At 44.0% G+C, this 52,209-nt stretch overlaps 2 protein-coding genes across 2 annotated transcripts; both read right to left on the bottom strand.

Annotated features, from left to right (window-relative positions):
* Positions 1-372: 372 nt before the first annotated feature.
* Positions 373-3,763, bottom strand: LOC143516309 (uncharacterized). Its single transcript, XM_077007867.1, has 6 exons — positions 2,891-3,763; positions 2,697-2,805; positions 2,430-2,604; positions 2,053-2,346; positions 1,495-1,963; positions 373-1,406 (listed from the first exon to the last, which is right to left on the bottom strand). The coding sequence occupies exons 1-4, from the start codon at positions 3,092-3,094 to the stop codon at positions 2,229-2,231; spliced, it is 606 nt and encodes a 201-aa protein (XP_076863982.1). The 5' UTR covers positions 3,095-3,763; the 3' UTR covers positions 373-1,406; positions 1,495-1,963; positions 2,053-2,228.
* A 4,721-nt stretch (positions 3,764-8,484) lies between these two features.
* On the bottom strand, positions 8,485-11,245 carry LOC143516308 (uncharacterized). Its single transcript, XM_077007866.1, has 6 exons — positions 11,003-11,245; positions 10,809-10,917; positions 10,542-10,716; positions 10,165-10,458; positions 9,607-10,075; positions 8,485-9,518 (listed from the first exon to the last, which is right to left on the bottom strand). The coding sequence occupies exons 1-4, from the start codon at positions 11,204-11,206 to the stop codon at positions 10,341-10,343; spliced, it is 606 nt and encodes a 201-aa protein (XP_076863981.1). The 5' UTR covers positions 11,207-11,245; the 3' UTR covers positions 8,485-9,518; positions 9,607-10,075; positions 10,165-10,340.
* Positions 11,246-52,209: the final 40,964 nt, after the last annotated feature.

The raw sequence follows: 52,209 nt of genomic DNA, 5'->3' as shown, positions 1-52,209 counted from the left end.
ACGTGAATAACTATCTTAGAATATTTACGTTTAGCCAGCACCTTTAAATTAGCCCTGATGTCAGGCGCTCTAGCCCCCGGGATACACTTGACTATGGCCGCTGGTGTCTCTAAACTGGTCGCTCTATTCATGTGTCGAAGCTGTGAATCTCCTATCACCAGAGCTCTTTTAACAGGTTGCTCAGTCGGTGTATTACTGAGTGAGGCAAACCTGTTTGACATGGGAACCTGAGAGGAACGGTGCTCAGCCCTACGGTTATGCCGCCGAGACGTCACCCATTCGCCCCGCTGCGAGGGCTCTAATGCCGGAGCAGGGGGCTCGATACCTATGGCTGTGCTACCCAGGCCTGCTACGCTATCTATGCTAGCTGCTATGCTAGCTGCGCTAGCTGCTACAAACTCTCTAGGACTTTCTAAAGCCCAGATGCGCTCCTCTAAAAACTAAATCTTCTCCGTCATACTAATAATTAATCTACACTTCACATAAATAAAATTATCACTACTGACGGAAGAAGAGTAGCTATACATGCCACACTCATCATAAGCAACAAGCGACTCAGACATGATGAAATACGAAGATACTTGGCTTCGGTTAAGATGTCGAAGATGTTTCCAGTCGAAAAAGTCTTTCGATGGCTTGTGGAGGTTGTTGTAGTCGGAGTTAAAAATATATCCACAAAGTATTTGTAGATATATCAAATGTAAGCAAATTGATAGGGAAAAAGAAGGCAAAAACACTCCAGTAAGCAGCGTCGGCAGTAAGCAGCGTCACCTTTAGTCTGAGGTCTGATATAATGTCCCGTACCTCAGAGACGGTTTTAGTATAGATAGGTTCAGAAAAGCGTTTATAATACTTTATATTATTTAACTGCCTTTCTGCTTCCTTTATATAGGTAGATCTATCCATAATAAGTCACACTGCCCTTGTCAGCTGGTTTAATGACAAAGTTTTTGTTTCGACACAGCTGCATTAGTGCACGCTGCTCCTGTCTGTTCAAATTATGGGCCTTTGGTTGTTTCCAGGGGAACTTCCTCATGGCATAGTTGTCCGCTCTGATGATTTTTCTCACTGCATTAGGGACCTGGGATAACTTAGGGGTCCAGGTTGCTTTGTGTGTGAAGGGGAGAGCCACTGAGTCGGGCTGCGTCCTGAAATAGGTGGCCAACAACAATCTCCTGTGATACTGTTGCAGATCTAAGGTGAGTTGTTTTTTTCATATCCATTAAGCTGGGGCTTCTGGTGCATCGGAGGTTTGTGCAGGCTGCACGAGGCTTTCAAATATCCGATGCTTGCTGGCTTCTGTTGTTGTCAAATTCATTGCGTAGAATTTGTTGGCGGTGGCCGTATTATGGCACATGTTATGGCGCCACCATTTCCTTTTCCTTGGGGTCTAGGTCGTTTCTTGCCTGTGAAGGGAAATAAAATCAGACCACTGGGGGGGGGGGGGGGGGACATAAATGTTAGTGACAAGTCAACTGTTCAAAAAATACTTACGTGGGTGGCAATAGAGCTCCTTAAATCAGTGAATTTCGGCTTTCCTGGGAGCTCCATTTGCTGCCACGCCTGTTGCAAGTATTCGTTGAGGTTTTTGCAGGTGTTTGGTGTCGAATTCGAAAATAAGAATTTTGAAATTTTGCCGCCAGGCAGCCCTTTTCTTAGTTTTATGTAAGACGTAAGCCATCCGTACTCCTCCCCAGTGAGGAGGAGCTGGGCCACTCCAAATGTCTCATTCGTTTTATGAGACTCAACCTGTTTAGAAAGACAAAAGGACAAAACACACAAGAGATTACACATTTTGCCATGTTGTATGTACTCTCTGCATTGTGCTTAGCTTTTAGCACCTCCTCCACCTGGAGGTTTTGATAAACTCCTGTTCGGTGGCCGTAAATGGACGATAAGTAAGCTGTAATGTATCCATAAAAGGAGCGTTGGAGCTTTATGGAGCTTTTGGTCTCCAGGGTCTCTGAGGTAACAAATAAAAACACAAGAATGAGACACATTGATGTAAAGTGCAGCAGAAAAAATTAAAGTGAGGTATGATGCAGGACTCACTCAATATTAAAGGTATCTGCTGCCTCGCTTTTTCTTGACACTTTAGCAGTGTCTCTTTGCTGATGGCACGCCCATCTTTACACTCCTTCACTCGGATCTCGTGGATCACTACCGACCGCTGCTGTTTTTTAATTATGCCCTTTATTTCCCTAGTTATGTTAACCAGGGAAACACGCTTAAGGCGGCAGGTGGGGGGTGGTGTATCCTTTATGTAGCCCATAAATTGGGCTACATTTTTGACGTAGTGTTCGTGTGCTAGGCACAACTTTTTCTTTCATCAAGCTTCTGACCCATCTGCAAAACATGAAAACATACATATGAATCACAGAACATCTAAACATTAAAACTAAATTTTAGAGTAAAGAATAGTCCCATACTCCCTAATCCTTGGAGCATTGTCCAGGAAGGTGAACTCGTGTAAGTGGCTTTGGCCCACAGCTATGTAAGCAATGAACCGCTTTATGCGGTATATTTTACTTTTCACGTTATTCTGGAGCCTATAGGAAGGGTCAGGCCCCTCCTGGTGATACTGGTAGCTCTCCAGAATTTCATCTGAAAGCATAAGATATGGAGAATTACTTATTTTCAATCAAAGGAAATATACTTAAAAAAAGCACAGCCAAAGCAAACCTGACTGCACTTACTGAGCTGAGGCACATGGTCGGGAAAGTTTTCTGTGTCAGCAGGCTGCACCTGCTCTGCCTGCATCTCCACCTCTGCGTCTGCATCTGCCTCCTGCTCTGCTGGTTTCTCCTAAGATTCAAATTGTAAGAAAAATACATTATACCTGTTGGACCAGAGCAGTCACATTCATTTTAACTGCTCTATGACAACTTACACATGGTTTGTTTTGGGCTGTCACCCTAACCCTTGTTTTTGTTTGTTTGACTGGCACTGCTTTCTTTTCTATGCTTCTGCGCATAACTTTCAGCTGGTGCCGTAGCAGCTGGAGCTCCTTCGTTGTAGCTGACAGCTCTTCAGTCAGTTTCTTTGTGTCCTTTTCTTGACACACAATGGACGCATTCTGCAACCTCTTCCTCATCCTCCATGGGGCATGGGGCGTCTTCCGCTGCAGCTCCGAGTGTCCTTTCCTCCTCCTCCTCCTCCTCCTCTTCCCTTGTATCTAAATCTGACCTAAGGGAAACTGAAGGGTTAGATGCCCTAAGTTCTGCCAGGCTTTGTAAAACCGACTTTCTCTTGAGCTCCTGCAGGTAAAGAGCCTTGAGGGTGCTTGACAGCTCAGTATGTGAGCTCAAGTGCCTGTCGAGTCGTGATGTGGTCTGCCCACATCCTGGAACGCAGCATTTGCCTTTCCTAATGTCGACTCTGCCTGAGACCAGTCTGAGCAGTAGGGAGCGCTCCGTGAGATTTATCACGTGATGAGTCACTCTCAGGTGCTGGCTCAGATTGCTGAAAACTTTAAAGCAAAGCGGACAGGCATTCATGGTGAAATATCTGAAAAAGAGAGGAAACATGAGTCAATAGACATACTCAAACAGAATAGACATAGACATACATACAATAGACATACAGAAACCACAAGCATGCCATCTGTTAACACCGCTAAGTTTCCAAGCAGCTTGTGGGCCCCCAAATGGGGAGGGCATACTCCAGCATGCTACTGGAGCTAGGTCATAGAAACCCCGAATAGGGCCTCCAGAGCCTGTGCCCCAACCACCCGTTGCCAGGTGATTGACACCAAGGGCCAAGGATGTCATGTGCATTACGCAACTCCCCGGTGGCCTTGGGTTGAGGACCAAGGCAGCGGATAGCTTCCATACGATTCTAAACGAATTTTCAGGAAGTTACCAAGCTTCTACTGCTTTGGCACTCCTGGGGTTGCGCACCAATGGCGGACTGCCACCTCACCTTTCACAAGATGATGTAGACAGCCAGGCTTCTACCACTGACACTCCCCCCGCCTGACTTAATTGTACTCTGAGGCTGCCAGGTCATTCAGAATAACGCATTTTCCATTAACGGTTTTTTAATTTACTTTTTAAGGCAATTGGATAGAGGAGATCAAGCAGATTACAATGCAAAAAACTACTCGTTTCTACGTGCTTCCGTTCCCGAGATGTAGGCGTTTAAAGGCCATTTTCCAAATATTCAATCCCATGAATCATCTGCGCATTAATCAATTCAATGATCCTGATTGGGTGTGGGACACAAGGTCAAACAGATTGCAAGTGGGATGCTTTGTACTTACCATTCCAATTGCAATCTATTTGGCTTAATTTGACACATTGGTTGCAAAAACTGCCATATGCCAACCTGTTGTGCTATTGACTTTCTAGTGTGACAGCACCACCTGATGGCCAGAAATAAAGGTAGTGTCTATTTCCATGTGTCAAATAAATTGGAATTGGGATGCCATTCAAATAGAAGTGGGATTTTTTGTACTTACCAATCCCACTTCCAATTTATTTGAATAGGATCCCACTTCCAATTTATTTTCATGTGTCAAATAAATTGGAATTGGGATGCCATTCACATAGATTGACTTCTAAGTATTTTATTTAAAATAAGTGACTGAAACACTTCAAAAACCATTTATTCATGTTCCCCATGTCTGGTTTATGCAAGCTAACTCCTAGAAGATTTATCAAAAGTAGAAACGTCTGAACTTGGCAACAAATAGCAGCGACAACTCTCAAGGTTTCTTCCTCATGCAAAAAACTAGGGAGTTTTTCCTTGCCACTGTCGCCTTTGGCTTGCTCACTGGGGGCTAGAACTCGGCACTTGTAAAGCTGCTTTGTGACAACAACTGTTGTAAAAAGCGCTATATAAATAAAATTTGATTTGATTTGACATGATAATGCTAACTTCCGCTAGCATCTATATGGGATTTCCCATATAACGTTAGCATCAAGCTAACTCATAGGCGATGCACATATTACAATAAAGCTTTGAATCTTTGAATCCTTTGCAAATTGTGTTGTATAACTTCTTAGCTAACAGCACAGTCAATAACAACATATAATGAGTAGTTTTAGCCTGTTGTTTAGATAAAAAAAATATATCAGTGTTTTGAAATGTCAGAACTTGGCAGCGAATAGCTACGCCATGGTAATGCTAACTTCCGCTAGCATCTATATGGGATTTCCCATATAACGTTAGCATCAAGCTAACTCATAGTTAGTTTCTCATGTAACATTACGCAGTTATCTAATTCCAAAGGGATCTCCCATATAACATTAGCATCAAGCTAATTGTTACAGAAGTGGTGAAGTGCAGAACCAGCAGATTAAATAACTCTTTTTCCCACTGCCATCAGACTCTCAAACTCTTTTTTTGCACTGTCATTTGCACTACACTATGGGCTACAGCAATATATTTATATTTATTACTAATGTATCCCATGTTGATGGAGGGAACAGTGGGGATGAGGAGGTGTTGGGTAGAAAGGAATAAGGAAGGACAAGTGGTCCCCAAATGTATGAACATTTGTGTTTAAACTTTAGGCCTACGACTACAGCGCAATAGCTTATTGGCTGCCAAACGCCAACGCTTCGAGCTATGGAGGAGGAGCGACTCAGACTTGTTGTTATATTTATATTTGTTGTTATATTTATTTTGATCGTTTGTGCTCCCTTTTTGATCACAACACGTTGAGTGGTTTTTCTCTGTGTGCTTATGTTTTCATTCTAGTCCATTTCTCTGGCTTGTATTTTCTTTGTTCATTTGCGCTCCCTTTTTGACAGTTTTTGTCTCCTCCGTTTTTGTTGTTTTCACTTACCTGGTCTTACGTCGAGGTCGTTCCGTATTCTTTTCTGTTTTCGTTTTCTGAGATATACTCAGCTTTCCTTTTCCGCGTTTCCCGCTTAGTAGCGGAGGCCTCAGTTTGTCATTCTTTCTTTTGGGTTTTGCCCCTGGGTTCATCTCGTACAAAAACCCCACGAGTCCCCTGTTCCCTGGGGGTTCGCGTGACATGCACCAACTCTGGTGATGCTTTGAGCATGTATGATATCTGTGGACAAATGGGTGAAAATGAACTTACCAAGCATACATAAGCAATCAATCAATCAAATTTTATTTATATAGCGCTTTTTACAACAGTTGTTGTCACAAAGCAGCTTTACAAGTGCCGAGTCCTAGCCCCCAGTGAGCAAGCCAAGGGCGACAGTGGCAAGGAAAAACTCACTAGTTTTTTGCATGAGGAAGAAACCTTGAGAGGAACCAAGATTCAAGGGGGGAACGCATCCTACTCTGCCCGACACTGGTCACCATTATACAATGTTCATATGGCTTATAATTTTAGCAGATGTTTTATATTATGTAGTAATAATAATAATCTTTATTTGTATAGCACCTTTCATACATACATGCAACTCAAAGTGCTTTACAAAATAAATAAAAAGAAACATTAAAAGGAAGCAGATAAGACAAAAAGAAAATTTTAAAAGAAATTAAAGATAAAAAGGAAACAAACAAAATAATGACAAATTATAAAAATGTAAATAGTTACATTTTATTTTAAACATAAAATGTAACTAAATGAAATGGCATGAAGCAAAGTGATATGAAAGATTATGAAAAGAACAGCAAAAAAGCCCTACCCTCTGACGTGTTATCAGTTTTTTCTCGAGATCTTTCCTAAAGTCTTTTCAAGAGACTGTCAAACTCAAGCGTGTAGGTTAGCCTTCTGCGTCTTCCCTGTTTAGATTATTGCATGTAACAAAAAGGAAAATATTTTGAAAATATGACATGACTAAGTCATGTTCTTATTTATTTATGCACGGACCTTTTGTAAATGATCAATATACTAAAGAAATAATTTCACTGACTGGTGAAAAGTTTGTTGTAGGGGTTCGGGAGCGGACTTGGGGGGCCGTGGGGGGACCCCTGACTCGATAGCGCCCCCTGGTGACCCCAACACAAAGTTGGTCCTAGGGCTTCGGAACTTGGCTTGGGGGCCTATGGGGGTTCCCCAAGACACCCCATAGAAGGACAGCGCCCCCGACCCAAGTGTCCACTAGAGATGCTGAAATTGGACTAACGAGATGTATATTTAATATTTCGAAAGATTAGGACTTAGAATGCTAAGCTTAACATGACAAATCGTATTCTTGGAATTAAAGACCCTGGGACATACGTAGAGCTACTCCTTGTTCCCGCCTACTTTGGTGGGTGGGGCTGGAGTATGTAATTCCAGGGCCCTCAAGCAAGCCCCTTATGAAATGTCGTGACCCTAGCACATGGGAAAAGCTACTGTCTGTTCCTGCCCACTTTGGGGAGCAGAGCTGGAATGTGTCATTCCAGGGCCCTCCGACAACTCTCCTAGAACATAGCATGACCCTAGCACATAGAGAAAGCTACATGCTGTTTCATGTGTAATTGGATGTCTGGAGATGATTATCAAGTTTGAAGACAGTTGGAACATGGAAACATCAATTGAATGTCACTGGCCTTCCTGGCTATTTCTTTGGATGTGGATTTAAAAATCGGTCTCATTAGAGATTTGGATTTTTCTTTGGATGTGGATTTAAAAATTGGTCTCATTAGAGATTTGGATTTAATATTTGGAAAGATTAAGACTGGATGCTAACCAAGGAATAGACTTGGATACAACACTTTTAGTGATTTATATTTAATTTTTGGCAAACACTAAAATTCCGCTCTGCAAGTATTAACCTCTTCTGTCATGAATGTAACCACTGTGTAAAACATGGTACATGCTAATGAATAAAGAAACATCACACATTAAGCCTAGCAGAAATGCTACGGGAAATGAGAGCAGCACCCTCCCAAGAGGGGTGAATGCCGTCTCGCTTCAAAAGGCCAGGCCTGCCCTCAAAACTATATCTATATAATCTTATCTATATATCTATATAATCTATATATCTAATATTATCTATATAACCCACTTTGTTATCTGAGCACCATTTAGACATCCAGCGGTGTAGTGCCCATAACCTGCTGTAGGTTTCAGCGCCACGCCGAACTGGAATGGGACCAGAGCATATTATGGCGTCTGACATCGTCCCCGCTAACTCACACACCTCTTTAACATTATCCTTGGTGATCTCAGACTGTCTCAATCCCACATCATTGGTGCTGACGTGAATAACTATCTTAGAATATTTACGTTTAGCCAGCACCTTTAAATTAGCCCTGATGTCAGGCGCTCTAGCCCCCGGGATACACTTGACTATGGCCGCTGGTGTCTCTAAACTGGTCGCTCTATTCATGTGTCGAAGCTGTGAATCTCCTATCACCAGAGCTCTTTTAACAGGTTGCTCAGTCGGTGTATTACTGAGTGAGGCAAACCTGTTTGACATGGGAACCTGAGAGGAACGGTGCTCAGCCCTACGGTTATGCCGCCGAGACGTCACCCATTCGCCCCGCTGCGAGGGCTCTAATGCCGGAGCAGGGGGCTCGATACCTATGGCTGTGCTACCCAGGCCTGCTACGCTATCTATGCTAGCTGCTATGCTAGCTGCGCTAGCTGCTACAAACTCTCTAGGACTTTCTAAAGCCCAGATGCGCTCCTCTAAAAACTAAATCTTCTCCGTCATACTAATAATTAATCTACACTTCACATAAATAAAATTATCACTACTGACGGAAGAAGAGTAGCTATACATGCCACACTCATCATAAGCAACAAGCGACTCAGACATGATGAAATACGAAGATACTTGGCTTCGGTTAAGATGTCGAAGATGTTTCCAGTCGAAAAAGTCTTTCGATGGCTTGTGGAGGTTGTTGTAGTCGGAGTTAAAAATATATCCACAAAGTATTTGTAGATATATCAAATGTAAGCAAATTGATAGGGAAAAAGAAGGCAAAAACACTCCAGTAAGCAGCGTCGGCAGTAAGCAGCGTCACCTTTAGTCTGAGGTCTGATATAATGTCCCGTACCTCAGAGACGGTTTTAGTATAGATAGGTTCAGAAAAGCGTTTATAATACTTTATATTATTTAACTGCCTTTCTGCTTCCTTTATATAGGTAGATCTATCCATAATAAGTCACACTGCCCTTGTCAGCTGGTTTAATGACAAAGTTTTTGTTTCGACACAGCTGCATTAGTGCACGCTGCTCCTGTCTGTTCAAATTATGGGCCTTTGGTTGTTTCCAGGGGAACTTCCTCATGGCATAGTTGTCCGCTCTGATGATTTTTCTCACTGCATTAGGGACCTGGGATAACTTAGGGGTCCAGGTTGCTTTGTGTGTGAAGGGGAGAGCCACTGAGTCGGGCTGCGTCCTGAAATAGGTGGCCAACAACAATCTCCTGTGATACTGTTGCAGATCTAAGGTGAGTTGTTTTTTTCATATCCATTAAGCTGGGGCTTCTGGTGCATCGGAGGTTTGTGCAGGCTGCACGAGGCTTTCAAATATCCGATGCTTGCTGGCTTCTGTTGTTGTCAAATTCATTGCGTAGAATTTGTTGGCGGTGGCCGTATTATGGCACATGTTATGGCGCCACCATTTCCTTTTCCTTGGGGTCTAGGTCGTTTCTTGCCTGTGAAGGGAAATAAAATCAGACCACTGGGGGGGGGGGGGGGGGACATAAATGTTAGTGACAAGTCAACTGTTCAAAAAATACTTACGTGGGTGGCAATAGAGCTCCTTAAATCAGTGAATTTCGGCTTTCCTGGGAGCTCCATTTGCTGCCACGCCTGTTGCAAGTATTCGTTGAGGTTTTTGCAGGTGTTTGGTGTCGAATTCGAAAATAAGAATTTTGAAATTTTGCCGCCAGGCAGCCCTTTTCTTAGTTTTATGTAAGACGTAAGCCATCCGTACTCCTCCCCAGTGAGGAGGAGCTGGGCCACTCCAAATGTCTCATTCGTTTTATGAGACTCAACCTGTTTAGAAAGACAAAAGGACAAAACACACAAGAGATTACACATTTTGCCATGTTGTATGTACTCTCTGCATTGTGCTTAGCTTTTAGCACCTCCTCCACCTGGAGGTTTTGATAAACTCCTGTTCGGTGGCCGTAAATGGACGATAAGTAAGCTGTAATGTATCCATAAAAGGAGCGTTGGAGCTTTATGGAGCTTTTGGTCTCCAGGGTCTCTGAGGTAACAAATAAAAACACAAGAATGAGACACATTGATGTAAAGTGCAGCAGAAAAAATTAAAGTGAGGTATGATGCAGGACTCACTCAATATTAAAGGTATCTGCTGCCTCGCTTTTTCTTGACACTTTAGCAGTGTCTCTTTGCTGATGGCACGCCCATCTTTACACTCCTTCACTCGGATCTCGTGGATCACTACCGACCGCTGCTGTTTTTTAATTATGCCCTTTATTTCCCTAGTTATGTTAACCAGGGAAACACGCTTAAGGCGGCAGGTGGGGGGTGGTGTATCCTTTATGTAGCCCATAAATTGGGCTACATTTTTGACGTAGTGTTCGTGTGCTAGGCACAACTTTTTCTTTCATCAAGCTTCTGACCCATCTGCAAAACATGAAAACATACATATGAATCACAGAACATCTAAACATTAAAACTAAATTTTAGAGTAAAGAATAGTCCCATACTCCCTAATCCTTGGAGCATTGTCCAGGAAGGTGAACTCGTGTAAGTGGCTTTGGCCCACAGCTATGTAAGCAATGAACCGCTTTATGCGGTATATTTTACTTTTCACGTTATTCTGGAGCCTATAGGAAGGGTCAGGCCCCTCCTGGTGATACTGGTAGCTCTCCAGAATTTCATCTGAAAGCATAAGATATGGAGAATTACTTATTTTCAATCAAAGGAAATATACTTAAAAAAAGCACAGCCAAAGCAAACCTGACTGCACTTACTGAGCTGAGGCACATGGTCGGGAAAGTTTTCTGTGTCAGCAGGCTGCACCTGCTCTGCCTGCATCTCCACCTCTGCGTCTGCATCTGCCTCCTGCTCTGCTGGTTTCTCCTAAGATTCAAATTGTAAGAAAAATACATTATACCTGTTGGACCAGAGCAGTCACATTCATTTTAACTGCTCTATGACAACTTACACATGGTTTGTTTTGGGCTGTCACCCTAACCCTTGTTTTTGTTTGTTTGACTGGCACTGCTTTCTTTTCTATGCTTCTGCGCATAACTTTCAGCTGGTGCCGTAGCAGCTGGAGCTCCTTCGTTGTAGCTGACAGCTCTTCAGTCAGTTTCTTTGTGTCCTTTTCTTGACACACAATGGACGCATTCTGCAACCTCTTCCTCATCCTCCATGGGGCATGGGGCGTCTTCCGCTGCAGCTCCGAGTGTCCTTTCCTCCTCCTCCTCCTCCTCCTCCTCCTCTTCCCTTGTATCTAAATCTGACCTAAGGGAAACTGAAGGGTTAGATGCCCTAAGTTCTGCCAGGCTTTGTAAAACCGACTTTCTCTTGAGCTCCTGCAGGTAAAGAGCCTTGAGGGTGCTTGACAGCTCAGTATGTGAGCTCAAGTGCCTGTCGAGTCGTGATGTGGTCTGCCCACATCCTGGAACGCAGCATTTGCCTTTCCTAATGTCGACTCTGCCTGAGACCAGTCTGAGCAGTAGGGAGCGCTCCGTGAGATTTATCACGTGATGAGTCACTCTCAGGTGCTGGCTCAGATTGCTGAAAACTTTAAAGCAAAGCGGACAGGCATTCATGGTGAAATATCTGAAAAAGAGAGGAAACATGAGTCAATAGACATACTCAAACAGAATAGACATAGACATACATACAATAGACATACAGAAACCACAAGCATGCCATCTGTTAACACCGCTAAGTTTCCAAGCAGCTTGTGGGCCCCCAAATGGGGAGGGCATACTCCAGCATGCTACTGGAGCTAGGTCATAGAAACCCCGAATAGGGCCTCCAGAGCCTGTGCCCCAACCACCCGTTGCCAGGTGATTGACACCAAGGGCCAAGGATGTCATGTGCATTACGCAACTCCCCGGTGGCCTTGGGTTGAGGACCAAGGCAGCGGATAGCTTCCATACGATTCTAAACGAATTTTCAGGAAGTTACCAAGCTTCTACTGCTTTGGCACTCCTGGGGTTGCGCACCAATGGCGGACTGCCACCTCACCTTTCACAAGATGATGTAGACAGCCAGGCTTCTACCACTGACACTCCCCCCGCCTGACTTAATAGTACTCTGAGGCTGCCAGGTCATTCAGAATAACGCATTTTCCATTAACGGTTTTTTAATTTACTTTTTAAGGCAATTGGATAGAGGAGATCAAGCAGATTACAATGCAAAAAACTACTCGTTTCTACGTGCTTCCGTTCCCGAGATGTAGGCGTTTAAAGGCCATTTTCCAAATATTCAATCCCATGAATCATCTGCGCATTAATCAATTCAATGATCCTGATTGGGTGTGGGACACAAGGTCAAACAGATTGCAAGTGGGATGCTTTGTACTTACCATTCCAATTGCAATCTATTTGGCTTAATTTGACACATTGGTTGCAAAAACTGCCATATGCCAACCTGTTGTGCTATTGACTTTCTAGTGTGACAGCACCACCTGATGGCCAGAAATAAAGGTAGTGTCTATTTCCATGTGTCAAATAAATTGGAATTGGGATGCCATTCAAATAGAAGTGGGATTTTTTGTACTTACCAATCCCACTTCCAATTTATTTGAATAGGATCCCACTTCCAATTTATTTTCATGTGTCAAATAAATTGGAATTGGGATGCCATTCACATAGATTGACTTCTAAGTATTTTATTTAAAATAAGTGACTGAAACACTTCAAAAACCATTTATTCATGTTCCCCATGTCTGGTTTATGCAAGCTAACTCCTAGAAGATTTATCAAAAGTAGAAACGTCTGAACTTGGCAACAAATAGCAGCGACAACTCTCAAGGTTTCTTCCTCATGCAAAAAACTAGGGAGTTTTTCCTTGCCACTGTCGCCTTTGGCTTGCTCACTGGGGGCTAGAACTCGGCACTTGTAAAGCTGCTTTGTGACAACAACTGTTGTAAAAAGCGCTATATAAATAAAATTTGATTTGATTTGACATGATAATGCTAACTTCCGCTAGCATCTATATGGGATTTCCCATATAACGTTAGCATCAAGCTAACTCATAGGCGATGCACATATTACAATAAAGCTTTGAATCTTTGAATCCTTTGCAAATTGTGTTGTATAACTTCTTAGCTAACAGCACAGTCAATAACAACATATAATGAGTAGTTTTAGCCTGCTGTTTAGATGAAAAAAATATATCAGTGTTTTGAAATGTCAGAACTTGGCAGCGAATAGCTACGCCATGGTAATGCTAACTTCCGCTAGCATCTATATGGGATTTCCCATATAACGTTAGCATCAAGCTAACTCATAGTTAGTTTCTCATGTAACATTACGCAGTTATCTAATTCCAAAGGGATCTCCCATATAACATTAGCATCAAGCTAATTGTTACAGAAGTGGTGAAGTGCAGAACCAGCAGATTAAATAACTCTTTTTCCCACTGCCATCAGACTCTCAAACTCTTTTTTTGCACTGTCATTTGCACTACACTATGGGCTACAGCAATATATTTATATTTATTACTAATGTATCCCATGTTGATGGAGGGAACAGTGGGGATGAGGAGGTGTTGGGTAGAAAGGAATAAGGAAGGACAAGTGGTCCCCAAATGTATGAACATTTGTGTTTAAACTTTAGGCCTACGACTACAGCGCAATAGCTTATTGGCTGCCAAACGCCAACGCTTCGAGTTATGGACCTGTAACTCGGGATCCTGCATCGGGCCATCACAGAAACGACCTCGACCAATTTTGGGACCTCTAAGTCAAATATTGGCCCCTCAGCGTCCCCAAATGTATGAACATTTGTGTTTGAACTTTAGGCCTACGACTACAGCGCAATAGCTTATTGGCTGCCAAACGCCAACGCTTCGAGCTACAGACTTGCAACTCAGAATCCTGTATCGGGCCATCACAGAAACGACCTCGACCAATTTTGGGACCTCTACGTCATTCAGGTGGTGTTCAGGCCAGGCAAATGTGTTTGACCTTTAGGCCTATGACTACAGCGCAATAGCTTAATGGCTGCCATACGCCAACGCTTCGAGCTACGGACTTGCAGCTCGGGATCCTCCATCGGGCCATCATAGACAACCTCGACCGATTTTGGGACCTCTGTCATTCGGGTGGTGTTCAGGCCAGGCAAATGTGTGTTTGACCTGTAGGCCAACAACTACAGCACAATAGCTTAATGGCTGCCATACGCCAACGCTTTGAGCTACGGACTTGCAACTCGGGATCCTCCATCGGGCCATCACAGAGATGACCTCGACCGATTTTGGGACCTCTACGTCAAATTTTGGCCCCTCAGCATCCCCAAATGTATGCTTTTGACCGCTCTGTGTTAGAAAAAAGAACACCTTCAAAACTTAGCCACGCCCAAACTGTATGACCTTGGGGTCCGTGCTTACAGTATGTTCATTGGTTCATTGGGGAGTGGGGTGGATGCACAGGCCATAAGCGCGTGCAGCTAAGTGCAGTTTGAGGCCCCCAAGGACCCCTTTAGTGTTTTTTACATTAAAGTCAATGGAGAAGGCCAAAACGCTTGCCACGCCCAAACCGTGTGACCTAGGGGTCTGTGCTTCGGTTTGGTTCATCAGTGGGGTGTCCACATAAAGCTTGTTTAACGGCGTGCGGCTACGTCCAGCCGTTTGGCCGCACTGGCACCACATGTCTGAAATTTACAAAATGGCGGAGTGCATATGTGCCATGTGTTTTTTTTTAGGTTTATGGTTGCAGTGAGGCTTCTGAAGCACGTAGGGTCATGACATTTTTTATGTGGGTTGTCTGAGGGCCCATGAATGACATATTGGAGCCCCACCCCCCTAAGTGGGCGGGAACAGAAAATTGCCTTTTTACCTGTCTGCGAAAAATGAATGGAAATAGATTGGGAGTGGGATGTGGCCAATCAGGGCTTAGGGAGGTGCTTAGAAGTCGGGGCTTCGAATGCTGGTTCGTCCCGGGGCCCTCGACCCCATATCCGAAAACCGCGTGTCTAGGCCCTTCCAGATCCTTGTAAAAAAATCAGAAAAAAATATTCCTGAAAAATATTTTCAATGGACTGAGAAAAGGGATCTGTGTCCACGAACCATCTATCAGATAAATTGGAAGTGGGATGCGATAGGGTTAGGGTTAGTGGTGTGAAAATTCCGCTTGGCTTTTGGACTCGTGCTTACAGTATGTTGTTCCAGAGCCCTCCCAGACATCCCCTATGAAATTTCATGACCCTAAGACCTCGGGAAAGTTACTTCCTGTTCCACTTCCTGGTTTGTTTTTCGACTTCCCGACCACTTACAGATACGAGCTTTTAGTATGTTGTTTCTGGTCCCTAATAGAACTCCCCTGCAAAGTTTCGAGCCGATTGGCCCATGGGAACACCTACTTCCAGCCATGCCCACTTTTGGGGGGCGGGGCTTAACCCTGGAGAACCCAAGAACCCTTTTCTTTTTTGGAAAATTATGAACTATGCATTAAATGACTGCTATAAGTTCCCTGAACACAAAAATATCCACTTTTTCAGTTTTAACCCTTCATTCCCTAATTTAGAATCTGGGCCAAATTTGACCCATTGGGATTTAGGCCTATCAATTCAATGAATTGCAATAACACTGTCGATACAAACTAGGGCTGAACGATTAATTGCATTTGCGATAATTTCGCGATTTTTTAAAACGCGATTGTCTAATCGCACAGGCTGCGATTTAAACTGGTCACATGACTTGGGAGCGAGCCGAGGACGAACGGAGCAAACTCGAGCAGGAGGCAGGGAGGTGGAGAAGTGAAGTTAACACAGCGCACTTTAAATTGTTGCACAATGACTTCAGGCTCGACAGAAGCTGACACAACTGAAAGTCTAATACCAAAGAGGGGCAGCACATCAGTTTTGTGAAATTACTTTGGCTTTAAAAAAGATGCTGCTCAACGTCAGGTACCCTGCAAAACGTGCCTTGCTACTGTCGCTGCGATGCGAGGTAACACTACAAACCTTCAGCATTAAAAAAACACCACAAAGCCTCGTATGATATTTGTAAGGCTAAAATGCCAACGACAAGTGCTGCGTCTTCAAATACGCAAAAGTGTTTCTCTGCGCTTATACAGCCTTCACGCATCACTATCACGCATATAGGCGCAATAAGATTTAAAGCACGGATGAATCGCAAAAGCACAGATAGCTTGACCGGTCCAGCAGACAGGGTTCACTGACTGAACCGTTTGAAAGTGTAACTCCTTATGGATATAATTGGAAGCGGCACGCTGAAATAACTCGGGCAGTAACGGAGTTCATAGTGAAAGACATGATGCCTGTTAATGTAGTGAACAAGCCCGGCTTCATGGCTTTGTTAAACACACTGGATATGCGCTACCAAATGCCCTCACGCACATATTTTAGCCAAGTTGCTATACCTGCAGGGTTGGCAACTCTCACGCATTGAGCGTCTTAGACTAAAAAGTTACGAGTTCGCTCTGGCGTCAACCACAGGCGATCGATCGATCACGATATAATAATAATACTTTGTATTAGGGCTGAACGATTTTGGAAAATAATCTAATTGCAATTTTTTATCTATAAATTGCGATTGCGATTCAAAATAGCGATTGTTTTTCCACTGTTTTCAGGAAACTCTTTTCCAACATTTTTTATACAGCTCAGATACAGGGTTGCAGGGAGGGGTGTAAAATGGACTAAATTTAACTATTTTAAATTTAGGAAAATAATCAGTCTACCTCACAAATACATTTAATAATTTTTTTTGCATTATTTGTTGCACATTAGAAGTGAATTTCAAATATACAAATACACTTTGGCCAATGGAAACGGGAACACAAGGCCCTGGAAAAAAACGATTTGGGTATTTGCTTATCCAAAAATATGCTCTGCTGGCAGAGGAACACATACTATACATTGTGGTAGTCTTTGAAACAATTTCTCTTTTTGTTGACGCAGAGAGGAACTGCACATTTTTCACAGTTCAGTTTTGAGGTCCTTGCACACAGCACATCGACGGCGATTTTCCTCCTTGACAGGCCAATGGGCAATTTGGTCAAAACGAACATCTGCATTCCGATAATCTCAAACAAATCTTGGTGGTGGCGGGGAACATGGGCCAGGAGTTGATGGCCTACCCTGTCCTCTTGCTGTTCCAACTTCAACCAAGCACTGAGCTACCAAACCCTGAAACTTGTGAAGTTTGAGAGTGTTTGATCCACTGATTCCCTGTGCCAGCAGAGGTGTCAACTCCAGGTTCAGAAAGTAAAAGTCCTCACCAGGATTTTGCTCAAGCTTACTAGATTTTCTAATTAGCAATCCAGGTAAAATTAGTGGAATCAACACAATCCAGGAAGCCTGAGCAAAATCCTGGTGAGGACGTTTACTTTCTGAACCTGGAATTGACACCTCTGTGTGTCTTACAGTCATGCTGGTAAAGAAGCCATGCATTGATTACCGCAACAGACAAGAAATGCCAGAAGAGCATCATGTACCATCGACGGGTCCTGATGGGAAATTTACAGCGTGCAAGATGTGCATCCAGCACTGGACGAGTCATAGGACAAGTCACTGTCTTGGGAAGAAGATACACCACCATCTCTTTCATGTTTATCTCTCTATGTTTCTCCCTAATCTGTACGGTGGCACCCTGAAGTGTGGCCACTCCAGGTTCTCGGTGCTTTACACCGGGGTCCTGGGGAAACTGAATTTCCCATTCGTGGGATCAATAAAGGTTATCTTATCTTATGCGGTTGAAACAACTCATCAGAATTGCTATCACTGTCAAATTCAGGGCAAAGTCACTAACATCAGCTTCAAGATGCTCTAATACTTGTAAGTTTTGTAAGTTGCTCTAATGTCACTAAGTTTTACAGTGAACTTTTGCTTTCTGTCTTGAAAAGGGAGCGGCCATACTCCCTAAAAATAAAGGGGTATTTACTTTCTTAGTCTCTGCCCCTGTACTACCATGGTAACTTACTAAAACATATAAAAAATACATTTATTTCAAGGCTTTAGCCAAATACAAGACTGTCACAATGTTGTATCTACAAAGGACCAGTACACCCAGAGGGTCATTTTTGACCCGTTTTTTGAGCTAGCTAATATTCACCAATTTATCCTAAAACAATACAAAACTTACTTCTAAGCATTCTACAAGCTATTACTAAACAGATTAACAAAAATATTTTTTTTACCAACCTCTGATTTGCTGAGAAGCCAAATTAGTTACCTAGGTTTGCAGCTCAACAAAACAGCATGTGGCTAGCCATCTTGTCACTGACACTGTAACTACCTGCAGTTCAATATTCACTCCATAGGTGTCACTATACAGGTGTCAGAAGTGGCACTCTGGGCTTTTGAGGTTATATATATATTTTTTCAATGTTTGCTCATTTTGGATGGTAGCAATTACCCACAAACCAAATTTGACCCCGTGGGTTCTCCAGGGTTAAATATAGTTGTTTTAGGGGCCCCACACTACTTCCCTATCAAGTCTTAAGCCGATCGGCCAATGGGAACACCTACTTCCGGCCACGCCCATTTTTGGGGGGAGGGTGGCTTCAATATGTTGTTCCAGGGGCCCCCCACTACCGCCCTATTAAGTTTCGGGCCCCTACGACATTCGGTTCTCTTCCTGTGCTCCTACCCCTAATTCCTGAACTTGTACACGCCCACCTGGGGTGGGTAGTGCCCAACCATCCCACTTGCAATCTATTTCAATACCAAGCAAACACATGGAATAAACTGGAAATTGCATGTGGATTGGGGTGTGGGTGGGGTGTGTCCAAACCTCCCACTTGCAATCTATTTGAATAGCATGCCAACACATAGAATAAATTGGAAATAGGATGCCATGCCCGTTTGCCCATTATGCCACGTGTTAGGTCTTAAAACGGATTCTGGATCAGTGTGAGGTATCGGGCGTGGTCCACGGATAGCTCGAGAGCGCCCCCAGAGGTGTCTACGAAGGCACTATGGACTTACCAGTGTGGTCAGTAAGGAAATCACAAAGGTGTCCATTTGGCAATTTAGTTAAACGGCTATTGGGATCCCAAATCGGGTTACAATCCCATCGGCCCACTATGGCGTGCAATCGCCTCGCCTCGCTGGATGGGTTTTGGGTCTGAGACATGTAATTCACATTTCACACACAACCTCTATCATCAAAGTCTATTTAGATACACATTCCTAGTGGCCTCCCTACTATGGGCACAACAGTGAGAACATGTCAGAGTAGAGATGAGAACATAATGAACAGGCGAACATAAGAATATTTGCGTTATTTTATTGTATAGTAAGCCATCACTCTTTGGTTTGTTTGAGATTCACATGTGACAGATTTTGTCAGCTAAATGAAAAGGGTTAAAGAGTGGTGTTTACATGTGGGGCATTAACCAGACCTCTCCTGCTGCTATGTTCACAACTTCTGACAAATTCAGCCAAAGGTATATTTATTTGACTAGGCCCCTGGGTCAGTGTGTCGGTGCTTTTAACCTAATCTCAGCATTCGATTTAGTTGTATGGTCTGAATCATTTTGCCAATATCTTTCACACTGTATGGCCTAGAAACAAATTTCTACTTCAGCTGTATTCCTTGGCTCAAGCCAACCTAAAAAGCCTCTAGAAGCCCTTACTGCATACATGAAAAAACACACAAACACACACATACAAAGCTAATCACAACATTTGATTAACTTCTATGATTTGAATCATTTTGCCAATACATTTTATTTTGATCTTTTGGGCCTTTATTGCCTCAGTTGAATGATTTTTTGCAAATTACTTTATCTGTCCATTTTTTGGACTGAAGTAGCTTCTTATCACTTGTTGGTTTAAAAGACCCTTTGGGCTTTTTTGCCTTTTTTTGTGAACCCGCCAATCGCCGCTTGCGGCTATATTTATTACGGGTCCAAGCACCGAAGGTGCTGGAAACCTATTGTATTTTTGTTCCGATTATTATTATTCTTACGTCTCCGCTAAAACGCGTTGTGCAGCCTAAACCGTAAGTCGTACAGACTTCTCCTTTGGCCATCTTGTAGTACTCCTCTCCGCTACTCAGGCGCAACACGCCAGCCCGATTCGACCATAGGTGGCGCTATAGTGCACACAAACGCATGAAAAAGTTTACACAGGCATTTCTCCTACACCGTATGTCCTAGAGATAAAATTCATTTGATCAGGCATGTGCTCTTCTAAAAATAAAAAAAAAGTTCCATTGAAGCCATATGCTCCGCCCCTTACATGTCGAGCTAATTTGCATAATATGCAAATACGCACACATTTTTGAGCGCGAACTAGTCCCTGGATATTTCACATACATGCACATATGTGGTAACAAAACGTTCAGAAGAGTCTGAACTTTGATTCTAGCAGAGCGCAAAAGTGCACATTTCTGCACATGGGCGTGGCCACATGCCTCAGAAGTCAAAGGTCAAAAAATCCTTCGCCAAAAATCCACATATTCTGCTGTATCTCAGGCATGCTTTCACGTATTCACACCAAATTTTATATACATGCACCTATCGGGTGTCTAGATCTGCACATACATTTTGGCAGACATGCACACCTAGGTGGTGCTATAACGGCCAAAAAACTCTCCTGCCCACACCGATTGTCCAAATAACTCGAAACTTGGTATGCATGATCTACTTGCACTTCTGGAACAGGTCCTTGCCCAGCACCATCATATGTCCAATATGGCCGCCGCTATCGACCAATCAGTTTTCAGTCCGCTAAAACGCATTGTGCAGCCTAAACCGTAAGACCTACAGAGTTCTCCTTTGGCCAACTTGTAGTACTCCTCTCCACTACTCAGGCGCAACACGCCAGCCCGACCCGCCCCTTAGGTGGCGCTACAGTGCGCAAAAAATTGTCACGCCTACAACTTATGTCATAAACAAAAAATTCCAATTGCATCTGATCAGTCATCTTCCATTCTACAAAAAATAAATTTGAAGCCATAAGCTCCGCCCCTTACATTTCGAGCTAATTTGCATAATGTGCAAATATGCACACATTTTTGAGCGCAAACTAGTCCCTGGATTTTTCACATACATGCATATATGTGGTATCAAAACGTTCAGAACAGTCTGAACTTTGATTCTAGAAGAGCAAAAGTGCACATTTCTGCACAGGGGCGTGGCCACATGCCTCACAAGTCAAAGGTCAAAATTCCTTTGCCAAAAATCCACTTATTCTCAGGCATGCTTTCATGTATTCACACCAAATTTCATATACATGCACCTATCGGGTGTCTAGATCTGCACATACATTTTGGCAGACATGCACACCTAGGTGGCGCTATAATGGCCAAAAAACTCCTGCCCACACCGATTGCCCAAATAACTTGAAACTTGGTATGCATCATCTACATGTACCTATGGCACAGGTCCTTGCCCTGCACCATCATTAGTCCAATATGGCCGCCGCTATCGACCAATCAGCTTTCAGCACACATTTCACAAGCTTATCATATGCCAATCAACATGAAACTCACATATTATGTTCATCTACAAACCCTCTAAGACATTCTCAAGTATGATGGGAATTGCACCACTAGGTGGCGCTATACTAGAATATATAGTTCATATGCTTTCATATACATATAGCTTTACATGATGTGCCAATGGATGCCCAAATCTTGCCAAACCTGAGCTTGGACCCCGTAGTTGCCGCTTGCGGCTATATTTATTATTATTCTTCTTTTTCCGCCTTAAAATGCGTTGTGCAGCCTAAACCGTAAGACCTAAAGACTTCTCCTTTGGCCAACTTGTAGTACCACAATTACCACATAGTATACAGATAGCTACCCAGTCACAACTGATCACAATTTATCAGAATCTACAGGAGCAGGGCTATATTAATAATTCCCAGAAATAGTTTTTGATTGGCCCTAATCCACCCAGAACACGCCGGTTTTATTTATTACCCAAAATACATAAAGATTTGGAAGCATGGACGATCCCATTTGAGGTACCCCAGGGCCAACCGATTGTCTCGGATTGCGGGAGCGAGTCTTACCGGACAGCGGAATATATAGACCACTTTCTTAATCCATTGTCTCAAATACACCCCAGCTACCTCAGGGACACCTATGACTTTGTTGATAAAATACAGAATTTATCATTTCCACACACTGCATTCTTGTTCACTGCAGACATAGTCTCATCATACACCAACATTGATACGCAGCTAGGTTTGGAGGCCGTGGGAGAGTTGTTCTGGACACACCCAGATCCAAAGCGATCAGATGGAGGGGTCCTGAGCCTTTTGGAAATCAGTCTGACCAGAAATGATTTTGAATTCCACTCACAGGTCTATTTACAAATACAGGGGACAGCTATGGGTAAAAAATTTGCACCGGCATATGCAAACATATATATGGCCAATTGGGAACAAACACTTTTCAGCAGACTGACACATAAACCGGACATCTATTATAGGTACCTGGATGACATCTTTGGGGTCTGGTCCCACGGTAGGGAAACATTCAATCACTTTATTAAGATAGCTAATAATCACCACAAAACTATAAACCTTAAGGCTCATACACACTGAGAATATTGATTTTTTGGATTTTTCTGTAGTATTTTTTAAACCTACAGATACTCATTGTTTACTTCACAAAGCTATCACCCAAAACACAAGTTTGGGGGACTGATAAAATCACAATTAATCCAGTTCCATAGGTTGTGCTCTCTACCTCAACATGTAGAAGAAGCTACTACAATACTATTCAGGGCCCTTAGACATAGAGGCTATTCAAAACGTTTCCTCCGGTATATCAAATCCCAAACCCTCCAACAAATCAGATCAGTTTCACCTACCGTGGAGCCAGACCACCAGTTGGTCTTACCATTCATCACTACTTATAATAATGTGTCACTTTCTTTGAACAGAACCGTGAGACGTGATTTCCAAAGGGCTCAGGACCTACATCCACCTCTGAGAGGAGTCCAGCTGGTCGCGGCCTACCGGAGGAATAAAAATCTTAAAGATGTTCTGGTCCACTCCACTTTACCCATAGGTTCACAAGGATTTAGGGACCCACTGGGCCACCATTTCCAACAGGAATGAGTCCTTTGGACCAGATCTCACGATCATCACTTGCCAGATGTCCCCCAGGGCCACCTCCTCCCACAGGGCACCAGCTTACAGACCAAGAATGCAGTTTACATGATTATCTGCTAACCCTAACCCTAGCAACAAGAAATATGTAGGGGAGACGGGACACCAAATACACACTAGATTATCTCAACATATATACAAAATTTAAAAAATTACAACACCTACACCACTTACAGGGCATTTTGCACACGTGGGCATCACATACCTTCGCATAATGGTATTGGAGACCCACATTACATGGACTCCACTACAGAGACGCAGGAGGAAATGGCACTGGATCAATTTACTTTAACACGTACACACCAAGGGGTTTTAACATCAGAACCCCTAGCCCTGAACAAAAGAACAGGGAGGGTCACATGGGAGTTAGGATAATAGAATACAGAGGGAGATTTGCACTCAGGATGGACTCTCAGGAAGGTTTTCCCCATGGTTTTAACTGGTTTTTGTATGGTTTGGTTTTGCCGTCTTCTTTTTCTCTTAACACTAGGACTACCACCATTTTAATTCCAAACTTTTCTACCTGGCCTCCACCAGGGGGCAGTTCTGGGGACATTTGCATCCCATTAGGCCACCCTTTGTTATGTACATGCAGCCACTTATAGGTAGACGGGGAGGGGGGTGATGGTGTGAACCATCAGTTCATTGTTCTGCTGGATGTGTTCACTGACTCAGATAGAGAAGAAAAAACTCTGGCCTCCCCTTGGGGAGATTGTCTGTGTGGGTACATATATGAGTAAATTTATGTTGGGATGAAGGTGTGTGGGTGTATGTGTGTGGGTGTATGTGTATGGGGGTGTATATGTGTTTGGATGAATATGGATATCCAATGTAGCAGCAGTTGGTGAAGCATTGCAGTGGTCATTTGAGCTGTGTTTTTTCTGCCCTTCCCTTTTTATAATATAAATAATCTTTATTTCTATAGCACCTTTCATACATACATGCATGTGCTAAAAACTACTGAAAATAAGGTTTGTGGGTGTATGTGTGTGAGGGTGTGTGTGTGTGTGTATATGTGTTTGGGTGAATATGGATGCCCAATGTAGCAGCAGTTGGTGAACCATTGCAGTGGTCATTTGAGCTGTGTTTTTTTCTGCCCTTCCCTTTTTATAATAAAAATAATAATAATAATCTTTATTTCTATAGCACCTTTCATACATTCATGCAACTCAAAGTGCGCGAAAACGCTTTCAGGACATCATGCGGCACCTACGCTTTGACGACAAGGACACACGCCATGAACGAGCTGCAACTGACCGGTTTGCTGCAATTTCTAATATTTGGAAATCTTTCGTTGGCAACTGCATCACTTCGTACAACCCAGGAAGGCATATCACCATAGATGAGCAACTTTTCCCATCCAAGACCCGTTGCTGTTTTCTTCAGTATATAGCCACAAAACCAGACAAGTTTGGGATAAAGTTCTGGGTGGCATGTGACCTGAAAACCAAGTACGTATCCAACATCATCCCATACCTTGGTAAAGACTCCAGTCGTCCCACAGGGGAAAGACTGTCAGAAAATGTGGTGATGAAGCTCATGGAACCATTTATGGACCAAGGAAGAACTGTTACCACAGACAATTTTTTCACCTCACTGTCACTAGCAAAACGATTGCTGGGCCGGAAGACCACCCTCCTTGGCACAGTAAACAGGATTCGTCGAGAGCTTCCAGACTCTGCCAAAAAGACTTTGGTCCGTGAGGAATTCAGCACACAGGTGTTTTCAACCTCTGGTGCCACACTGACCGTTTACGCACCCAAACGTAGAAAGACTGTCTGCATCCTCAGTACCATGCACAGTACGGTGGAGACTGGGAACACACAAAAAAAAAGCCAAACACAATCACTGACTACAACTCCCTAAAATGTGGTGTGGATATAATGGACCAGATGGTACGAAAGTACACTGTGCGTTGCGGAACACGGCGTTGGCCAGTTGCTGTGTTTTATAATATGATTGACATTGCAGCACTGAATGTCTATGTGCTTTTTCAAGCATGCACTGGGGTAAAGGAGAGATGGTCGGAGTTTTTGATGAACCTTACAGAAGAGCTTGCACAGGCTCATGTGGCAGCCAAGGAGGTGGCCAAGGAAAAGGCTCAGCAGCAGCAACCACCCACACCTGACACAGGGAAAAGGGCATGGTGCCAGGTCAAGTGTTGTTGCAAAAGTAACCGTGCCACTAATCGTTGTGTGTCTTGTGATAGGTGCACATGTGGCAAGTGCACAAAGGAGATGATGTGGCAGTGCCAGGTGTGTGCAGAATATTCATAGGTGTATTTATATATACACACCTATATACCAATAAAGCTAACTTGAATATAAATTTCTGGCAATGTTGACTTTTTTTGGGGGTGGGGGGTGCACTGTAAAAAAAAAACAGTTTTTTTACAGGTTTTTCCCAATAAATTTTACAGTTTTTTCCTGTATTTTAAAATGACAGGGAAAGTGTATTACAATTACCAGAACAAACTGTTTATTTAAAAATGTCATGTGATTTAACAAGAAAAATCTGTATAAATTAAATACATTATAAATCTGTTTTTTAACAATTCTTAGATAATAATTTTAACTAAACAAACTGTAAAAAGAAAGTAATATTGATTAATCTTAATGAGACAAAGTAATAGAATCTTCTGGAATTAATTTCAAGGAAATATTACAAGACAACATTGATGCATGTTTTAATTTAAGTTTTGACATGTTAAATATGTGATTTTCATGTTATAAAAGTGAGTAAAAAGTAAAATGTTCTTGACTGTGATTTATTTTTATATTTATAACATACATAAAGAGTTAAGGCGTTCCAGATCCATCTCATTTTCAATCCACTATTAAATATGCACTGTATCTGTATCACTGTATCTACACTGTAAACCCGGATTAGGTTTTAATAAATTTTTAGTAATCATTAATTATTATTTCATGTTTCATAAAAAATATTGCCATTACTAAATAAAACTAGTTGTTATCATTATTGAGCTGAAATAGGCATTGCAATGATCATGTTAAGTAAAGATAACTGAATATGTTAAGTTTATGATTGGTAGGGGTGGGGCCTGTTTGAATCGGACCACTGCACAGTGTGCATGAAGAGTTGTTCTGGTTGTGCATATTGTTTGAAGAACCTTTCGTTATCACCCCGCTGCAGCCCAAATGCATGAGTTTTGAAATCAGTGTTTCTTCAAATGAGTATTTGCAACGTCAGCTTTCAGTGCATGTAACTTATTTAGTTAACGCGTAATATATTCTTATCGGTTCATATAGTGCTAGAACATGTGTCTGGCATTCCTGTCCGATCATAGTTTAACTATAACCGTAGCGTTGAAATGTGTGTTCTGACGGTTCGGAGTTTATGGCTCATTTTAACTATTAATGTTATATATATTTTTATATTGAAGCGTCGGTCCAATGGGGGACGGCTGTAACGTGGCTCGCGCCACGGAGCGAGGAGACGGACACAATCGCTGAGAAGAGCGAGATTTATTGCAGGGCATTCCACAATCGTCATCGTAGTGGCAGGCAGGGGTCATAACAGGAGAGCCATCAAGGTTGGACAGGTACAGGGGCATAACGACACGGAAAGCAACAAACGACAGCAGGGCAACACGAAACTGAGAAACACATAAACGGTCAGACATCCAAAACAACCGACAACCAGACTGGGGAAATACAGGGACTATATGAACACTGAACTAAACTAGGAACAGGTGGGGACGATTATGACAGGGGCGTGGCGGACAATCAGGGAATCTCAGAGACAACGAGCGGGGCAGGGTAAACAGGCACGGAACACAGACACGAGGGAACCCAGAGTGGCAGCCACGAGAGGGGGCGTTGCCCTACGTGACAACGGCGCTACTTCCCATGAGTCTCTGCGACTCCGGTATCGTTATCTGTTAATGTGATGTCTATGCATGTGTTGATTAATTGTGTACTTGATTATGTGCATTACTTGGTTTAAGTCCCCCTTCATCAATTTATGTAGTTGTACTGTGTGAATTATTCTATGCCATGTTTGTGTAGTGTTGTCGTGTTATTGCCGTTCTCTCATGTTTTGTGTCTAAATTAGGTCTCTTCTGCGTGATCGTGGGGTCTGGCGTGATTATGTTGTTGAGGCAGTTTGAATTTAAAAAGCCTTGTGCTGCGGTGGATCTGTTTGCTACCTCTCCTTCCTACACCACACTGCAATATTGTTATATTTGAATGTGAACTAGAGTAAAGACCACATTCAATTTTAGGAATATTTCCTTTAAAATGACAGTGTTGCATGTTAAGTGTTATAATCACCGTTTTTTTACAGTTTATGTATGTTTTTTAATTTACAGTACTTATCTGTTTTTTTACATAAACTGTAAAAAAACGGTAATTTTCTGGAAACGGGGGCGCCAGAAAATTGCCGTTTTTTTACAGTTTATGTATGTTTTTAAATTTATAGTACTTATCTGTTTTTTTACAGTAATTTTCTGGCGCCCCCATTTCCAGAAAATTACCGTTTTTTTACACTTTTTTTTTTTACAGTGTGGCTTCACCAATTCACCTTCACCTTGTTCCAGAGGACCATTTCTTCTGGACCTGCATATTCCCACCTCCACCCCTCCCCATACAAACACACAAACAGTACTCCTACATTTAGAATCAATGTAATGGCCTCATTTTCATAACACTGGTATGGCTGAACAGGCTACTCTCTGTGTGGTGATGGTGGTGGTACAGAATTGTTTTCTGATCCTTACATAAAAATGAAGTTGTCCTCCAAAGAAGGTGTGGGGGGGGGGTGGAGGTAGGCCAAAAAAAGAGAGTAGAAAGAGAAAAGTAAATTTTCTATTTTTGTTTGCCAGTTATGGCTGTTGTGTTTTTGAAAGAGACACACTGCAAAAAGTACCATCTTGATAAGTTAAAATTGCTCAAGAATATTATTCTATTTCAAGTAGCTGAGGGTTTTTTGTATAAATTTATGTAAAAATATCTTTACCTAAACCTATTGACAGTTTTAACTACTTAAAATAAGGTTAAAAAATCTGAGCCATTTTGAATAATCAATATGCCACTATAATTCAAATATTATGTTTGTGTCAATTTCACATTATTTCAACCTTCCACAAATCAAATCTCAAACATGGTCCTGAGTTGAGCAGACTTCTGCCAAGAGAGCTTGCAGTCTCATGAGGCAGCCAAAGGTGTGTATTGAAAGGTGTGTCAACAGCAACCACCCACAGCTGACACACGCCTCATTTACATAACACTGGAGGTAAGAAGGGCTTATCACACCTGCCAAGAGACCAAGAGTCTAGTTGGGACACTGTCGAAAGCAGGCGGCTTGGTAGTTCTAGTGGGGTACTGTCGAAAGCAGGCGGCTTGGTAGTTCTAGTGTTAAAGGTTTTTTAGGTTTTTATATAATTTTTACTTGCACGGAATTCGTTTTGAATTTTGATTACATCTATTTTTATCAGCACTTGTCTTCTTTAGCACTTAGTCCATGGGGAACCCTGATGATCCATCTCATCCAACACTCCCTCTCTCCTCCTCTCTTACCTTGTTAATGGTGTACTTGTTATAATACTGATCTATAGGACCTTTCTATCCAGCAGAACTTACCAACTCATGTGGATGCAGGTTAGAAAAGGATCACCCCCGCTGCGTCTTCGGCCTCCTGGTCTGGAACCGGGGACCTCTGGGTTTCTGTCTTCCACACTGTCCCTCTAACCCACACGGATTCCTCTTGCTCAGCCCACTTCTCCTATTCTTATATCTTCCAATTCTTCCCTCCACATATATAAAAAAATATAAAAGTCCCGCTTAGTAATCCCTATCAACCCCAAAACTTAACCTTCCCTTTTCCCCATAGCCCTACCCCAACCTCTTTCCCCCACCTACCCCCTCCCCCCAACCTGGCCCTAAACCTAAACTTTTCCCTTGCTGAGCCCTTAACCTAACCGTTCCCCTCATCTTACCCTAATCTAACCTCTCCCGTCACCTAGCCCTAACCCTTCCCTTTCCCAGGCCCTAAACCTAACCTTCCTCATCACCTAGCCCTAAACTTAACCTCTCCCCTTACCTAGCCCTAACTCTAACCTCTTCCTCTCCTGGGTCCGAAAACCTAACCCTTCCCCTCACCCAGCCCTAACCCTAACCTTTCTCTGCCCCGGGCCCTAAACCTAACCCTCCCCATCGCCTGGCCCTAAACTTAACCTCTCCCCCTTACCTAGCCCTAACCCTAACCTCTTTCTTTCCCGGGCCCTAAAACCTAACCTTCCCCCTCACCTAGCCCGAAACCCTACCCTTTTCCCTCGCATAGTTCATTCCCTTGGTCCTACCCCATTCTGAACCCCTTCCCCCTCTTCACGTCTTGGTACCTCCTCCTATTTTTAATCCTCCGTAGAAGTTGGTGAAGCCAGTGCACTAAAAGTTTTTAGACCATTGTTGAAGACAACCCCAGCCAAAAACCTAAACCTTGCCAGTGCCACTGACTTTGAGGGAGGAGACAATATTGTTTTTGGTTTTTTTTCAGAGTGGGGGGTGGGGTGGGCTAGAGTCGGCCTTGAACTAGGGATCTTTGGTCTCCCGGGCGGGGATCCTAGCCATTGGGCCACAGAGTTTACTGTAAAACAATTTTTTTGGGGGGGATAGAACAAACCAACTTGCCTCTTTATGTGCTGAGGTTAAGAGAGTAGCAACAGAATCTCAACCAATTAGAGAAGGCTAAATTCTCCCTTGAAAATGATGCATTTACTATAGGCTGCACACATACAGTACATACACCAATCACAACAGGGTTCTGCCTCCTTCCCAGAAGCCCAGAAACTTGATTTAAGTGGAAGAAAACTGGCAGTCACTCAATGGTCCTCTGAAGAAGCGGATCTACCGCGAAACGTCAGGCCTTTCTTTTCAGACTCCAAGAACTCACATATAGCAAACAAATTTTCCTCTTTTAGAGGGCTCCTTGGATTGAATTGATAATTTTTCCCTTTTTTTCTTCTTTTTTAATATGAAAGTAGAAAAGCTTTTCTCTTTTTATTTTGTTTTTCCATTTGGATGGACTTCTCTTAAAGTAGTTTGCATTGTTTTTAACCTTTTTTGGAAATAACGTTTTTTTTAATCAAGGGGTTCAGGCAAGGCCTTTTAATGGACTGATACATCCATTCACCTACTCTGTGGAACATCTAAACCAAGAAAGAAGGAATCCACTGGATGGACGTTCTGGATACATGTGATCTACAATATAACAAGATTAAGAGATCTGTATTGGAAGCACAGTAAGTGGACGGGCCTTTCTCCTCCAACATGGCCGCCTGGGAAAACAGGTTTGCTATTTTAGAGACTTTGGAAACTAAGGAGGTAGACCCTACACACCCTCACACTGAAGCCACAACACATACAACACATTCAAACACTAAACTATACTTCAAATACATACAGATTACACACCATTTACACATTATTGAAGATGCCATAACAACTCAAACTTTCCCTAGAGGCATGCTGAAACAGGTTAGGAAATTAACATCATTTATCAAACCAGCTTGCCCCAACCCACAAATTACACAAAAAATTACAAATAACACACATAGTTGGATGGAGAACAACATGAAAGCTTTATTGCAACATTACCGGGTAACAGCAGAAACACTTTGGGAACAGATTACCAACTGGGAACTAGATAGTTGGAATCAGGCCTGCAGGTGGGCATGTAACAGATTCAGACACAAATTAAAACAACTGGTATTGGATCTTTGTTTTATTAGACTCAGGACTAAGGATGAGGGGGAGGGAGATCCGGGGCCTTCAGATTTTAACATCTCTACTGCCTCATTTCCACAGTTGAACGTAGCACAGGACATGGGAATCCATTGGGAGAACACAGCGGCCTCCTCCACAGAACAACAGGTATCTAGGAACCATTTGGACTTGGAGATGGGATCCAGCATCTGCAGAAGGAGAACAGAGACATTGATAGCGGAAATCCATAATCCGACCCGGGTTCCTGAGGCGCCCAAAACACGAGAGAATATGGTAAAATGCCCTTCAAGTAAAGCTATCATCAGCAATGTTAGTATTCCCCAGGTTAATGAGATGATTCTACCTTCTTCACAGCCATCTGCTCCGGTTACAGGAACAGAAAGTGATTTTGGCATTGGGAATCAATACCAAAGAGCAATTATTTCACCAAACTTCTAAAAAACAAGGTCAGCTGCCGAGGTGTTCCCGAATGCGACAATTTTCACACCAATTATTAATTTTTCCGATTTTCTCCCCAGACCACAACAGGAGAACCTGAGGGCACTCAATCAATACATAGGTAGCAGTGGGAAATTCTTGAATGAACTGTCTCCCCTCAGATTCAAGGTGGACCCTAGAGATCCGGTCCATTGGACTCCGGCAATGGCACAAGCGATATTTGAGTATTGGGTGGACCAGTTAAACTGACTGGTCCCAAAATGTGTCCTACACAACCAGGCATCATTAATAATGTGATGAATCTTTCCAAAACTTTTTCACTTACAGCCCAACAACAGGAGCTCCTGAGTAAGGGCCTTACGTTTATTCCTACTCCACAGAGAGCGGCCCTGGGGGAACTCCGGGACGATGTCCATGCTTTCAACAGATGACTTAAATTATTAGACTACTTTGACTACACACAAAACACTAAGTTTACTCAATTTACCAGCAAATCCAATTGGACGCCACAGGAGCATTTTATCTCTTCACCCATTAAGAGATTGATCCGTAAGAACTATTGGACAGTCAGACAGAACATACACAATCAATCAATCAATCAAAGTTTATTTGTATAGCGCTTTTAACAACTCAAGTTGTCGCAAAGCAGCTTTACAGGGTTTACAAGGTTACACACTACAGCAGTTACAGACAACCTCACACAACCACAGAGATGGGCCCTTCAACAACTTAGAACAAACTCTGAAATAAGCATTAAACCGGCAGATAAAGGCTCATCGATTGTTATTATGGATAAACAGCAATATTTGTTTGAAGCCCATCGACAATTAAGCAACCCCCAACACTATTCACAATTGCCACATAGTATACAGACAGCCACCCAGTCACAACTTATCACAATTTATCAAAACCTACAGGAACAGGGCTATATTAATCATGCTCAGAAGTTGTTTTTAATTGGCCCTAATCCACCCAGAACACGCCGGTTTTATTTATTACCTAAAATCCACAAGGATTTGGAAGCATGGACAATCCCATTTGAGGTACCCCAGGGCCGACCGATTGTCTCAGATTGCGGGAGTGAATCTTACCGTACAGCGGAGTATATAGACCACTTTCTGAATCCGTTGTCTCAGGCACACCCCAGCTATCTCAGGGATACCTACGATTTTGTTGAAAAAATACAGAATCTATCACTTCCACGAACTGCTTTCTTGTTCACTGCAGACATAGTTTCATTATATACAAACATTGATACGCGGTTAGGTTTGGAGGCCGTGGGAGAGTTGTTCCGGACACATCCGGACCCGAGGAGACCAAATAGAGAGGTCTTGAGCCTTTTGGAAATCAGTTTAACCAGAAATGACTTTGAATTCCACTCTCAGTTTTACTTACAAATACAAGGGACAGCTATGGGCAAAAAATTTGCACCGGCATATGCCAATATTTATATGGCCAATTGGGAACATACACTTTTCAGTAAACTCACACATAAACCGGATGTCTATTACAGATATTTGGATGACATCTTTGGGGTCTGGTCCCACGGGAGGGAAACATTCAATCACTTCATCAGGATAGCCAATAATCACCACAAGACAATAAACCTTAAGGCCCACACACATACTGAAAGGGTTGACTTTCTGGATACAACAGTTTTCTTTACACCTTCAGAACAGGAGAATAGAACTTTAAACACCAAGGTTTTTTTTAAGCCCACGGATACCCATTGTTTACTACAGAGTTATCACCCAAAACATACTTTTGGGGGACTGATCAAATCCCAATTAATCCGGTTTCATAGGTTGTGCTCTCTACCTCAACACGTAGAAGAAGCCACAACAATACTATTCAGGACCCTTAGACATAGAGGCTATTCAAAACGGTTTCTCCGCTACATCAAATCCCAAACCCTCCAGCAAATTCGATCAGCTTCACCCACTGTGGGACCAGACCACCAGTTGGTTTTGCCATTTATCACTACATACAATAACGTGTCGCTCTCTTTAAACAGAATGGTGAGACGTGACTTCCAAAGGGCTCAAGACCTACATCCACCTCTGAGAGGAGTCCAGCTGGTCGCGGCTTACCGGAAGAATAAAAACCTGAAAGATGTTCTGGTTCACTCCACATTACCTACAGGTTCTCAAGGAGTTCGGGACACACTGTGCTGCCATTTCCAACAGGAACGAGTCCTTTGGGCCGGATCTCGCGATTATTACTTACCAGAAGTCACATTTTATACTAGGAACATTGTTTACCTCATCACCTGCACACTGCAAAAAGAGATATGTGGGGGAAACAGAACACACAATGTACATACGCCTGAAACAGCATCTTTACAGCATTCGGATGGATACACGGCGATCACCATTGGCACAACATTTTGCTTTAGTTGAGACAGGTCACTTAAAGATAATGGGATTAGAGAGTAATTTGGTTTGGTCTAAAAAACAGAGGAGGGCTAGGGAGAGATATTGGATGGAGACATCAGATACCTACACACCCTTGGGATTTAACTGCAGGACACCCACCCATTAGGAGGAATTACTGAAACATTGGGGACACACATACACACACAGTGGAGGGAGGGACAAACGGTGGCACTTAGGGACAATAGGATAGGTCAGTTGCTTCTGATGACAGTTTTTTGGATTTTGTAATATTTTTTCATTAAATTTTTTCCCCTTTCCTTTTCTTCGGTTTGACCATTTACTTAATTATTGGTTGGATTTTTTGATGGGTGATCTTTGATTTGGTAGCACTTATGACTTTGGCACTTAGAGTTCATCAGTGGCTCTGATCTTTCTATCCCAGTTTGAGTTTGTCCTTTCCTATGGGATAAAAGGAAGGGATGGGGTGGGTGTGTTAGTGTGGGCAGATTACTTACCTTCAGTTGGGGGTTAGATGAGGGGCCCTCATCTGCCTCTTGAGGGGCTTGAACCGCAGACCTCCGGGGTGGGGATCCAGCACGCTATCCACTGGCCTGTCACAGACCAAGGTACCCATGGGCCCTTTTCCTCTGTCTTTATCCCTGAAGGTTCTCAACGATGGACTCCACCAGATTCTCATATTGAGATTCATATCCCAACCCTAACGGTCTTTGGCCCTAGCCCCCAACCTTAACCCTAACACCTAACCCTAACCTCTCCTTTCCTCTCACCTAGCCCTAAACTTAACCTCTCCCCTTAACTAGCCCTAACCCTAACCTCTCCCTTTCCTGGGCCCTAAAACCTAAACCTTTCCCCTCACCTAGCCCTAAACTTAACCTCTCCCCTTAACTAGCCCTAACCCTAACATCTCCCTTTCCCGGGCCCTAAAACCTAACCTTCCCCCTCACCTAGCCCTGAACATAACCTCTACCCTTACCTAGCCCTAATCCTAACCTCTCCCTTTCCCGGGCCCTAAAACCTAACCTTTCCCCTCACCTGGCCCTAAACTTAACCTCTCCCTTTACCTAGCCCTAACCCTAACCTCTCCCTTTTCTGGGCCCTAAAACCGAACCTTCCCCCTCACCTAGCCCTAAACTTAACCTCTCCCCTTACCTAGCCCTAACCTCTCCCTTTCCGGGCCCTAAACCTAACCTTCCCCCTCACCTAGCCCCAAACTTAACCTCTCCCCTTACTTAGCCCTAACCCTAACCTCTCCCTTTCCCGGGCCCTAAAACCTAACCTTCCCCCTCACCTAGCCCGAAACCCTACCCTTTTCCCTCGCATAGTTCATTCCCTTGGTCCTACCCCATTCTGATCCCCTTCCCCCTCTTCAGGTCTTGGTACCTCCTCCTATTTTTAATCCTCCGTAGAAGTTGGTGAAGCCAGTGCACTAAAAGGTTTTAGACCATTGTTGAAGACAACCCCAGCCAAAAACCTAACCCTAACCATCAGGAGGAAATTTCTTATCCTGGGGGATTCTAATTTGGGCAAGATCCCACGACACACATACCTGAATCTACAAATAGATAGCTTCCCAGGTGCTAATTTCAAACATGCGGAAAGCATAATTAAGAGGGCGAATGCGAATGTTGTCCCTGAAAAAATCATCCTGTCATTTGGGATCCAACACCGATCCCAAAGATGTAGACAGACAGCAGTAAAACAACTGCAAAGTGCCATTAGGATGGTGCACCAAAGGTTCCCCTCTGCTCAAATTCGTGTGCCTGTAATTAATTTTTCCACACACATCAAAGAGGGGGAACGGGTTATCCTAACGGGGCTTAACAAGTTTATAGGATCAAAATATTATAATTTACCTCCCCTTCCAGCAGCACAGTTCAAGGTGGTTAGAGATGGCATTCACTGGACACCTACTTGTGCCACAGCAATGCTGGATCATTGGATGAACCATTTTATGCTTAGGACTTGAGTCCTTAAGGCAAAAACAGGTTTATCTCTGGGAGAGTGGAGGAGCAGAGTTGCCCTATTCTTTCTTCTATCCCGGTCCCTAAGGCCTAACCGTCCCTATCTCCTGGTCCCACCTTCCCTATCCTACTCCCTTCCCTTACCCTAACCCTTACCACTCTATCCCGGTCCCTAAGGCCTAACCATCCCCATCTCCTGTGCCCACCTTCCCTATCCTACTCCCTTCCCTTACCCTAACCCTAACCACTCTATCCCGGTCCCTGAGTCCTAACCGTCTCCATCTCCTGGCCCCTAACCCTAAACATCTGTCTCTCTTCCCTTCACAGCCATCTCTCTCCTCTCTGTTCTTCTTCTCTCAGCCCCTCATTTAATTCAATATTCATGTCTCCCCCTTTCCCACCCCCAAGTCTCTACTCTGGGATTTCTGAGAGAAATGGGAGTGCATGCTTTGGTGACATATGATGTGTGGCAGGCCAGTGCACAACGTGAGCCCAGCACCAGTTTCCTAATTCAGGACTTGGTCTGGGCCGCGGTCTTTCACCCTATCCTAACCCTAGCCCTAACCCTAACCCTAACAAACCAGACATCTACTTCAGATATCTAGATGACATCTTTGGTGTCTGGTCCCACGGTAGGGACACCTTTCAGACATTCGTCACATTGGCTAATAACCACCACACTTCAATTAAAGGCACAGACACATACTAAACACATTGAGTTTCTAGACACCACAGTCTTTTTTACACCCACACAGCAGGAAAACAAACAGTTACTCACAAGGATTTATTTCAAACCAACAGACACACAGTTTACTACATAAATACAGATATCAGCCTAAACATACATTTAAAGGACTCATCAAATCCCAAATAACCAGATACCATGGACTATGTTCATTACCACACCATAGAGATTCAGCAATAAGTACATTATTTAAGGCCCTACGACCCAGGGGCTATTCCAAACGCTTCTTACGCAGTATAAAATTTCAAACACTACACCATTTAGCAGTACCTCAACCTACCGTGGGACCGGAAACCAACATCACTCTCCCTTTAGTCACTACTTTTAATACACTTTCATTGGGACAAGTCAATCAGGAAAAATTTCCAACAGACTCGAGAGTTCCACCCACAATTAGGACCGTATTCCATGATCTCTGCCTACAGGAGGAACCCCAATTTGAAGGATCTACTAATACATACTTCATTTACAAGGGGTTCAACAAAGACACATCAGACAATAGGACATTTCCACCAACAGAGGTCCCTTGTTGCTGGGACAACTGAGTATGCCCTCCCAAGGGACATTAACTTGGATACCAGGAACATTGTGTACATCATAAGGTGCAAACATTGCAATAAGAAATATGTAGGAGAGACGCAATACACACTGCATACACGCCTGTCGCAACACTTGGGGAGCATTAGAAAGGGAAAACTAAACACCCCGCTGGTTCAACATTTTATACTAGTGGGAATAGGGGAACTACAGATCATGGGCCTAGAAGCAAATCTCACATGGAGTCAGGCACAAAGGAGAAAAAAGGAGTATTGGACATTTACCTTCAACACTTATACACCACATGGTTTTAATATAAGAACACCCACCGACATAGAAATGCATAAACACAACCATATATTTAGAGATTTACAGGGGCAGCTCTGACCTTCAGGTAGGGAATATCCAGGGGGCATTTTGGGAGTTTTTTTCCTTTTGCCTTAGATGTTTTTATATTTGGATTTTCTTATATTTTTATAACCCCCCCCCCTTCCTTTTTTCTTTTTCGTGTGGATTTATCAATTGTGTGATATGAGAAAGATTTTGAGCACTTTTTGCTTTGGATACATGGTGTGGATTGGAGTATAGCACTTACTAATAGCACTTATAGCCCAGCTGGTATAACCCTAAGGGAGCCCCTACCTATGTCCCCTCTTCTTTTAAACACTTATGTAGATAGTACTTACAACTCTCAAACCTACCCTAACCCCAATCCCAACCCTAACCCCAATCACAACCCCAACCCCAACCCTAACCCTAACTCTTTAAAAATATAGACCCTAACCCGATGGGGCAACTTTGGGGTGGGGGGTCCCAGACTCTACCCCTGCCCCGAGGGGCTGCACCATACCCCCGCAGAGCAAACCCCATTGTCCTACCCCCCCCAGGGCCCGAGTTATGACCCCGAGTTTGAGCTCCACCAGGGGGTGCAATAGTCAAGGAGCCCCCGCCCATTGAAACCTATTCATACCACTTTGATGATATGGGAAAGACGCCTTCATGATAAAGACCCTAACCTAGGGGCTTCGAACCTTGACCATCAATCAATCAATCAATCAAATTTTATTTATATAGCGCTTTTTACAACAGTTGCTGTCACAAAGCAGCTTTACAAGTGCCGAGTCCTAGCCCCCAGTGAGCAAGCCAAGGGCGACAGTGGCAAGGAAAAACTCCCTAGTTTTTGCATGAGGAAGAAACCTTGAGAGGAACCAAGACTCAGGGGGGGAGCCCATCCATTACAGCCTAGCTAAAAAAAAAGGCAGAACCAGAAGGTAACATAGGCTTGGGGGCATTCTGAGACAATGGCATCCGTCCACTGCACTGTCAACAAACTTGAGTGACCACGAGCAGTGACAGGACGACAGCACCAGCACCCCAGTCTACCATAAAACCCTTCGTCTATGAACCCCTGGATCTGTACCTTTATCTAAGGGGGATATTAATTATCAAATGCTAGACTAAATAAGTGGGTTTTCAACTTAGATTTAAAGATTGTGACTGTGTCAGAGTCCTGGACACATTTAGGAAGATTATTCCAAAGCTGGGGGGCCTTATAAGAAAAGGCTCTTCCCCCTGCTGTTACCTTGTTAATTTGTGGAACTAATAACAGACCAGCACCCTGTGATCTTAGTTGACGTGGGGGTTCATAGTAGGAAATAAGTTCCTGGAGGTATTCAGGAGCAAGCCCGTGTAGTGCTTTATATGCTAATAATAGAATTTTAAAATCAATACGAAATTTAACTGGGAGCCAATGCAGGGCTGATAGGACTGGTCTAATATGCTGAAATTTTCTAGTTCTGGTCAGAACTCTAGCTGCGGCATTTTGAACTACTTGAAGTTTATTTAGATTCCTATTTGAACATCCTGACAGTAGTGAATTGCAGTAGTCTAGTCTAGAGCTAACAAAGGCGTGCACCAATTTTTCTGCATCATCCTGTGATAATGCATTTCTTAATTTGGCAATGTTGCGGAGATGTAGAAAAGCTATCCTAGTAGTATTATCTATATATTTATCAAATGATAGGTCGGAGTCGAGTATGACGCCTAGGTTTTTGGCTACTGTGCCAGGTGTAATGGGATAGTCTGCAAGATTAAGCATTAAATTTGGAATTTTCTGTCTTGCGGCCTTAGGGCCCACAAGGAGAACTTCTGTTTTGTCCTCATTTAATTGTAGGAAGTTTAGAGACATCCAGCATTTGATATCTCTTACACAGGCCTCAATTTTTCCTAAACTGAGTTTGTCATCGGGTTTGGCTGATATGTAAAGTTGAGTGTCATCCGCATAGCAGTGAAAGTTGACACCATGTTTGTTTATAACTGTGCCCAATGGTAGCATATATAATGTAAATAATAGTGGTCCTAAGATGGAGCCTTGCGGGACCCCATATTTAACCATTGTATGTTTGGATGAAATATTATTGACCATGCCCCCAAAAAGGGCCCCCAGGGGCCCGGTGGGACCTCCTCTAGGTGGCGCAGTCTCCATTGGCTCCCATTCATATATCATGAAGACGTCCTTGAAGACACCTTCATGATAAAGACCCTAACCCGAGATGTCAACTTTGAGGTGGGGGTCCGAGACTCTGGGGCAGCCCCGAGGGGGTGCACCATACCCCCGCACAGTGACCCCCGTGGTCCTACCCCCCAGGGCCCGAGTTATGACCCCAAGTTTGAGCTCCACCAGGGGGCGCAATAGTGAAGGAGCCCCCGCCCATTGAAACCCATTCATACCACTTTGACAGTAGTGAAAAACTAGTGTAAGACTCTTTAAAAATATAGACCCTAACCCGATGGGGCAACTTTGGGGTGGGGGTCCCAGACTCTACCCCTGCCCCGAGGGGGTCCCGAGGTGACCCCCACAGTGACCCCTGTCGTCCTACTCCCTTCTCAGCCTGAGTTATACCCCGTAGTTCAACCTGCCACTAGCTAATTAATATGCGCTTATTAGCTAATTCTATCCAAGCACTTATTTACGTACTTGGAAATAAAACACAAACACCAAATTTTCACTTTTTTTATTATTGAACAATAAATTATGTATAAATTATGTATATTATGTATAATAATATATAATAACATGTAATACTATATAATAATAATATATAATAATAATAATATGCATGATCAGATTAATATACATAATTTTAAAACTCACTAACCCTATTAAAATTTTTAAACATGCAAACAGCCCCTAAACCTAACCCTAATACCTATACTAATCCCTAACCTAATGCTAACACTGCTACTAAGCTAACCGTAACTCAATAAAATGAATACTTAATTAGTGTCCCCATCACTATCAATATAAATAAAACGATATGACCCAGACACTAAAGGCTGGGCTAACTCCTCTTCCTCCACCTCCTCCTCCTTCCCTTCCTCCTCCTTCTTCCCTACCTACTCTTCCTCCCCCAGCTCCTCTACTTCATCCTCCTCCTCCTCCTCACTGCTTTCTAAAAAGTGAATTCTGCGCTTAGCAGTATGTTTTCTTCCATCAAAAGAACTGGAGGATGATAGGCTCTCCCTGACTTCTGAGAACCACCCCAGCTTCTGTCTCACTGCAGGCTGTGACCCTGGCTCCTCCACCGTCTTGGAGGTTTCGTACCTCCACAGCCTCTGCAACGGAATTCAGAGGCACATAAAATCTTGAACTCACTTCGTCAGAATGACACATGGCTTGCTGAATCTTTCTCTTTTGCTCAGGAGGCATGTGTCTGATCTGAAACAAGAAAAACATGCAAATTACATATGCATAAAATGCTTATTACATATACATAACATGGTAATTACATATGCATTATATCAATCAATCAATCAAATTTTATTTATATAGCGCTTTTTACAACAGTTGTTGTCACAAAGCAGCTTTACAAGTGCCGAGTCCTAGCCCCCAGTGAGCAAGCCAAAGGCGACAGTGGCAAGGAAAAACTCCCTAGTTTTTTTGCATGAGGAAGAAACCTTGAGAGGAACCAAGACTCAGGGGGGGAACCCATCCTCCTCTGGCCGACACCGGTCACCATGACAACAACAACAATTTAGACAGAAAGAAGAGAAAGAAAAGGAAAAAGATGTAATAATGTCCATCATGATGTGTGCATCCGGTTAGGCAGGAGGTGGCTGGCCCAGGATGGATCGCTGGTCTCCTCATCTCATTATTCCTCAAGCAGGCGGGCAGCCATGTGGAGAAATGAAACGGAAAATTAGCTCTGTATGAGGACATATACAGGACAGGTAAAATTATAAACATTTCCGGAGTGTGGCAGCAACTCCGGCATTTAGTTAAATTATTACAGCCTAGCTAAAAAGGCAGAACCAGAAGGTAACATAGGCTTGGGGGCATTCTGAGACAATGGCATCCGTCCACTGCACTGTCAACAAACTTGAGTGACCACGAGCAGTGACAGGATGACAGCACCAGCGCCCCAGTCTACCATAAAACCCTTCATCTATGAACCCCTGGATCTGTACCTTTATCTAAGGGGGATATTAATTATCAAACGCTAAACTAAATAAGTGGGTTTTCAACCTAGACTTAAAGATTGTGACTGTGTCGGAGTCCAGGACGCATTTAGGAAGATTATTCCAATGCTGGGGGGCCTTACAAGAAAAGGCTCTTCCCCCTGCTGTTACCTTATTAATTTTTGGAACTAATAAAAGACCAGCACCCTGTGATCTTAGTGGGCGTGGGGGTTCGTAATAGGAAATAAGTTCCTGAAGGTACTCAGGAGCAAGCCCGTGCAATGCTTTATAAGTTAATAAAAGAATTTTAAAGTCAATACGGAATTTAACTGGGAGCCAATGCAGGGCTGATAGGACTGGACTGATATGCTGAAATTTTCTAGTTCTGGTCAGAACCCTGGCTGCGGCATTTTGAACTATTTGAAGTTTATTTAGATTCCTATTTGAACATCCTGACAGTAGTGCATTGCTGTAGTCTAATCTAGAGCTAACAAAGGCGTGCACCAATTTTTCCGCATCATCCTGTGATAATGCATTTCTTAATTTAGCAATGTTACGGAGATGTAGAAAAGCTATCCTAGTACTATTATCTATGTATTTATCAAATGATAGGTCAGAGTCGAGTATGACGCCTAGGTTTTTGGCTACTGTGCCAGGTGTAATGGGGTAGCCTGCGAGATTAAGCATTAGATTTGGAATTTTCTGTTTTGAGGCCTTAGGGCCCAGAAGGAGAACTTCTGTTTTGTCCTCATTAAGTTGGAGGAAGTTTAGAGACATCCAGCATTTAATATCTCTTACACAGGCCTCAATTTTTCTTAAACTTAGTTTGTCATCAGGTTTGGCTGATATGTAAAGTTGAGTGTCATCTGCATAGCAGTGAAAATTGACACCATGTTTGTTTATAACTGTGCCCAATGGTAGCATATACAATGTAAATAATAGTGGTCCTAGAATGGAGCCTTGCGGGACCCCATATTTAACTTTTGTACGTTTGGATGGAATATTATTGAGCTCTACAAACTGATAGCGATTTGTTAAGTAAGAATGAAACCATGAAAGGGCTGTGCCAGAGACTCCAACCCAGCGTTCTAACCTTTCTAGCAAGATCCTATGATCAATTGTGTCGAAAGCTGCACTAAGATCAAGAAGCACTAACAGCAATACATAACCTTGATCTGAAGCAAGGAGGAGGTCATTTGTTACTTTAACTAATGCTGTTTCAGTACTGTGATGGGGCCTAAAACCAGATTGGAACTTTTCAAATATGTGATGCCTATGCAGATATAGGCATTATTGCTGGGCAACAGCTTTTTCTATGATCTTAGATATAAATGATGTGTTTGAAATGGGTCTATAATTAGATAGTACAGTAGGATCAAGATTTGGTTTCTTAATCAGAGGTTTAATAACTGCTAATTTACATGATTTGGCACTTACGTGGCACACCATTGCGGTGCGGAAAGCCCTAAAGCTGTGGCACCCTCCAAAGCCCATGCGAGTCCATTCCATCCGGAAATGAACAAGCAACTTTTTGCACTGCCCTCCAGCTCGGTTAAAAAAAAACATTGAGAAGTGCCTCCAGGCAAATCCCTGGTGAGGGAGATGAATCGATTCATCCACCCATACACCTCTTTGGTCACACAAACCTGTGCGTGACCAAAGGCACGTGCAGTCTTGTGATCAGACACCTGGAAAATGCGTAAAAACATGCTTATTACATATTGGTAACACGCTTATTACATATTCATAAGATACTTATTACATATTCGTAACACGATTATTACATATGCATAAGATGCTTATTACATATTCATAGCACACTTATTACATATTCGTAACACACTTATTACATATGCATAAGATGCTTATTACATATTCATAGCACGCTTATTACACTCACTTCAATGACTAAGTCCTCATTCTCGACCTTGGCTTCCAGGACTTCGTCAACCTTCATGTTTGTAAGGACACCGGAGCGGTGTCCTGAGCCAAGGATGAGATACCCTGACAACAGGCCCATGATCTGGGTCGCTGTCATGGTATCCTGAGCTTTCTCAAGATGGTCTAAATTGACACCAAATTCATACATTAGCATTATTGTTACATTACCAAAATACACAAGCGTGCACAAACAAATGACACAAACAAATGACTTACCCAGTTTAATAGGAATCAGCCTCTGCATGTTTTCTGAAGGACCATATGTCCTCTTTGGTGATTTGGTTCTCTGAAACACATTATGCATTGGCTCATTAATATGCACATATCAACACATCAATGCATGGTCCACCTCATTAATATGCACATAATTAATTGAGCTATTCTGCACTTACTGCTTAGGCGTTTCCTAATTTTTTGGCGGTGAATTGTCACGTCTTTCCTCAGGCTGGAAAGACGTTTCGATATTTCAAGGTTCATCCATCCAATGTCCGCCTTCGTCACCCTGGCGTCCATCATTGGAAGATGACCCAGGTATTTTATAAACCTTCGTAAGGTCAGGAATATATTTCTAATTGTGGTCACCGCCAGCCCTTTTTGCTTCAAGTGAGACATGTATCTGCAAATACAACAAATTTGTTTTGTTATGCATTATCTCATTAATATGCGGATATTAGCTCATTATTATGCAGGCATTAGCTCATTAACATGCAGATATTGGCTCATTAATATGCAGATATTGGCTCATTATTATACGGGTATTCGCTAGGTTTAGTGGTTGGGGTTAGGATTAGGGTTGGGGTTAGGTTTAGGATTGGGGTTAGGTTTTGGGTTGGGGTTAGGTTTAAGGTTAGGTTTAATGGTTGGAGTTGGGTTTAGGGTAAGATTGGGGGTTTTGGGTTAGCATGGGGTCAGAAATCAGGGTTAAGTGCTGAGGATTGAAAATAAATAAATAAATAAGTAAAAAAATATAAGTGCCAAAATACCAGTCAAAACCCAAACACCACTCAAAAACACAAATACACAAACTCCAAGTGAACAAACCAAGTGTGAGAAAAATCCTAATTTAATCTTAAATTATGATATAAATAAATAAATAAATATTAAATAAATCATACATCCCAATGGGGTTGAGATTGGGATTAAGGGTAATGAAAGGGGAAACAATTAGGTAGGGGTTAGGGTAGGGACATGGTTGGGGTTAGGGATAGGCAGGGGAGACGGTTAGGGTAAGGGTTCAGGAAGGGGAATTGGTTAGGGTTAGGAATAGGAAAGGAGAATGGCTAGGGTTGGGATTAGGGAAGGGGTAAGGTTAGGGGTAGGGATTGGTTGGGGTTAGGGATGGGAAAGGGAGACGGTTAGGGTTAAGGTTCAGGAAGGGGAATTGGTTAGGTTTAGGTGTCGGGTAGGGGATTGGTTAGGGTTAGGGATAGGAAGGGGAGATGGTTAGGGTTAAGGGGAAGGGAAAAGGTTCAGGATTTTTTGGATTAGGGGTTGGAAAAAAGGGGGGAAACTGGTTGGGTTTAGGGCTAGGGTAGGGAAATGGTTAAGGTTAGGGTCAGGAAAGGGAGGTGGTTAGGTTTAGGGCTCGAGAATAGGCAACGGTTAGGTTCAGGGTTGGGATTAAATCCTAGTGGGTCCCCAATGTCCGGGGTCCCAAACAAAATTTGGGACACCCGTTAGGCACTGGCCTACCGCAGAGCATCCACTACCACTGTCTCGGTTAGGGTTAGGGTTAGGGTTAGGGTTAGGGTTAGGGTTAGGGTTAGGGTTAGGGTCAGGGTCAGGGTCAGGGTCAGGGTCAGGGTCAGGGTCAGGGTCAGGGTCAGGGTTAGGGTTAGGGGTTAGGGTTAGGGGTTAGGGGTTAGGGGTTAGGGTTAGGGTTAGGGTTAGGGTTAGGGTTAGGGTTAGGGTTAGGGTTAGGGTTAGGGTTAGGGTTAGGGTTAGGGTTAGGGGTTAGGGGTTAGGGTTAGGGTTAGGGTTAGGGTTAGGGTTAGGGTTAGGGTTAGGGTTAGGGTTAGGGTTAGGGTTAGGGTTAGGGTTAGGGTTAGGGTTAGGGTTAGGGTTAGGGTTAGGGTTAGGGTTAGGGTTAGGGTTAGGGTTAGGGTTAGGGTTAGGGTTAGGGTTAGGGTTAGGGTTAGGGTTAGGGTTAGGGTTAGGGTTAGGGTTAGGGTTAGGGTTAGGGTTAGGGTTAGGGTTAGGGTTAGGGTTAGGGTTAGGGTTAGGGTTAGGGTTAGGGTTAGGGTTAGGGTTAGGGTTAGGGTTAGGGTTAGGGTTAGGGTTAGGGTTAGGGTTAGGGTTAGGGTTAGGGTTAGGGTTAGGGTTAGGGTTAGGGTTAGGGTTAGGGTTAGGGTTAGGGTTAGGGTTAGGGTTAGGGTTAGGGTTAGGGTTAGGGTTAGGGTTAGGGTTAGGGTTAGGGTTAGGGTTAGGGTTAGGGTTAGGGTTAGGGTTAGGGTTAGGGTTAGGGTTAGGGTTAGGGTTAGGGTTAGGGTTAGGGTTAGGGTTAGGGTTAGGGTTAGGGTTAGGGTTAGGGTTAGGGTTAGGGTTAGGGTTAGGGTTAGGGTTAGGGTTAGGGTTAGGGTTAGGGTTAGGGTTAGGGTTAGGGTTAGGGTTAGGGTTAGGGTTAGGGTTAGGGTTAGGGTTAGGGTTAGGGTTAGGGTTAGGGTTAGGGTTAGGGTTAGGGTTAGGGTTAGGGTTAGGGTTAGGGTTAGGGTTAGGGTTAGGGTTAGGGTTAGGGTTAGGGTTAGGGTTAGGGTTAGGGTTAGGGTTAGGGTTAGGGTTAGGGTTAGGGTTAGGGTTAGGGTTAGGGTTAGGGTTAGGGTTAGGGTTAGGGTTAGGGTTAGGGTTAGGGTTAGGGTTAGGGTTAGGGTTAGGGTTAGGGTTAGGGTTAGGGTTAGGGTTAGGGTTAGGGTTAGGGTTAGGGTTAGGGTTAGGGTTAGGGTTAGGGTTAGGGTTAGGGTTAGGGTTAGGGTTAGGGTTAGGGTTAGGGTTAGGGTTAGGGTTAGGGTTAGGGTTAGGGTTAGGGTTAGGGTTAGGGTTAGGGTTAGGGTTAGGGTTAGGGTTAGGGTTAGGGTTAGGGTTAGGGTTAGGGTTAGGGTTAGGGTTAGGGTTAGGGTTAGGGTTAGGGTTAGGGTTAGGGTTAGGGTTAGGGTTAGGGTTAGGGTTAGGGTTAGGGTTAGGGTTAGGGTTAGGGTTAGGGTTAGGGTTAGGGTTAGGGTTAGGGTTAGGGTTAGGGTTAGGGTTAGGGTTAGGGTTAGGGTTAGGGTTAGGGTTAGGGTTAGGGTTAGGGTTAGGGTTAGGGTTAGGGTTAGGGTTAGGGTTAGGGTTAGGGTTAGGGTTAGGGTTAGGGTTAGGGTTAGGGTTAGGGTTAGGGTTAGGGTTAGGGTTAGGGTTAGGGTTAGGGTTAGGGTTAGGGTTAGGGTTAGGGTTAGGGTTAGGGTTAGGGTTAGGGTTAGGGTTAGGGTTAGGGTTAGGGTTAGGGTTAGGGTTAGGGTTAGGGTTAGGGTTAGGGTTAGGGTTAGGGTTAGGGTTAGGGTTAGGGTTAGGGTTAGGGTTAGGGTTAGGGTTAGGGTTAGGGTTAGGGTTAGGGTTAGGGTTAGGGTTAGGGTTAGGGTTAGGGTTAGGGTTAGGGTTAGGGTTAGGGTTAGGGTTAGGGTTAGGGTTAGGGTTAGGGTTAGGGTTAGGGTTAGGGTTAGGGTTAGGGTTAGGGTTAGGGTTAGGGTTAGGGTTAGGGTTAGGGTTAGGGTTAGGGTTAGGGTTAGGGTTAGGGTTAGGGTTAGGGTTAGGGTTAGGGTTAGGGTTAGGGTTAGGGTTAGGGTTAGGGTTAGGGTTAGGGTTAGGGTTAGGGTTAGGGTTAGGGTTAGGGTTAGGGTTAGGGTTAGGGTTAGGGTTAGGGTTAGGGTTAGGGTTAGGGTTAGGGTTAGGGTTAGGGTTAGGGTTAGGGTTAGGGTTAGGGTTAGGGTTAGGGTTAGGGTTAGGGTTAGGGTTAGGGTTAGGGTTAGGGTTAGGGTTAGGGTTAGGGTTAGGGTTAGGGTTAGGGTTAGGGTTAGGGTTAGGGTTAGGGTTAGGGTTAGGGTTAGGGTTAGGGTTAGGGTTAGGGTTAGGGTTAGGGTTAGGGTTAGGGTTAGGGTTAGGGTTAGGGTTAGGGTTAGGGTTAGGGTTAGGGTTAGGGTTAGGGTTAGGGTTAGGGTTAGGGTTAGGGTTAGGGTTAGGGTTAGGGTTAGGGTTAGGGTTAGGGTTAGGGTTAGGGTTAGGGTTAGGGTTAGGGTTAGGGTTAGGGTTAGGGTTAGGGTTAGGGTTAGGGTTAGGGTTAGGGTTAGGGTTAGGGTTAGGGTTAGGGTTAGGGTTAGGGTTAGGGTTAGGGTTAGGGTTAGGGTTAGGGTTAGGGTTAGGGTTAGGGTTAGGGTTAGGGTTAGGGTTAGGGTTAGGGTTAGGGTTAGGGTTAGGGTTAGGGTTAGGGTTAGGGTTAGGGTTAGGGTTAGGGTTAGGGTTAGGGTTAGGGTTAGGGTTAGGGTTAGGGTTAGGGTTAGGGTTAGGGTTAGGGTTAGGGTTAGGGTTAGGGTTAGGGTTAGGGTTAGGGTTAGGGTTAGGGTTAGGGTTAGGGTTAGGGTTAGGGTTAGGGTTAGGGTTAGGGTTAGGGTTAGGGTTAGGGTTAGGGTTAGGGTTAGGGTTAGGGTTAGGGTTAGGGTTAGGGTTAGGGTTAGGGTTAGGGTTAGGGTTAGGGTTAGGGTTAGGGTTAGGGTTAGGGTTAGGGTTAGGGTTAGGGTTAGGGTTAGGGTTAGGGTTAGGGTTAGGGTTAGGGTTAGGGTTAGGGTTAGGGTTAGGGTTAGGGTTAGGGTTAGGGTTAGGGTTAGGGTTAGGGTTAGGGTTAGGGTTAGGGTTAGGGTTAGGGTTAGGGTTAGGGTTAGGGTTAGGGTTAGGGTTAGGGTTAGGGTTAGGGTTAGGGTTAGGGTTAGGGTTAGGGTTAGGGTTAGGGTTAGGGTTAGGGTTAGGGTTAGGGTTAGGGTTAGGGTTAGGGTTAGGGTTAGGGTTAGGGTTAGGGTTAGGGTTAGGGTTAGGGTTAGGGTTAGGGTTAGGGTTAGGGTTAGGGTTAGGGTTAGGGTTAGGGTTAGGGTTAGGGTTAGGGTTAGGGTTAGGGTTAGGGTTAGGGTTAGGGTTAGGGTTAGGGTTAGGGTTAGGGTTAGGGTTAGGGTTAGGGTTAGGGTTAGGGTTAGGGTTAGGGTTAGGGTTAGGGTTAGGGTTAGGGTTAGGGTTAGGGTTAGGGTTAGGGTTAGGGTTAGGGTTAGGGTTAGGGTTAGGGTTAGGGTTAGGGTTAGGGTTAGGGTTAGGGTTAGGGTTAGGGTTAGGGTTAGGGTTAGGGTTAGGGTTAGGGTTAGGGTTAGGGTTAGGGTTAGGGTTAGGGTTAGGGTTAGGGTTAGGGTTAGGGTTAGGGTTAGGGTTAGGGTTAGGGTTAGGGTTAGGGTTAGGGTTAGGGTTAGGGTTAGGGTTAGGGTTAGGGTTAGGGTTAGGGTTAGGGTTAGGGTTAGGGTTAGGGTTAGGGTTAGGGTTAGGGTTAGGGTTAGGGTTAGGGTTAGGGTTAGGGTTAGGGTTAGGGTTAGGGTTAGGGTTAGGGTTAGGGTTAGGGTTAGGGTTAGGGTTAGGGTTAGGGTTAGGGTTAGGGTTAGGGTTAGGGTTAGGGTTAGGGTTAGGGTTAGGGTTAGGGTTAGGGTTAGGGTTAGGGTTAGGGTTAGGGTTAGGGTTAGGGTTAGGGTTAGGGTTAGGGTTAGGGTTAGGGTTAGGGTTAGGGTTAGGGTTAGGGTTAGGGTTAGGGTTAGGGTTAGGGTTAGGGTTAGGGTTAGGGTTAGGGTTAGGGTTAGGGTTAGGGTTAGGGTTAGGGTTAGGGTTAGGGTTAGGGTTAGGGTTAGGGTTAGGGTTAGGGTTAGGGTTAGGGTTAGGGTTAGGGTTAGGGTTAGGGTTAGGGTTAGGGTTAGGGTTAGGGTTAGGGTTAGGGTTAGGGTTAGGGTTAGGGTTAGGGTTAGGGTTAGGGTTAGGGTTAGGGTTAGGGTTAGGGTTAGGGTTAGGGTTAGGGTTAGGGTTAGGGTTAGGGTTAGGGTTAGGGTTAGGGTTAGGGTTAGGGTTAGGGTTAGGGTTAGGGTTAGGGTTAGGGTTAGGGTTAGGGTTAGGGTTAGGGTTAGGGTTAGGGTTAGGGTTAGGGTTAGGGTTAGGGTTAGGGTTAGGGTTAGGGTTAGGGTTAGGGTTAGGGTTAGGGTTAGGGTTAGGGTTAGGGTTAGGGTTAGGGTTAGGGTTAGGGTTAGGGTTAGGGTTAGGGTTAGGGTTAGGGTTAGGGTTAGGGTTAGGGTTAGGGTTAGGGTTAGGGTTAGGGTTAGGGTTAGGGTTAGGGTTAGGGTTAGGGTTAGGGTTAGGGTTAGGGTTAGGGTTAGGGTTAGGGTTAGGGTTAGGGTTAGGGTTAGGGTTAGGGTTAGGGTTAGGGTTAGGGTTAGGGTTAGGGTTAGGGTTAGGGTTAGGGTTAGGGTTAGGGTTAGGGTTAGGGTTAGGGTTAGGGTTAGGGTTAGGGTTAGGGTTAGGGTTAGGGTTAGGGTTAGGGTTAGGGTTAGGGTTAGGGTTAGGGTTAGGGTTAGGGTTAGGGTTAGGGTTAGGGTTAGGGTTAGGGTTAGGGTTAGGGTTAGGGTTAGGGTTAGGGTTAGGGTTAGGGTTAGGGTTAGGGTTAGGGTTAGGGTTAGGGTTAGGGTTAGGGTTAGGGTTAGGGTTAGGGTTAGGGTTAGGGTTAGGGTTAGGGTTAGGGTTAGGGTTAGGGTTAGGGTTAGGGTTAGGGTTAGGGTTAGGGTTAGGGTTAGGGTTAGGGTTAGGGTTAGGGTTAGGGTTAGGGTTAGGGTTAGGGTTAGGGTTAGGGTTAGGGTTAGGGTTAGGGTTAGGGTTAGGGTTAGGGTTAGGGTTAGGGTTAGGGTTAGGGTTAGGGTTAGGGTTAGGGTTAGGGTTAGGGTTAGGGTTAGGGTTAGGGTTAGGGTTAGGGTTAGGGTTAGGGTTAGGGTTAGGGTTAGGGTTAGGGTTAGGGTTAGGGTTAGGGTTAGGGTTAGGGTTAGGGTTAGGGTTAGGGTTAGGGTTAGGGTTAGGGTTAGGGTTAGGGTTAGGGTTAGGGTTAGGGTTAGGGTTAGGGTTAGGGTTAGGGTTAGGGTTAGGGTTAGGGTTAGGGTTAGGGTTAGGGTTAGGGTTAGGGTTAGGGTTAGGGTTAGGGTTAGGGTTAGGGTTAGGGTTAGGGTTAGGGTTAGGGTTAGGGTTAGGGTTAGGGTTAGGGTTAGGGTTAGGGTTAGGGTTAGGGTTAGGGTTAGGGTTAGGGTTAGGGTTAGGGTTAGGGTTAGGGTTAGGGTTAGGGTTAGGGTTAGGGTTAGGGTTAGGGTTAGGGTTAGGGTTAGGGTTAGGGTTAGGGTTAGGGTTAGGGTTAGGGTTAGGGTTAGGGTTAGGGTTAGGGTTAGGGTTAGGGTTAGGGTTAGGGTTAGGGTTAGGGTTAGGGTTAGGGTTAGGGTTAGGGTTAGGGTTAGGGTTAGGGTTAGGGTTAGGGTTAGGGTTAGGGTTAGGGTTAGGGTTAGGGTTAGGGTTAGGGTTAGGGTTAGGGTTAGGGTTAGGGTTAGGGTTAGGGTTAGGGTTAGGGTTAGGGTTAGGGTTAGGGTTAGGGTTAGGGTTAGGGTTAGGGTTAGGGTTAGGGTTAGGGTTAGGGTTAGGGTTAGGGTTAGGGTTAGGGTTAGGGTTAGGGTTAGGGTTAGGGTTAGGGTTAGGGTTAGGGTTAGGGTTAGGGTTAGGGTTAGGGTTAGGGTTAGGGTTAGGGTTAGGGTTAGGGTTAGGGTTAGGGTTAGGGTTAGGGTTAGGGTTAGGGTTAGGGTTAGGGTTAGGGTTAGGGTTAGGGTTAGGGTTAGGGTTAGGGTTAGGGTTAGGGTTAGGGTTAGGGTTAGGGTTAGGGTTAGGGTTAGGGTTAGGGTTAGGGTTAGGGTTAGGGTTAGGGTTAGGGTTAGGGTTAGGGTTAGGGTTAGGGTTAGGGTTAGGGTTAGGGTTAGGGTTAGGGTTAGGGTTAGGGTTAGGGTTAGGGTTAGGGTTAGGGTTAGGGTTAGGGTTAGGGTTAGGGTTAGGGTTAGGGTTAGGGTTAGGGTTAGGGTTAGGGTTAGGGTTAGGGTTAGGGTTAGGGTTAGGGTTAGGGTTAGGGTTAGGGTTAGGGTTAGGGTTAGGGTTAGGGTTAGGGTTAGGGTTAGGGTTAGGGTTAGGGTTAGGGTTAGGGTTAGGGTTAGGGTTAGGGTTAGGGTTAGGGTTAGGGTTAGGGTTAGGGTTAGGGTTAGGGTTAGGGTTAGGGTTAGGGTTAGGGTTAGGGTTAGGGTTAGGGTTAGGGTTAGGGTTAGGGTTAGGGTTAGGGTTAGGGTTAGGGTTAGGGTTAGGGTTAGGGTTAGGGTTAGGGTTAGGGTTAGGGTTAGGGTTAGGGTTAGGGTTAGGGTTAGGGTTAGGGTTAGGGTTAGGGTTAGGGTTAGGGTTAGGGTTAGGGTTAGGGTTAGGGTTAGGGTTAGGGTTAGGGTTAGGGTTAGGGTTAGGGTTAGGGTTAGGGTTAGGGTTAGGGTTAGGGTTAGGGTTAGGGTTAGGGTTAGGGTTAGGGTTAGGGTTAGGGTTAGGGTTAGGGTTAGGGTTAGGGTTAGGGTTAGGGTTAGGGTTAGGGTTAGGGTTAGGGTTAGGGTTAGGGTTAGGGTTAGGGTTAGGGTTAGGGTTAGGGTTAGGGTTAGGGTTAGGGTTAGGGTTAGGGTTAGGGTTAGGGTTAGGGTTAGGGTTAGGGTTAGGGTTAGGGTTAGGGTTAGGGTTAGGGTTAGGGTTAGGGTTAGGGTTAGGGTTAGGGTTAGGGTTAGGGTTAGGGTT

The sequence above is a fragment of the Brachyhypopomus gauderio genome, chromosome 6 (genome assembly GCF_052324685.1).
Source record: "Brachyhypopomus gauderio isolate BG-103 chromosome 6, BGAUD_0.2, whole genome shotgun sequence".
Taxonomy (NCBI): Eukaryota; Metazoa; Chordata; class Actinopteri; order Gymnotiformes; family Hypopomidae; genus Brachyhypopomus; species Brachyhypopomus gauderio.
The sequence above is the reverse complement of the archived record's forward strand: the minus strand, read 5'-3'. Positions and strand labels throughout refer to the sequence as shown.

Excerpts from the sequence above, each read along its gene's own strand:
- LOC143516309 (XM_077007867.1), bottom strand. The coding sequence starts at position 3,094 with ATGAGGAAGAGGTTGCAGAATGCGTCCATTGTGTGTCAAGAAAAGGAC. Across the intron at positions 2,806-2,890 it reads CAGCCCAAAACAAACCATGT|GAGAAACCAGCAGAGCAGGA; the intron begins GTAAGTTGTCAT and ends TTTGAATCTTAG. Across the intron at positions 2,605-2,696 it reads CGACCATGTGCCTCAGCTCA|ATGAAATTCTGGAGAGCTAC; the intron begins GTAAGTGCAGTC and ends TTATGCTTTCAG.
- LOC143516308 (XM_077007866.1), bottom strand. The coding sequence starts at position 11,206 with ATGAGGAAGAGGTTGCAGAATGCGTCCATTGTGTGTCAAGAAAAGGAC. Across the intron at positions 10,918-11,002 it reads CAGCCCAAAACAAACCATGT|GAGAAACCAGCAGAGCAGGA; the intron begins GTAAGTTGTCAT and ends TTTGAATCTTAG. Across the intron at positions 10,459-10,541 it reads AATGCTCCAAGGATTAGGGA|ATGGGTCAGAAGCTTGATGA; the intron begins GTATGGGACTAT and ends CATGTTTTGCAG.